The sequence below is a fragment of the Conger conger genome, chromosome 5 (assembly GCF_963514075.1).
Source record: "Conger conger chromosome 5, fConCon1.1, whole genome shotgun sequence".
In the NCBI taxonomy this organism is placed as follows: domain Eukaryota; kingdom Metazoa; phylum Chordata; class Actinopteri; order Anguilliformes; family Congridae; genus Conger; species Conger conger.
In genome coordinates, this window is record NC_083764.1 from 45,850,607 (window position 1) to 45,922,695 (window position 72,089).

The 72,089-nt window shown below is 39.4% G+C and overlaps 1 protein-coding gene, 1 long non-coding RNA gene and 1 pseudogene across 2 annotated transcripts; all 3 read left to right on the forward strand.

Moving 5' to 3' along the window:
* Positions 1-19,009: 19,009 nt before the first annotated feature.
* LOC133128886 (T cell receptor alpha variable 20) lies at positions 19,010-35,422 on the forward strand. The gene is made up of 4 exons (XM_061242693.1): positions 19,010-19,108; positions 29,584-29,786; positions 33,797-33,958; positions 35,351-35,422. The coding sequence occupies exons 1-4, from the start codon at positions 19,069-19,071 to the stop codon at positions 35,420-35,422; spliced, it is 477 nt and encodes a 158-aa protein (XP_061098677.1). The 5' UTR covers positions 19,010-19,068.
* Positions 35,423-37,185: 1,763 nt separating this feature from the next.
* Positions 37,186-40,405, forward strand: LOC133128887 (complement component C8 beta chain-like; annotated as a pseudogene).
* Positions 40,406-46,171: 5,766 nt separating this feature from the next.
* Positions 46,172-51,584, forward strand: LOC133127997 (uncharacterized). Its single transcript, XR_009708695.1, has 3 exons — positions 46,172-46,254; positions 50,943-51,005; positions 51,237-51,584. It is a non-coding gene; the product is annotated as an uncharacterized LOC133127997 (long non-coding RNA).
* The last annotated feature ends 20,505 nt before the right edge of the window (positions 51,585-72,089 follow it).

Here is a 72,089-nt window from a genome sequence, read left to right on the forward strand (position 1 = left end):
TGCTATTACATCCTGGACGAGGAAACAGTTGGAAGCCTTCAAGAGTACATCGACGAGTGTTTTCAGCGTCTCGTCATGGGGAAACGTAACAATTCGGAGACCCCCGCCTTGAAGAGATCCCGTTCCGCATGCTCGTCCAACACCGACTCGTCGCCAGCAAAAGAGCATGAAGAAATTCTAAGCTCAATCGACAAAAAGCTGTCCAGCTTGGATGCCCGACTAGCTCTGGTGGAAATCCTCCACCAAGAATTTAAAGCACTGCGAGAGTCCCTCGAGTTCAGCCAACACCAGGTAGAAGTGCTATCGGCGGAAAATAAGTCTCTCCGGGATACCGTCAAGACCCTATCTGAGGGAATGACGAGTATCGCTGGAGAAAATAAACACATCAAGGAATCCATACTAGACTGTCAAACGCGCAGTATGAGGGAGAATCTGGTCTTCTTCGGAATTCCAGAGTACACCGAAGAGGACGCGGAAAACAACAGTCAAAGAGTTCATGCAAAAACAACTCAAACTCCCTATCGACATTGTCAGCAATATCAGCTTTCACCGGGTTCATCGCCTCGGAGGGAAGAAGCAAGAAGGTCAACGGCCAAGGCCAATAGTGGCGAAATTTGAGCATTATAAGCAAAAGGAGCTGGCGAAATCCAGAGGCAGGGAGCTAAAAGGAACCAACTTTAGCGTGAACGACCAATTCCCGAAAGAAATTCTGGAACGTAGGAGAGTATTTTTTTTTTTTAAAGATATTTTTTAGGCCTTTTTCTGCTTTATTGGACAGTATAAAGTATAGAGAGACAGGAAAAATGGGAGCGAGAGAGAGGGAAGACATGCGACAAACGTCGGACGGTCGGATTCGAACCGCTGACGCCGCGGCTCGCAATGAGCATGCGGTCAGTGCTCTACAGGCTGCGCCACCGAGACACCCCGGAACGCAGGAGAGTATTATTTCCCATTAGAAAAAAGCTAATCTCCGAAGGATCCCGCGCGGTCATCAAGGTTGACAAGCTATATGTGAATGGGCAATTATATCGAGATGAGAGAGTCACTCCGTCATCATAATTATCAGTCACAGGATGTAGGCTAAGCCAGGTATGCTTCACGCTTGTTTAAATCATGCACGCTTAGTTCGCACAGCTCAATAGCTTGAGAATGATGGAATACGCACCCCCTCCGAATGATCCCCTATCATTAGGATCTGTGTTACCTCAATGTTATTTTTGTAATTGTTATTCTTACTGTCATTATCTCTGTTGCTGTCATTATTTTTGTTGCTGTAACGTACTTATAGGAAAATTCAATAATACTCTGCTTAGAAAGCACTCGATGCACACACTCACACATGTAGGCACGCGCGCGCACTCACGCACACACACGCGCACACCGCTTACAGATTTAATTAAAGAATTATGTCTAGTATGAACTCACTGCGCTTTGTCACTTGGAATGTGCGAGGAACCGGCTCACTTTAAAAAAAAAGTCAAATTTCACAATATTTAACAACATTACAAGCAGACATCGTCTTATTACAGGAAACTCACATCCCCAAAACAGAACAGCATACACTTAAATCATTACAATTCCCCCATGTTTACTTAGCTAACTTTAACTCCAAACAAAGAGGAGTAAAAATATTAATTAATAAAAAAAATAGTTTCACTTGTAAGGACACTCTCATAGACCCAGAGGGTAGATTCATAATAATCAAAATATCAATACATAGAACTAATACAGAAATATGTATTGCAAATATATATGGTCCAAACATTGATGACCCATCCTTCTTCCACCACTTATTCACGTTACTAGTTAGACACTCGGATACACCACTTATAATGGGTGGGGACTTCAACCTGACTCTTTATCCTGACCTTGACCGACAAAGTAGAGCAGCTAATAACCGTCACTGGCAATCCACCGAAACAATAAAGCAATACATGGAAGATTTCGGTCTGTGCGATATATGGCGTTCTTGTCACCCAACGCTCAAAGAATACACCTTCTTCTCGCCGGTCCACCATTCTTACTCCCGCCTAGACTTCTTTCTAACCAGTAATTCATTCACCAAGGCTATATCTGAAACACATATTCATCCCATTACGATTAGTGATCAGGCACCAGTTACTATGACAATCACGGAAAAAACAAAAACACCAACAGTTAGACATTGGAGATTTAATACATCATTACTTACAGACCAACAGTTCATAAAATTTTTCGAAAAAGAATGGACAACATTTCTACATACCAATGACATTCCCGGCACCTCACCCTGCGTTCTCTGGGAGACAGCAAAGGCTGTCATGCGAGGTAGAATAATCTCATACTCGTCATACAAGAAAAAAAGGGACCAAGCACTTGAATTAGTACTAGAACAGAAAATTAAAGCCCTGGAGATGGCACACGCCACCTCTCAAGAAGAACACCTACTAGACGAGTTAAGGAAACTTAAAATAAAATATCAAGAACTAATAGATATGAAAATACAATTTCACCTACAAAGACTACGCCTCAATAATTTTGAACATAGTAATAAATCAAGTAAATTCTTAGCCAATCAGTTGAAACAAAACAAAGAAAAAGTATTGATCACCTCAGTTACAGACCCAACTGGAAGACCAACCCATGACCCAGAAGAAATCAATAATATATTTAGGGAATTCTATAAGAAATTGTACTCATCCAATATCAATCCTTCCAATACAGACATAGAAGAATTTTTGAAGACTATCAATGTGCCAAAACTTAATGATGAGCAAAATATAATGCTGGAATTACCGTTATCAATAACAGATCTCCAGGAGGCCCTCGAACACATGCCCAATGGAAAAGCCCCAGGCCCAGACGGCTTCCCAGCAGAATTCTACAAATCATTCTGGCCTATGCTTGCACCAACCTTCCATAGAATGGTTACCAAAGTTAAAGAAACCTCCAGACTTTCCCCTAACATGAACTGTGCAAATATAAACCTCATCCTTAAGCCAGACAAAGACCCTACACTCCCATCTAGCTACCGCCCAATATCACTCATAAACGCCAACCTGAAAATTATTTGCAAGGCACTGGCAAGTAGAATCGAAAAAGTAACACCTCATTTAATACACCAAGACCAAACTGGATTTATCAAGGGCCGTCAATCTACTAACAACACACGGAGACTAATTGATCTGATAGACCACTGCAACATTAAAAATACAGAAGCCGTAATTGTCTCATTGGATGCAGAAAAGGCGTTTGATAGAGTAAACTGGAACTTCCTCTTCAATACCTTACAAAAATTCGGATTTGGTTACAACTTCATAAATTGGATTAAAATACTACACAATTCACCTAGGGCATGTATCAAAACAAATGACCAAACCTCTCCAAACTTCAACCTTGGGAGGGGCACCAGGCAAGGATGCCCACTCTCTCCCTCATTATTTGCCTTATTTATTGAGCCACTGGCAGCCGCAATTCGACAGGATGTCAACATTAAAGGGATTCAAACAGCAAACATGAGCCATAAAATTAGCTTATATGCAGATGACGTATTCATTTTTCTCCAAAACGCACACACTTCTCTACCTGCAACATTATCACTCATAGACAAATTCTCATCTATCTCAGACTACTCTATAAATTGGAACAAATCAATAGCCCTTCCTATTGCTCACGACTTCCATTTCAGCGCAGCCATCCCACTAAAATCCGGGAACATCAAATACCTGGGCATCAACATCTCAGACAAACTATCTGATTTAATACACTTAAATCACGCTCCCCTACTCAAAACAATAGAAGATCACCTCACTCGCTGGAGCTCTCTGCCCATATCACTCATGGGAAGGGTAGCTACAATCAAAATGACAATTCTACCAAAAATCAACTATATTTTCTCAAATGATCCCCAATAAACCTCCTAGGGCATGGTTCAAATCATTAGACTCCGCAATGACTAAATTCTTATGGAAATCTAAACCACCGCGGATAAGCATAAAAAACATTACAGAAGGCCAAAAATAGGGGTGGACTTGAGCTTCCCAATTTCTATAATTATTTTTTGGCCAATAGACTAAAATATATCGTACAATGGATGACGCAAAATCAACAAGATTGTGGCTGGTTGGATATTGAACAATCACTATGTAATGACATCCTAATACAGGATTTACCATTCATCAGTCCCATCATCAAACATCACTGCTGCTTCAAGAGTATCAGCATTAGCTCTTCGCTGACAGCATGGTGGGAACTTCTTAAATTAAACAGGTCCTCATTGGTCCCATGCAGACTCACACCCATCTGGAACAACCCTGACATCCTACAAAATAAAAAAACAATTAACTTTACAACTTGGTATGATAAGGGAATTAGACATCTGGAGCACATTTTTCAAGGTAACCACTTCATACCATTTACCCAAATAATAGATACCCATGGTATTGACAAAAACAAATATTTAGAATACCTCCAGCTGAAATCTATCATTCAAACCAGGTTCAAAACTAAACATTTGGATCTCGGAGTCCCGCCAAATATAATAAACCTTCTAAAACTCCCACCACAAAAAATACTCTCCAAAATCTACATAAGATTATTTGAGTATGATTCATCCCATTCACTCCCAACCCATAAATGGGAAAAAGATTTACTTATTAACCCTGACCCTCACTTTTGGTCGCAAATTTGCCTCAAACCTACAGCTAATCCAATACAAAATTCTTCACAGAACACACTATACAGGACAAAGACTGTTTCAGATGGGTATCAGTGATACTAACATATGCTCACACTGCAGAAACAAACTGCCAGATAACTATTTACATGGCACTTGGCACTGCACACCTGTTAACGCATTTTGGCGAAGGGTCTGTGAAGACCTATCTCTGCACCTAGAACACCCCATCCCGGCCTCCTCCTCCCTTTGCCTACTTGGTGACCTCACTAACCTTAACATGGACACAAAACAATCCCACCGGCTCCTCACAATCCTTACTATCGCAAAGAAAACTATCCTCCTGAACTGGAAGTCCAAAGAAAATCTGAATTTAACGCAATTCAAAAATCTACTGTCAGAACACGTTTCCATGGAGAGAATGTCTGCATGCAGGAAAAACCAATTGGCAGCATTTGAAGACACCTGGGCCCCGATAATTAATTACATCACATAGGGTGGAGGGCTCGGCGGGGTACCCCTCCTTGGCCTCCGGGAGTGGGCTCCTTGTGGGCTTGTCCCCGGGGGGCCGCGTGCCCGGCCCTCTGGGGGTGGCGTGGGGGGGGTCGGTGGCCTTGGGGGCACTGTCCTCTGGGGTGGGTGGGTTGGGGTGGCCGGGGGGCCTTGGGGCCCGTCTCGCCCTTGTGGCCGGCTGTGGTGCCCGTGTTGGCTCCTGGGGGCGTGGCTGCCCGCTTGCGGTGGGTCCTGCGGTGGTGGGGGTGCGGGGGGTGGTGAGGGGTTGGTGGGGGGATGCGCATGGCCGGTGTCCTCCTCCCACCCCGGGCCGCCCTGGCCGCTCCTCCCTTCCCGTTCACATGTCACTAGGGTTTTGGGGGGACGGTGAGGAGGGGGGATAGGTTCGGGGCGGCTTCGTCCTGTTTGCCGGACCCTGCCTTGTTGCGCCAACCCTCCCGGCACCCCCAAAAAAAAAAAAAAAAAAAAAAAAAAATTTAACAACACACACTAGTCACCATATGTCACTAGGGCTCCGGGGGGAGGGATGGGGCAGACTAGCTCTCTGTCGCCCAACCGCGGTGGGAGCCCCCTGCCCTGGTCACTCCCCCCAATTTTAATTGCACGTCAGTCAGAGACACACTCCACCCACACCACATATCACACTAGGGCCTTGGGAGGTGGACAGGGATAGTTGGCCAGCGTTTAGGCCCCGGCACCATGACTGTCCTCCCAATTAGTTTTTTTAATGCTCCATAGACATCCACACAGCCCACAACTCACACAATCACACATACACACTACACGCTCACACCTAGCGCCCACATTGGGGGAGGAGCGGTGGGGGCCGGTGGGGGGGGCTGGTGGGTGCCGGCGGTGGGCGTCCCCGCGCTCCCCATAAGTTATTGTCCTGTATATTGTATGAGCTTCAATCAATAAATTCTATAAATTAATTAATTAATTGCATTTACATATAGCTTTTTTCATACTTAAATTGCATTACAGTCATGACGGAGGAAACTTGCATCAACCACCACAAATTAGTAGCACCCACCTGGATGATGCACCGGCAGCCATTATGTGTCAGAATGCTGACCACACATCAGCTGAGAGGTAGAGAGGGAGAGCATTCGTTTTAGCCAATTCAATCAGGGGATGATTAGTTGAGAGAGCCAGGATTGAGAATTTAGCCAGGACACCAGGGAACCCCATACTCTGTAGGTGTACAACAAGGGCCGATTCGTTTCAGGATTTTGTGCCAACTTCTGGTCTTAATTATTTACTTGACTAAATCACATCTCATCTGTGTATGAGTACTGGCTACAGCTGCAGACTCCAAGTGTATCCTAATGATTTTACTGTGCTTATGTACACTAGGCTTGAACCAGGGATATTTATAGAGTTGTCAGCAAATGAAAAAACAAGACAATTGGTTTGAACAAAGACCAGTACGCACACTCGCCCTCTAGGACTAGAGTTGTGCACCCCTGGTTTAAAGTTTGAAGAAGGCATCTCCTACAGCAGGGGTACTGCCAACCTGGTCCTGGAGTACCCCTGTGTATGCAGGGGTCTTTTTTCCCAACCACAATTGCAATCCAAGAATTCCAGTTTTTCATTTCCCTTAATTAGGTGCTTGAAGGATTACTAAGCTTCTTAAACCATTTTTTAACAGATAGCTATACATACCAAAAAGAATACAATTTTCATATTATGGTATATTGCAAATAGCATAGAAAGTGGTACAGTATTTTGAATTGAATCAGTAGTGTCCTCATTTCTGAAAGTGTTGACACCTGGCCTGCAAAAATAACCATTTGGAACCAATTTAAAGGCAAAGAAAATGATAATAAGGCAAACCTGCACTGTTCAATGACATAATTATGAGCGTATTAGTTAACCTCAGTCTTTTATTTGTTTCCTCTTCTTATGCAATTGCTTGCAAGATATAAACATTGAATTGAATTGAATTGAATTGAATTCTTCATACCATTGCAAACCTATTTCTGGCATAATGTGTGTTAAGGTAAAGAATCCATTTTAAAATGAAAAGCACCCAACATTCTGTATAGTCCCCTTGTCCAAAAGATAAATGACAAAAATTAATTGTATTTTAAACCCCAAATCTATTTTGCATGAAGAAACAACCCGTCATTCATCATAAACTTTGTCATCAAATTTCAAGTTGAAAAAATATAATTTAAGGGGTTTTCAACAGCTTGTTGAAATTGTCTGATGGCGATTGGGGTTGGACCAAAAACCATCATACACTGAGGCACTCCAGGACCGAGTTCGGAAAGCACAGTGTCCTCACCCCCTACTGGTCAACCAACAATACTTCCAGCAGCAACTCCTTTTTCCCAGGAGGTCTCTCATCGCAGTATAAACCAAGCCCACGCTTGCATAGCCAGCCATTCAGCAGGGCCAGGGTGCACGGTGGTATGGTATGGTACACATTTATGGACTTCCCAATCAGAGGAAATTTAAATATACATTTTTGACATAACAGTAAAAAGAACATTACATGACATTGAACAAATGTTTTATTCTAGCCTTCTGCTGGATCCAGGCAGTAAAGATTCCTGTCAGCAATATAATGGTAAATGGCAGGCATTTATATAGCACCTTTATCCAAAGCACTGTACAATTGATGCTTCTCCATTCACCCATCCATACACACACTCACAGCGATTGGCTGCCATGCAAGGCACCAACCAGCATTTGGGGGTTAGGTGTCTTGCTCAGGGACACTTCAACACCGCCCGGGCGGGGGATCAAACCGGCAACCCCCCGACTGTCAGACGACTGCTCTTACTGCCTGAGCCAGGCTGGATCCTGCAGCTGGGACGTGACATTGGCCAACTGTCATGAATCTGGTGTTTTACAAATTGTTGACTTGCTGCTCCAATTTGCCACTGTGACTGGTATGCAACAACAGGAAAAACACCAATGAACTTGGTCCCAGTGTGGTGCAGTGTCTCCATTTTCACACCAGATGTCCCCATTTTACTGGATCATATTTTCCCTCAGATTCTGTTTTCCCTCTGTTTCTCTTGATGCCACTGAACTGAACAACTCATGCTGAAAATAGCATACATAGGATGGGTTAAATATTACAATATGTATAGAGTGGTCTTAAATGAAATTCTTGGTTTTAGAAAACTACCTGGAAATATTAAGCAATTTATATTCAGTCGACAATAGATGCTTTTTCCATGATTGTAGCTACCATTTATGGCAGGCTTGTGAATATAAATAATATTTAATACACTAAATTAGTTATTTATGGTTTGCTGAATATTATAATTTATGTCATATATTTAATGCAGCCCACAGTTTTGTCAGGTTTAACTTAAAACAAAAGAAAATATTGAGAATATGATTCCCTGTAATGTTTTGTGTTCATGGGAGGAGCTATATTGTCAGTGAGTGGGGGAGTTTCCTGTTAAAACTACACAGAGGGAGTCCAGTGGATGACTTACACTGTTGTGTTTAAAGTCAGTGTTTTTTTTTGAACAGCTGTCATGATGGTGCTCTGTTTATTACTTCTGTTAACAGGGGTGGGTAAGTGACCTCTTGCATTTAATCAGCAAAATGTAAATGTTTGGCTGATTCCTATGTCTTGTGTAAATACGAATGATTGTGTTCTTTATTTGAATAATGTCTATTAACATAACATATAAATGAACATACATTTTTTTCTTCCACAGATGACAGTTTTCAGGATGAAATAACAGCAGCAGCTAAAGAAGTGAATGTTCTGGAGGGAAGCAGTGTTACACTCTCATGCACTTACACCACTGATGCACAGACTCTGTTCTGGTATCACCAGTACCCCCGATCCAAACCTGAATCACTCATCTCTGTTGTAAGCACTGACAGCACCAAGGGACAATTTACTGCTAAACATGACAGAAAGAAGAAAGAAACAGTTCTGGAGATCTCCTCTGCTGAAGTGACAGACTCAGCACTGTACTACTGTGCCCTGAGGCCCACAGTGACAGGAAACCCATAAACTCTGTACAAAAACCTGAGAACACAATATATATATTTTTTTTTTTTGACAGTATATCAGCCCAATGTTAATAATGATAATAATAATAATAATAATAATAATAATAATAATAATAATAATAATAATAATAATAATAATACAAATTGCACAAATGTAGTTATTGAAAATAAATGCTGCCTTTAAGCATTTCTAAGACTCTGACCCTGTTTTATTGAGAAATGTGGTTTCTGCTATGAAGATCAGTACATGCATGTCTTCTATAGATCTTAGGCATATTGCAACATGCACAGTTTATTTATTACATTTTTTTCCAATAATGTCCCAGGAAGCCACAGGCAACCTGTCCTGATCAATGTTACTGTAGGTGGCACATTGGCTCTCCTGCAGTTCTATGTGGCTTGGGCACTGGAAAAAAAGCACTTACATTTGTACCTCCAGAGTACAATATATGGAGGAGTGACTGTTTCATCTTACACGATTGAAAATTGAAAGCCACACCTGTCAATCCCATATTTGAGATATTACATTACTTTACATTACATAGACAAAGTAGCATGTAATAATGGAAGCATAAGAGCACCCCCATCTGTCTCACTTTTTAAAAATGTTTTATTTATGCTAAAAAATTAATTAATATAAATGAATGAAAGCAAATCTGTCACAATATAAAAACAACTACTTGGAAAATCTAAATGTTTAATGCTAAAGAAAATGTTAGATGTTCAAAATTAGTATTTAAATGATAAATGTTTTGCACTGTCATAGTATTTTTTGGTAGTTTTCTATTTTAAATTTCATTAATACATCATCCGTCATGCTGAACACTCAGGTCCTAATCAGCTAGTCAATGAAGTGTTCCTGCTGAAAAAGCACTTCTTTACTGGGCCTCAGTGCAGTTTAGTGACTTCAGTTGGCCACAAGATGTTGCTACTCATCCACTGTGCAGACTTTCCAATAACTTTTGTTCTGTTGCTGTATGACAGACAATTCAAGCTTTCTATTAAGTAATGAAAATACCAAGAGTGATTGGCAATGTTACAAAAATAATGTGAGGCGAGTGTTCTCACTGTAAATACCAAGTTTAGAGGATATTGTTAAAAATGTTAGTAGCTAAAGTAAGAATGCTATTAGCGTATGATCAATATGAGCAGCCACATACCACTACCTCATGAGGCTTCAGGTGTGAAATTCCAGGAAGTGGGCAAAACAGGAGATACAATAGCAAAACCTCTTCAGCATAGTTCTGTTATACCTCACTGAGAGAGAGGACACATAAACAGACTTCAGCACACCCAGACTACAAACACAAATGCTCACTTTATTCTGTGGAATACTTTATCTCATTGGTAAGTATTTTTTCATTCTACCCATTTTGGCATTTTTCTAAATTATATCTTTAGACTGTAATACCAGTATATAATATGAATACTTTAAAATATTGAATTTCAACTGTGTTTCCCTGTTCTGATGTTTTCCAGGTAATACAGAAGGTGATTCTGTCCTTCAAAATAACTCAGTGTACCTGACAGAAAATGAAATGGCATCACTGTACTGTCAGTATGAAACTACTGCCACTGCTCCTGGTCTCTTCTGGTACATCCAGCGAGATATTAAATCACCAGAGCTCATACTCAGTAATTATAAACTCCATGGAAATGGTTATAAGGAAGGCCTCTCAGCTCATCTTGAGAAGTCTGGCAAGACCTTTAATCTGAAGATAGCTGCTGCCATGCTGTCTGACTCTGCCACATACTACTGTGCTCTGAGCCCCACATTGTGCTAGTCTGTTTCTCACCTCATACCAAAACCTCCTTCCTCTGTGCCAAACTTGGATCCTGTTATCATATGCAGCATGGCACCAGACTAACTTTTTCAACTGGTAGTGTTGGTGTCACTAACCTTTTTCAAATGTCACATGATGATGTGGCATCGCACATTTACGTTATTTATTGTGGTCTATATTAGTGGTTCTAAACTTTTGCATCAAATTCACTTCACCCAAAAAAGTCAAAGCCCCCTCTGAAACATCAGACATTCACACTCATGGACTTGTTTCTCTTCCTTAGCGGACAGTAGGTTGGGGCAGAAATTGGAATCTTTTGAAATTGAAAGACAAAACCTCCATAAAAAATACAACAAAATGGGTTGTACTTCATGTTTCCTTCAAATAGCTATCACAAAGTTGCAGCATTCATTTCCACTGTTCTCAACTGAGCTGTTTGAAATTGTATTCCCAGTAAAAAAAATGTGTCAAGGTCCAGAACAGTGAAGCCATGAGCGAGACCACATCAGTTAACATTAAAGTCTTTAACTTTAGAACAGATCAGACAGGCAGGGGTCGATTTCCAGCAAACAGTTGTGTCAGAGACAAAGCAGTTAAAAAACGAAAGTCCAGGCAATGGTTGGGAACACGGGCAAACGGGTACAGTAAGGCTAATCCAGAGAGTAGTAGATTTCACACGCAAAGTGTTGAATACACACAGGCAGTCCAAACAGAAACAGAATCTGAATATCAAAAGAGGGTCCAAAAAACAGCAGGTCAAACCAGAACAAAAGGGTAAACCTAAAGGCGGTGGTCAAAAACAAAACGGGTCACAACAGAAATCAGACATCCTATAACACTGGAGAGTATGGTCATGACACATAACAATCTGGTGACAAAAGACGGAAACAGAGGGGTTTAAATACACAACTAAACAAGCACAAAACAAGAAACAGGAGGAATCAATGATAGGAGATAGGAAGGAAGTACATATAAGGAGTGGGGAAGCAGAGACACAAAATGGGACACAGATGAAAGGAATAGGGTAAAAAAAAATAAGGGTAAAAATAAACAAGAACGTTAAGGACATTCACTGGTTTTACATTCTCATCAGGTCACTGTTGCCCCTCCCACACATCCTCACAGAAAAACTAAGGCTCATATTCTGCCCCAGGTTCTCTCTCCTCTAATGAACTGAAGGTTCACCTCACGACAAGATGCAGCTTTTTACCGGGCTGGTGTTAACTGTTACCTTCTGTAAGTTATCTTTACTGGCCTCATTGGAAAAGTTTAGTTCCAGTTTTCCAGTTTATAATCTTTCTTGTGACAAATTAATTATTTTTTTATTTTTATATGAATTAATTTCATGCATTTCCCCTGGAGAAGTCAAATCACTGAATATGCCAGAAGGACAACAAGTCTCCATGGAATGTATCACAAGCAGAAGCGGCTCAGCCTATCCCTACCTCTTCTACTGGTACCGTCAGTACCCTGGGGCAGCCCTTCAGTTTATACTGTACAGGGGAGAAGGAGACGCTGGCACAGAAAATTTTGCCGAAGAACGATTTGAAGCAACTGCTGACAGATCCCGTGGCATAACAACCTTGACAATTTCAAACTTAATTCCAGAAGACACTGTGCAGCGCACAGTGAAATATTAATATATTAATGCCAGCTCTCATACAAAAACCTGCTAGGTTTTAATAACTTTCAAGGTGTTTTTAATCAGAAGATGTTGAAGCCTCAGCAGGAAATGCCTCTCAATGTGGCATCTGCATATTAGGTCCCAATCCAATGCACCTGTTATCTGTTTGTATTGCATGTAATACATTTTGTGGTGCAAAAATAATGATTTTTTTTCTTCTTGTATAATTTCTGATGCATTGATTGGCAGTGATCCAACCCTAGACTGTAGCAGAAGAGAGGTGATAATGCTAAGAAAGAAGATTAATTAAATCTCACAAGCATTAAATCTGAATACTACACTCTAAATGAATGTATAACAGGTTGGGACACTGTAACAGTAAAACTTGAAAGAATGAATTGGTCTTGAATCATTTATCAGAATGAGGCTATATGTCCATGATTCCACATTTGGGGCCCTTTCTATGAAAAGCCGATGAAACTGAATCCCAGTTCAAATCCTCAATCAGAATCCTCCAGTAACCTGATGGAAGCAGGGTAGTGCGGTGTGTGTAAGGTCAGTACGTTAAATTGGCCTTTTCCTATTCTAGGTATTTGTGAAGTCTATATTGTAACAAAGCTAACCTGTATTTACAGGCTCATCCAGTGGTTCTCATATTATATTAAAAAGGGTTATATGAAGAATGATAGGATGGATCACTGCTTGCAGAAGACCAGACTGGTCAAATCTGCTGTAGTTTCACTGTCCCCCTGTGCAGACTACATATTGCTGTTTTTTCCATACATAGCACCACTGGACAAAAACAGATGACATACTTATTTCATAATTTATGTGAAATCCTCATCAAATAATGCATCTGATTTCAAAGGTTGTCTGTGCTTTATATGATCATTTCAAAATCCTCTTACTTTTCGAACTGTAGAGGTCTGACATGTTGTGTTCTGCATCCAGAGGAGGGGTGAAATTGTGAGTGGGAGGAGTTTCCTGTTAAAACTTTACAGAGAGAGTCAGAGTAAAGGACTTGTTCTGTTCTAGCTGTGTTTCTTTGTAATAGCTGTCATGATGCTGTACTGTTTACTTGTTCTATTTTTAACAATCATGGGTAAGTGACCGATTGCATTTTTCTCATACGTGGTGCTGATTTCATTCAGACAAAAGGCTTTTATATTTGAAAGCCCCATTATTAAAAGTTGACATAGAGATTGCATTATATCGTGTAGGAAAAGAATTACTGGGACTGATGTTTGCTACCTTTCATGTACATGTATTGTAGTTATGAAACCATTTCATATCCATATAATTTTGTCTCCAGATGACAGCCTTGGTCAGGATGCAATTACATCCACATCTAGAGAAGAGCATGTTCTGCATGGCAGCAGTGTTAAACTCTCATGCACTTACACGGCTGCTACAAGCACTTTGTACTGGTATCGCCAGTATCCCCGATCAAAACCCGATTTCCTCATCTCTGTTGTAAGCACTGACAGCACCGAGGGACACTTTACTGCTACACATGACAGAAAGAAGAAAGAAACAGTTCTGGAGATCTCCTCGGCTGAAGTGACAGACTCTGCACTGTACTACTGTGCCCTGCAGCCCACAATGACAGGAAACCAGTAAGCTCTGTACAAAAAGCTGACATTGCCTGAGACAAGCAAGCAACCCATATGTTATTGTCCTGTATATTGCATTACTGTGATGAGGGAGGAAACTTGCATCAACACCACAAATTAGTTTCCACAAAAAGTATCCACCCGCCTTGTTCTCAAGGCCTTGATTGGCCTTAATTGGCAGCTGATTGAACGGAAACCACAAAAACATGCAGACATTGCAGCCCCCTGGGAATTCAGTTTGACATCCCTGGACTAGAGTTCTGCAACCCTGGTTTAACGTTTCATCCGAAGAAGGCATCACCTACAGCAGGGGTACTCCCAAACTCGGTCCTGGAGTACCCCTGTGTATGTTGGGGGTTTTTACTGAGCACAATTGCAATCCAAGAATTTTGTTGTTCATTTCCCTTAATTAGGTTCTTCAAGTTTAGAGGGATTACTTACCCTCTTAAACCACATTTTGACAGATAGCTATGCATACCATGAAGAATACAATGTTCATATTATGGTATATAGCAAATTGCATAAAAAGTGGTGAATTATTTTTAGCTGATCAACAGTGAATTGAATCAGTAGTGTCCTAATTTCTGAAAGTGTTGACACCTGGCCAGCAAAACAAACCATTTGGAACCAATTTAAAGGCAAAGGAAATGATAACAAGGCAAACCTGCACTGTTCAATGACCTTATTATGAGCTTATTAGTTAACCTACAAGACCTTACAAGATATAAAGATGGGAATTTAATTTTTCATGCCATTGCAAACCTATTTCTGGTTTAATGTGTGTTAAGGTAAAGAATCCATTTTAAAATTAAGAGCACCCAATTAACCCTTGTGTAGTCTTAACATTCTGTATAGTCCCCTTGTCCTTAGGGTAAAAAATGACCCGCCTTCACTAAACCCCTAAAATGAATTGAATTTTAAACTCCAAATCTATTTTGCATGTCAACCTGTCACTCATCAAATTTCAAGTTGAAAAAGATAATTTAGGGGGTTTTCTCTGCTCTTAAACATAGTGGCGTTGACATAAACATTTTGACCCTTTATACAACACAATGGTTAAGAAAGATTAAAAGCTTGTTGAAATTGTCTGATGGCGATTGGGGTTGGACCAAAAACCAACATACACAGGGGTACCCCAGGACCGAGTATTAACCAAGCCCACGCTTGCTTAGCCAGCCGTTCAGCAGGGGCAGGGTGCATGATGATATGGTATGGCAATAATTTATGGACATAAAACTAAAAAGAACATCACATGAAATTGTAAAAAAAATATTGCTCTAACTTTCTGGATCCTGGCAGTAAAGATTCCTGTCACCAATATAGGCTGGATCCTGTAGCTGGGACATGACATTGGCCAACTGTTATGAATCTGGTGTTTTACTAATTGTTGACTTGCTGCTCCAATTTGCCACTGTGACTGGTATGCATCAACAGGAAAAACACCAATGAACTTGGTCCCAGTGTGGTGTAGTGCCTCCATTTTCACCCCATTTTCCCTCAAATTCTTTGTTTCTTTTAATGCCACTGCTGAACTGCACAACCCTTGCTGAAAACAGCATAAATAGGATGGGTTAAAATATTACAATATGTATAGAGTGGTCTTAAATTAAATTCTTGGTTTTAGAAAACTACCCGAAAATGTTACTAAGCAAGTTATTTTCAGTCGAATATAGCTCTTTGTTCCATGATTGTAACTACTGTATATGATAGGCTTGTGAATACAAATAATATTCACACACCTGTAACGTAATGAATAAGGTAAATGACTGGTACCTGCAAGGTCGGTGGTTCGATCCCCGGTCTTGCCGCAATGCGATCCGCTCAGCCCTTGGGCCCTTGAGCAAGGCCCTTAACCCTGCATTGCTCCAGGGGAGGATTGTCTCCTGCTTAGTCTAGAATCAACTGTACGTCGGATCTGCCAAATGCCATGAATGTAATGTAATGAAATTTCATATATTTAATGCAGCAGGTTTGTCAGGTTTAACTTAAAACAAAATAAAATTTAGAGAATATGATTCCTTGTCATGTTTTGTGTTCAGGGGAGGAGCTATATTGTCAGTGAGTGGGGGAGTTTCCTGTTAAAACTACACAGAGGGAGTCCAGTGGATGACTTACACTGTTACTTCTGTTAACAGGGGTGGGTAAGTGACCTCTTGCATTTAATCAGCAAAATTAAAATATTTGGCTGATCCCTAAATCTTGTGTAAATACAAATTATTGTGTTCTTTATTTGAATAATGTGAATTTTTTTGAATAATCAACATAACATGTAAATTAATATAATTTTTCTTCCACAAATGACAGTTTTCAGGATGAAATAACAGCAGCAGCTAAAGAAGTGAATGTTCTGGAGGGAAGCAGTGTTACACTCTCATGCACTTACACCACTGATGCACAGGCTCTATTCTGGTATCACCAGTACCCCCGATCCAAACCTGAATCACTCATCTCTGTTGTAAGCACTGACAGCACCAAGGGACAATTTACTGCTAAACATGACAGAAAGAAGAAAGAAACAGTTCTGGAGATCTCCTCTGCTGAAGTGACAGACTCTGCACTGTACTACTGTGCCCTGGAGCCCACAATGACAGGAAAGCCATGTACTTGTGAAAATTTGGTTCCTACAATAGAAAACTTCAGAAAACTTTCATTTGAGAGTTGAGTTTCTGCCATGAATAGATCTCACAATGAAGAAAAGTGAATGTAATTTATTCTAAAATGAATTCATTCTAAATAGCTGCATTTTAACAATGACACTCCTACAGTCAGTTCTTAAAAATACAAACCATTGCTGTGCAGTAGTATATGCAAATGACAGTTAACATTAGCAGGACCATTTTCAGAGAAGAAATTGTGAAATTATTGTATTAAGCATGTTGAGTTGAAAATAATTTGTTCATGACAGGTAGTTTTGATTTCCCAGTGACAGTCAGCACTCATGAATGCTGCTGATTGGCCACAATTCATGATCACTTGACTGCAGCTGTTTGAAGAGCAGTGCCTCACTGGAGGGCCTTACATTTGCCACAAGATGTCGCCATGTTGCTTGTGATGTTACAAAAGCAAACAAGGACTCTGTTTTTATATGTATATGTTCATGTTTGTGGACATAAACTGGTATTTAGACACCACATTAGTTGATCTTTTCATTGATGGGCATCATGTACTGCATACTGCAAACAGACCGTTTGGTGCTTTAATATAACTTTCTGAACTGGTTTATAGCTTTCTCTGATAATGTGCATCGAACAAACCCCTCGAGAATTGTGTTCCTTGATGTGACTTAAACTGAACTCAACTAAACTCAACTCTACAGTCTGAGCACCTCCCCTTAAAGTCTGACGCTGCAGCAGTTACAGACACAGAGAGTGGAAACAGCTGTTAGAGAGAGTTCACTGCTGCAGCTCCCATACTGTACAGGTCTGCTATTACAGTGCAGTTATGGATACAATTCAGATTGTATTAACTATTTACATCTATTGCTTTGGTATGAATTAACTTTTCAAAATATTTTTTATTAATTCATTCATTTTGTTTACTCATTTTACTTTGCTTCGTGACAGATAACTTTGTTCTTTTTTTCAGAATGCAGATCTGAAGACACAGTGACTCAGTCCACAGGAGATGTGATTGCTTTTGAAGGAGAATCAGTGACCTGCAGTAATTTTAGGACTAGCAGTGCAACACCATATCTCTTCTGGTACATACAATATCCAAATGGATTTCCTAAGCACATGCTGAGCCGGGATTTATATACACCTGGAGAAACTGCACCAGGGTTTGAGAGATTTGATGCTCATCTCAAAAAACCTCCAGCAGTGTACCTTTAACAATACAGAAGGTGCAGCTGTCTGACTCTTCTGTGTATTACTGAGGCCCACAGTGGTCATGAAGTATTCATCACCTTACAGGAACACTGAGTACAAGTGGAACATACAGGACTCTGTGCTTTGAGTTTCTCCTCATGCACTGCAATGTATTTCTTATTAATATGAATTGCTCATATATTCAGAAGACTAATAATGACATAATATGTTTGAGGAAGTTCAGCAAAAACATCACACATCACACATCACTACATGTACCGTACATGTCATAATGAACTCATCTTGTTAAGAATGAGCGATACCTGTCAAAAGCTGTTCAATCTCTATAACTTCAAATTATTATTTCAAATAAGAATGTTTAAGTTTAATGTTACCTTGTACTCTTGCTTGCTTTTTGTGTATCTGTATTCACATATAAAAAACAGAGTTTTTCTTTAATGTATGTGTTTGGTTTACATACGTATTTAAGTGATAAATATAGTACTAACTGATATATCCTTTCTGACACCCAAAGCAAAATTGCATGGAAAGTACGGGGCGGGGGGTGAAGGGTGCTGGGGGATCTCTGACTATCATGGACATCGACATGTTGAGGATCAGACAAGTTCAAGAGTAAAATGTGTTTCCATTTACATTTCTTAAGTGATAAAAGAGCAGGAAATTGTTCTGAAAACCATGTTCTGCAATAATCTGGAATGTAAAATTAAATAATTGTTCAGTCGATTAACTGAACTACAGGTTACCACGCATAATGTGGGCTTCATTTACAAATGATACTCAATCATTTTACTTGATTTATTTGTAATCAGCCAAATGATTACTGTAGGACTGCTGTATGCCTCAGAACAAAAGCCAAACTTTTTGATAGAATCCAAGCCACTTTTGTGACATGAGTCTGTTTCATAGTTTGGTAAAGATGATAATACTCATTCATTTCCTATGTAAAGGAGGGGCTAAATGTGCAATGAGTAGTTGAGTTTCCTGTCAAAATGATGCAGAGGTAGTAGAAGAGACTTATTCTCTTCTTGCAGTGCTTAAGTTTTTCTTTCTAACAGCTACCACAATGCTGCACTGTTTGTTTCTTCTGTTTTCAACAATGATTGGTAAGCGCCATTCTACATGTATTTTCATGAATATTGTAATTTTCATGAATATTTAGTAATATAGATATATCCTGTACAGTGTATATTCTACAGTTTATAATTGCATTACCCTTTCTTATCACAAATCATTTCACTAGTGTCGAGGACCCGGCCCTAGGCCCTCCTGATGAGAGATTGACAGAAGATGGGTTAAGCAGGAATGCATTGTTAACCCCTCGCACACGCCATCGAGGTGGTAGTAAGAACGCCCGTAAGAAGAAAAATATGTGGTTCAGAGAATGAGCAGCCATACTTGTCAGTAGAGGAGTCTGAAGTCGGGGGACTTAGATTTAGGGTTTTAAGGAGCAAGGTTAAAGTTCTGACTGAGAATACCCCAACCCTACAAGGGAGGGGCACAATGCCCGGCTAAAGAAAAACAAAAATAAGGAAAACGGAAGGGATGTCAATACCGAAAGAAAATTAATGATTAATGGCGGATGATTTACACTCAGCTATTGGCTGGATGTCCTTTGTAGATCCCTTAAGGCGCCACAAAAAGGGGCACCTAAAGAGGGTGTTGGGATGGTGGCAGGCTTTAACGTCTGGCTTACATGAAATCAAAGTTTGGAGGAAGTCAAGGGGAGATTATGAAACTGACACAGACACCAGTGATGAATAGGTTCATTAAAAACAACATAAGGGCTAGTGTTTTTCCACTCATATATTAAGATGGGGGAAATTCCCAAACCAGAGGGGCCCATGAAATAAAATATTGGGGACGGTTCTTTGGAGGTATGAGAAAATGACAATTGGAAAAACAGAAATAATTAATATGGTCATTGAAAAACAGGTTATATAAAAGATAAATGTCTTCCCGCTTGACATAATGGGGGCATTTCTTATCAAAAAAGGTACACTTTTGTATGCAAAAAAGATATATACGGGATAAGTTTTTAGACCTTAGAGCAGGATCCCAGAATTTGGCTTCAGAAGATATCTACGAGCTGTTGAAGAGAGAGCAACGCAAGACAGTCAAGCTGGAGTGGCGCGCTCCCTCTGCGCGCCACTCCAGGATATGGATATGGAGAGAGGAGTGACGTACGCGGTGCGGACTCAGGTGAAGAAAGAGCCACGCAGAACAATTATAACCAAGCTGGAGTGGTAATTATAATCTATATTACTTGTAGAAGTAGGAAAAGTAACATATTATAAGTTTACTTTTATATATCTTTTATTTCTCATTAGGGTACTATATAAAGTAGAAAAATGTAGAGAAGTTATCATATTTAGATAAATATAATATTATAGGAATAGTTTATTTTTAAACGTCAAGAAGGGGGAGCTATAGGATAAGGCTAAGGCCAAAGAGGATGGATATAGGAAGGGTGTACCTTGATTTTTAAACATCGTGGTGGAAAGGTAATTTAGAAAGAGCTAAGAGGGGTATATGTAACTTGCATGTGATTAGCAAACTGCAAAAGATGATATGTACACTGTAATCTGTATAACTCTATTCTTTTGATTGATTATAATAAAGTATATCTTACTATAATCATATGTGATAAAGATTCTTTAGAGGAATACATTGAATACAGGACATCGATTACCAGATTTGCATCACACCCTTCACTTCGAGACTGGGCTGGAAGTTCAGTAGAACTTACCAGGGCTCCAGGACGTTCGGAGTACTTGAGTTCGTCCCCGAGACACCTCATTGTGAGGTACTGCTCGTGGGAACGTGAGGTCTGAGCTCGGCAAGGGGTCCGTGGCTCACGACAATTTTGGCGCCCAACGTGGGGCACGAGCAGCAGAGAATTGCTCACGGCCTATTGAGGCACTGTCTGAGTGGATTCCTACTCGAGGGTCTCGAGTTGATTACTGGCACTGAAGAGAAAGGTGCTGGACACCTAAGTAGTGAAACCGTAAATACTCGAACTCAAAAGGAATCGAAGTAATTTAGAATAAGTTACAATATTAGAAAACTGTATAGGACAGTAAATTCTAATAAAGTAATAGTATACATATCAATTTATAAATAGGTGGGAAAATGGCTGTCAGTGAGATGCCAGACCCACATATAGAAGTATATTTCCTAATAAAGAATAGCCCATAGTAGGGACTACTAGGGACTACAAGTCGCGCCTCCGACAGAGGGAGAGGTATTGGTTCGGAAAATACATGAAGAGAATGGATATTTCTCTTTTAATGTAATTAAGAACTTGAATAGGTTACATATACCCAAGCTGAAAGAGGTAGTGAAGGGAGTAGTTAAGAACTGCTCACAATGCCAGATGATTAATACACCACACAGCCTGTGGAGTGCTGGATTAACTATAAGGTCGAGTGTACCCTGGGGAAGTATTTGCATGGACGTGGCCGGTCCTGTAGTACGATCCACAGGGGGGCACCGATACTTGCTGATAATAGTTGATTCGTGCACTGGGTACACCCTGGTCCATCCTCTGCGGCAAGGTACGGGGAGACAGGTTCTAGCCAAGCTAGAAAGCACAGTAATGGCAATAGGAAAACCTAAAGAAATTAGATCAGACAATGGAGCACATTTCAAGGATACCATTATCAATAAATGGTGTATCAAAAACAATATAGAAAGAATATTTTCCCCACCCTATCATCCTCAAGGAAATGAGATAGTAGAGAAAGTGTTAGATAAAAATATGGTAGAATTGAAAAAGGGAGGAATAACCTCAGTGGCACAATGCTGGAAGAAATCAAAGGACCAGGCTGTTGCATCATGTGTTCATGTAATGAATTAAGGCCAGGATATCAGGGACCTGGTGGGGCAAGAGTACCCCCAAAAATAGAGGGGTTACCAGGGGACGCCCTATGGGGAATGACAACCCAGACAGGGCATTCTCCAGTAGTAATGATGCACAGATTAGTGGTCTGTGGACAGTGCAGGATTAGCATTGCGACAAATACCACTTTTCTCATGGCCAGAGAAATAGAGGGGCCTGAGAAGGGGGGGCAGCCTAGGAAAAAATGTAGCTGCCTTGAAACAGCAGAAGGGGAACTTGTGACATGTAATGAGTGCAGGGAACTCACTTTCGAGGGATCAGCTGTAGCAGCGGGCCTCACTCATGCATTAATCCCCTATGATAAAAATGAGACCTCCAAAGGTCAGGAAAAGTCAACATATGCCCAGCCCATTATGGGTAGACAAAGAGACGACCAACTAAGAAATGTTATTGAACAGACATACAACTATGGGCCCACCTGGCTGCTGATGGTTAACCGAAGGGGAGAGACAGATACCAGACCTATGAGGTTTAGGCGAAAAGCCATAAATAGAGAAGGAAGAGTAGTATGGAGATTAACAGATTATAAAGAGGAAGTTAAAAATTGTCTGTACCCACCAGAAGATGCTGAAATACTAGACATACCTTTTGGGGATCATAAAACCAGAGCATGGTACAGCAGTGATACAGATTTATTAATGAGAAAGTTCAAAGCTAGAGCACAAAAAGTAGGGCAAGTGGCATACTTCAGGTTACATGCTTTCCCTGTAGAAGGGATATTAAAAGGGGTGAGAAGACAATTAATTGTGTGCGCAGAAGGCCTAATTGATGATAAAGGGCAAGTGAGAGAAACAATTGTGGTTGAGGAATCTCGGAGGGGAGCCACAGGGCGGATAAACCCTCGCCGCAACCATTCTGATGATAAAGACGAGGCCACAGGGCCTCTTTACACACTAACCATAACAGTCACCACCAGAGTTGGGGTTGGCGAAGGTGTATACTCTGTTTCAGCTAGGCACTCAGTGGAACCCCTGTCTACAGACGCTGACGGAAAAGCAGCTGAACCTGTAGTTCCAGACCCCGAGCCAGAGTACAAGGACGTCCACGATTTTGCTACTACAATATCACTGAGAAATAACCCGAACAATGGAGGACCTAGAGATGCTTCTCAGCAACGACGCACAAGGAGGCCGAGAATGTCGTGCTTCAGCGGGTGTTTCCGATCAGGAAATGCTGACAGAGTACATGAAAATCCGAAATCAAAAGAAAAATCAACAAATCCTGCGCAGTGAGTCTTTGAAGAAGGGACAAAATCGGGAAAAGAAAGGGTTAGCAATACTAGGGTTAATAATTTTTGTAGTAGGAATAGGATTAGGAAATTATGTAATGAAATATAGAGTCCCTTACCAATACACATGCGTTACTAAGGAAATAAATGTGATCTGGTGTGAATACAACATGACATCACCAGGAAGTGAAAATAGTACTGAAAATTGCGGTCAGGAAATGAAAAACGAAACATGCTGTCACTATTTGACTCAAGGAGGTCAGAAATCCAGTATGATAGAATGCGATGTCAGCTGTATCAACACAGACGGGAAACAGAAATGTTCAAGAGGCAGGCAAACTCGATATTATCCAAGATCATTGGGGCATAAAGTAAAGCGGGAGGTCCCGACAAAAAATACTCAAAAGGCAAGGAGATGTGAGCTTAGATACCCCTTGCTTATAAGGAAAGGGTTACCGAGTTACACTGGACTTCGATGGTCACAATTAGAACAACGAGGAATAATATGGGGACCCACAACACCACTACTCACTAGTCTATATATAGGGGACCCGCAACAATATCCCAAAATAGATAAATCAATAAAGATGCAAAAGGAACTAGGGTGGACAAATACATATGTATATCAGAATAGAACTTTACTGTGTACATTAGCCTATTGGAGTCAAGATAAATTTCGAAAGGGCATTTGGGCAGCTGATACAATCCAAGCAATGCCATCGTTATTGATTAAGACAGTAATACCTTCTCGAGAAATAGTAGAGAAGATACTTCAGAAAGAAAGGGAGATGATAGAAGAAATGAGACAGTATGCAATATCAGTATATATAGAAGACGAAAAAGATATAAGGGAAAAATCAATCTCTAAAAACGACATTAAAAAGGGTGTAATGACAATGGCATGCACCTGGGAAGATGATGAATACGTAACCTTCAGATATAGGCCCGTAGAAGAACAACTTAGGAATTGGATAAGTTGGTACTGGAACAAAGTTATGAAAGGAAAAGATCCTAAAACAGATTACAAGGAAGAGTGGATTCATTATACGTTAATGAGTGGTTGGTGGGAGGCCTATGCTGGAGATATAGGGAATAATGCACAAAACCAGGACTATTTTAAAAATTATGTCCCTGACCACTTCGTGCCACCGCTCAGAACTAATTACACAGGGAAGCAAGAACATGGAGCTAAGCCTCAACTAATATATTTTAATGACAAATTTGGGAAAAGGTTGTATATAGTAAATCAGACTTCTGGGGCCCTACTTAAAAATATGGGGGTCATAACCCCAGATAACACCTGTAAGAGAGGAAAAGAGTTAATATGGCAACAGCCAGCTTGTGACCTTCGAGACGACTTGCGTCTGGTATGGAAAGCTTGGAAGGAGATGATTAATGCAGGACATGTATACGAAGGATATAAGTGGATGAGAAACTTAACTCTTTATAGCAATACAAGTAAACGTATTTTTATAGGGAGAGGAGGGGTCTCTAATGTGATCAGAGCAATCTGGACAGGAGTTAAACAAGGAGTGAATAATTGAGTAAATATGTTTAAAGAAACCACTTCTAATATCATGTCCTGGGGATGGGACACTATTAAATCCCTGTTTGGGCCCTGGGTATGGGTTATAGGAGTTGGAATATTAATCATAGGAATAATATATGTCATTTTTGTATGCTTAAGGTGCAGGCGTCATAGACAACAGTATTCATATCACAAGCTCGAGTCTCAAAAACAAGAGCATGAGCATCAGCGTACTTTTGCTGAAATCTTGACCCGACGACCCCGGCAAGAAATCACTAACTGTTAAGGGAGGCCTAAGATAGACATAAGGAAAAGATAGAGGGGTGAAGGATACTGACCTCAAAAACCAAAATGGCTACCCAAAACACAAACAGATAAGGTATAAAGCCTGGAACAGTCAGAGACACAGGTCACAGCAGAAAAACAACTGAGGCAAGCATATTGGAATAATGGCAACTTGGAACAGTTCCTATGAAACCATGAGCCTAATCGGGAATGTATCAGGGGAAGGAAATCTGGGAGTGCGGGATAACGGTGAAGCAATACCGTTAGCTCTATCCATGGTGAGTTCCCTCCTCCGAGCTCTTGATTTGAATCTTGGTAACATAGTAACAGTAATTAAACTCATTAGGAGTAAGAATTGTTAATTGAATTCTAAAATCAAAATATGGTTTTATTTGGAATGCGGATTTCAGGACAAGATTTCAGACAAAGATAACAAAATGTAATTTGAATGCTGAATGAGATTTGATTTTTGTCAATAACAGGCACCTTATGAATACAAATATGGAATTACAAATTTACTAAATGGCTAGTATTAACACAACATGCATTGGCTATGGGATATCTAAATTCTAATTTTTTTAATAGGCAGGTATTAAGAAATAATATAAATGCTATACCTGATCATGCTTGTGTTCGATGGGTCACAAATAATAACAGTCCTCAGTTGTATGTCCATGGAAATGCAATTACTTGTGAATCCAAAATGTAGGGGTAGGAGCCCAAAGAATGATTTATATATCTTGTGTACTTAGAAATCAAAACTGACACCTGAGGCCTAGGGCCTCCAAACAAAGAAGGGGATTCACAGGAATCCGCACACTGAAGTTACAAATTCAAAAATGAACTCCAAAGAGAGATGTCCCGTGTAAGAATAGTTGCATGGCCTCCTGCACCAAACCAGCAAACCGTATACATAAATCTACGCATCCAACAGAGATGTAACTTGATCCGTTGGACGTTTAAGATTGATTGGGAAAAATCCTGCTGGTTAATAAATAACCATTCTCACAAGGAAAAGAGAAATCTTGTAGTGTATATCCATAAAAAAAGTAATAATAATAATAATAAACCCCTAAATTATTCACCGGGCCTAATCGAAACCGTGTAAATAAAAAAAAAAAAGAATTAAGTTCCTAGGGAATATACATAATCAAAAGCGCATGGAAAAACGTATATATTTTAGTAGAGGTAGGATGGAAAAATAATATAAAATAAAGAAAAATTGTATTTGATCTCTTACAGAATAAAACCGGGAAATGGATTGTGGAAAAAGAACAAGTGGAAGCCAGTGAATCACAATTCCCAGTGACAGCCCTAAAAGAGGGGTTCGCAAATGAAACAGATACACCCAGAAATCCCATAGAATTAGGAGGGTATCGTAATCATATAGTGAATACTTTGTTTGCTTTTGGAGATAAGAAAAGGTTATTTAACACCTGCAACCTCAAATACCCCCCACTAGATTCCTGTCTGAACTGTGAGAAAACCGTGAGGTTTAGGAGGGGGGCCAGGGGCCTATACGGTAGTCTCTGCACCCCATGCTTTATCTTGAACAAGAATGAATGCATCAATATAATCAACCTAGACAATCACAGAGAAAAATTTGAAATTTTAGAGAATACAATGACTGTATATACAGACATTCCAAATTACCCATTGTCAGAGGGATTATTCGCACCCATAACATGTATCAGCATGATTAAATTCTATCCTTATAATGAGGAAAAACAAGATATTGTGACAATACACAGAAATATATTTCCGTATATCTACGAAGACCTTGAAGGGAAACAACAAACTAAATATATAATCAAGAGAAAAAAAGTACCCTCTCGACAGCTGTAAAAACACTCGAACGGGGAGAACTATGTGGGGAAGGGGTTTGTATTATCTGTATATTATTTTATTTTTAAAGACAGTTTGGGGTATACCCCTGAAGGAGAAGTACCAAACAAGGACAGGAGGTGATGTGTACAGAAAGGCTTTCCTGGAACAACAAGCCTTCCTCGATGGAAGGAACAGTTTCCAGATTACACGCTGTATCCCTGAACCTGAAGGAGGAAAGATCCCAAGGAGTCGGTGCATCATCTGCTTTGAGGATGTGAGAGACGTTGCCCATTTCACGCTGCGAGGAGGCATGCGGGGATGCCTGGAATGCGTCTGCTTCAACATGAAGACAACGCTCAGGAATGGACAGGACTTTGGATACGAGGCTCCTGTAAAGGAGTGGCTTTTGGGACTATTGGTTGCATCATTGTTTTATTCTTTTATTTTTTGTTTTTATATTAGCACACTGCGGATGTGCAACTGTCTAAAATGAGGTGGCTAACGATGGAGTGAGGCACGAAACAGGCACATTACTGTTGGATAAGCTTGCTATGTGTGTGGCTTAGAAGCTGCAAAAGGGGGAAAATTATATAGAATATTTTCCATAGTTATTCCTAGTTATTCTATGATAATCTTATGAATCAGTATGATTATCTTATGTTATTCTATGTATCAGGATGAGCAAAGTAGACAAATTATTTTTCTCTTTGAACATGTTATCATTTATATGATAAAAGGAGGGATTATGGAAGAAAAGTATAATACAACCTAGGATTTATATATACAGATATGTATTCTCATGCATATAATCAGAGGACTGCTTAAAAGAATAAATTGTTCTTGTGACAGATAACCAGAAAAAATGTAAGGGAGGGGTGAGTGCTCTCCTCAGCTTACGTCATATAGGCATATGTGCAGGAGATAGGGCAGAATACTTTCCCATTGGTAGGTGTGCTTATGGGCTTGATTGATGATAAAAAACAATGAGGAGGATGATAGATGGGAGCCCAGTTAGTACTTGGTACTCCCTACCGTTTGATACTTGGATATTAACGCTATGTGAGTTAATTGAGAGGCACTTACAGGCTAAGATTGGCTTAGTGCGAGGGGTTGAAGGGGGTGTCGAGGACCCGGCCCTAGGCCCCCCTGATGAGAGATTGACGGGGGATGGGTTAGAAAGGAATGCATTGTTAACCCCTCGCACACGCCATCGAGGTGGTAGTAAGAACGCCCGTAAGAAGAAAAATATGTGGTTCAGAGAATGAGCAGCCATACTTGTCAGTAGAGGAGTCTGAAGTCGGGGGACTTAGATTTAGGGTTTTAAGGAGCAAGGTTAAAGTTCTGACTGAGAATACCCCAACCCTACAAGGGAGGGGCACAATGCCCGGCTAAAGAAAAACAAAAATAAGGAAAACGGAAGGGATGTCAATACCGAAAGAAAATTAATGATTAATGGCGGATGATTTACACTCAGCTATTGGCTGGATGTCCTTTGTAGATCCCTTAAGGCGCCACAAAAAGGGGCACCTAAAGAGGGTGTTGGGATGGTGGCAGGCTTTAACGTCTGGCTTACATGAAATCAAAGTTTGGAGGAAGTCAAGGGGAGATTATGAAACTGACACAGACACCAGTGATGAATAGGTTCATTAAAAACAACATAAGGGCTAGTGTTTTTCCACTCATATATTAAGATGGGGGAAATTCCCAAACCAGAGGGGCCCATGAAATAAAATATTGGGGACGGTTCTTTGGAGGTATGAGAAAATGACAATTGGAAAAACAGAAATAATTAATATGGTCATTGAAAAACAGGTTATATAAAAGATAAATGTCTTCCCGCTTGACATAATGGGGGCATTTCTTATCAAAAAAGGTACACTTTTGTATGCAAAAAAGATATATAAGGGATAAGTTTTTAGACCTTAGAGCAGGATCCCAGAATTTGGCTTCAGAAGATATCTACGAGCTGTTGAAGAGAGAGCAACGCAAGACAGTCAAGCTGGAGTGGCGCGCTCCCTCTGCGCGCCACTCCAGGATATGGATATGGAGAGAGGAGTGACGTACGCGGTGCGGACTCAGGTGAAGAAAGAGCCACGCAGAACAATTATAACCAAGCTGGAGTGGTAATTATAATCTATATTACTTGTAGAAGTAGGAAAAGTAACATATTATAAGTTTACTTTTATATATCTTTTATTTCTCATTAGGGTACTATATAAAGTAGAAAAATGTAGAGAAGTTATCATATTTAGATAAATATAATATTATAGGAATAGTTTATTTTTAAACGTCAAGAAGGGGGAGCTATAGGATAAGGCTAAGGCCAAAGAGGATGGATATAGGAAGGGTGTACCTTGATTTTTAAACATCGTGGTGGAAAGGTAATTTAGAAAGAGCTAAGAGGGGTATATGTAACTTGCATGTGATTAGCAAACTGCAAAAGATGATATGTACACTGTAATCTGTATAACTCTATTCTTTTGATTGATTATAATAAAGTATATCTTACTATAATCATATGTGATAAAGATTCTTTAGAGGAATACATTGAATACAGGACATCGATTACCAGATTTGCATCACACCCTTCACTTCGAGACTGGGCTGGAAGTTCAGTAGAACTTACCAGGGCTCCAGGACGTTCGGAGTACTTGAGTTCGTCCCCGAGACACCTCATTGTGAGGTACTGCTCGTGGGAATGTGAGGTCTGAGCTCGGCAAGGGGTCCGTGGCTCACGACACTAGTCTACTGTATAAAAAGCTTTCATGGCAAGTTTTCATGAAGTATATGTGATGAAAAATATCTTCCACAGGTGACAGTTTTCAGAATGGAATCACATCCGTAACTAATGCAGTGCAAGCTTTGGAGAGCAACAGTGTCACACTGTCGTGCAACTACACTTCTTCTAGGACTGGAGACAGTCTACACTGGTATCGCCAATACCCCAGATCCAAACCTGAATTCCTCATACTCATCTCCAGAATTAAAGACAGAGAAGACAAAGCGGGCTTTACTGTTAAACATGAAAATGCAAAGAGCCTTGTGCATCTGGAGATCTCCTCTGCTAAAGTGACAGACTCTGCACTGTACTACTGTGCCCTGCAGCCCACAGTGACAGGAAACCCATAAACTCAATACAAAAACACAAGAAACATTTTTTTTTGTATATGACACATAACAGAATATAGCCCAAATAATAATAATACTAATAATAATAATAATAATAATAATAATAATAATTACACATATGTAGTTATTGAGAATAAATGCTGCCTTTATGCATCTTGATGACTATGATTCTGTTTAACTGAGGGATACAGTTACTGACACAAAGATCTGATCTGGGTGAATTTACTTTACTTTTGATCAGTTATAACATCCATGCAAGTCTTCCATAGTTCTCCATGGCATACTGCTCCATTATTATTAGTATTTTTTATTTTTTTAATGTATTTATTGTTAACCCATAATGTGCCCGGAAGCCACAGGCAATGGATTTTGATCAGTGTTTGGTAAAGAAATATCTCTCTTTCAGTTCTACATTATGTGGCTTGAGAAGTGAAAAAGAAGGTACTGGGTTTTTATTTAATTGAAGTGGCTGCTGCATCTTTAGTGACAGAAAATTGAAAGCCACACCTGCCAATCCCACACTTCAGCTAAAGTGGCATTTAAGAAACAAATTACAGGCTAAGAAAATTTTGTATTTAGATTGAGAGTGCTGAAAAAGCACTCTCACTGGGCCTCAGTGCAGTGACATCAGTTGGCCATAAGATGGTGCCATTAATCCACTGTGCAGAATTTCCCTCAAACTGATTTTTGTTCTGATACTTTATAACAGACAACTCAAACTTTATAATAAGCAATGAAAGTACCAAAAATGTGATTGGCAATATTACCAAATTTCTGTGTGGGGAGTGGTCTCACAATATAAATGCGAATAGTTAAAGTAAGAATGATATTAGTGTATGATCAATATTAGCAGCCACATACTGTACCACTACCACATGAGGCTTCATGTTTGAAACTCAAGTGGGCAGGTAATTCAGAAGTTAAAAGAATAAAACCTCTTCAGCACTGTACTGGTCTCCCTCAATGAGAGAGAGGACCCATACAGGGACATCAGCACTGTGCTGTTATACCTCACTGAGAGAGAGGACACACACAGGGACTTCAGCACTGTGCTGTTATACCTCACTGAGAGAGAGGACACATACAGGGACTTCAGCACTGTGCTGTTATACCTCAATGAGAGAGAGAGAGGACACATACTCAATGAGAGAGAGAGAGGACACATACAGGGACTTTAACACACCTAGACTACAAACACAAATGCTTCCTTTATTCTGTGGAATTCTACTTTGTTTCATTGGTAAATATTTTTTTCATTCTGAAGTGTAAAGTATGATTATTATTATTTCTTTTTTATTTTTAGAAATAAAACACTTTTTTTTAAAATGTATTACCAGTATATAATATCAATATTTAAATTAAATGAAATTTCAACCGTTTTTCCATCCTCCTTGTTTTCCAGGTAATACATTATATTACATTACATTAATACGGGCAATTTATACTCTCCAAACAGCCTAACCTGCATGTCTTTGGACTGTGGGAGGAAACCGGAGTACCCGGAGGAAACCAATGCAGACACAGGGAGAACATGAAAACTCCACACAGAGAGGATTGGGGGGGATTCGAACCCAGGACCTCCTTTCTGTGAGGCGGCAGTGCTAACCACTGCACCAACCGTGCCGCCCTGTTAGAAATTCCATTTCCAGTAAGTCCATTACCCCTCATTCGAGTAATTCTAATATCTTAATCCAATTAAGTTAGAATATTTGAAGTAGTTTTGCATTGAATCTTGTTCATAACAGTTCAGCAGTTTATTGATAAGCCAATATAATATTTTTAGCCCATTCATCTCAACTAGCATTTGTTTAAGCATAGTGTAGGCATGCATGGGTGGCCCACAGCCCCACAGGGTAATATAGCATCCGGAGGTGTGAGGATGCATTCAATTCAATTACAAATTAATTCTCTGTTTCTTTACAAATAACACATTCAGTAGTTTTACATTCTCATCAGGTCACTGTTGCCCCTCCCACACATCCTCACAGAAAAACTAAGGCACATATTCTGCCCCAGGTTCTCTCTCCTCTAATAACCTGAAGGTTCACCTCACAACAAGATGCAACTTTTTACAGGGCTGGTGTTAACGGTTACCTTCTGTAAGTTATATTTGCTGACCTCAGAAGACATTGGTTTGTTCCTATAACTAAATTTAATTGTGACTACAGAAAAATATAGATAATTAAGTTGTCACAATTAAATTTAGTTATAGGAACAAACCAATGTCTTCTGACTCTTAGGCATTTCCTCTGGAGAAGTCAAATTACTAAATATGACAGAAGGACAACAAGTATCCATGGAATGTATCACAAGCACGAGCGGCTCAGGAGATTATTACCGCTTCTTCTGGTACCGTCAGTCCCCTGGGTCAGCCCTTCAGTATATCCTGCACAGGGGAGACGGCAGTGGTACAGCAAATTTTGCCAAACAACGATTTGAAGCAACTACAGAGAAATCCAGTGGAAAAACAACCCTGACAATTGCAAACTTAATTCCAGAAGACTCTGCATTGTATTACTGTGCACTGTGCCAGCTCTCATACAAAAACCTGCTAGGATTCCATCCCTTTGATGGTGGTTTTAATCAGAAGGAGCAGGAAATGCCTCATAATGTGGTATCTTCATTCTTGGGCTCAGTCCAATGCACCTGTAATCTATTTGTACAGAATGTAATACATTTTGTGGTGCAAAAATAATGATGTTTCCTTTTTTCTTCTCATGTCATTTCTGATGCATTGATTGGCAGTGATCCAACCCTAGACTGTAGCAGAAGAGATGTGATAATACTCAGAAAGAAGATGCATTCCATTAAATCTCATTCATTGATTCATTCATTATCCTAACCCGCTTATCCTGAACAGGGTCGCAGGGGGCTGGAGCCTATCCCAGCATACATTGGCGGAAAGGCAGGACGGGGGGCATTGACGGGGATTCGAACCCAGGACCTCCTTGCTGTGAGGTAGCAACAGTAAAACTTCAAAATGAAAAAAGGAAAGAAAAAGAAAAACACATTGGTCTTAAATAATTCATCAGAATGAGGCTATAAGTCATTGACTTCATATTAGGGGCCTTTCTGTGAAAAGCTGATGAAGTTGACTCCCATTGCTACTCATGTATCAGAATCCCTCAGTAACCTGATGGAAGCAGAGTAGTGGGGTATGTGTAGGGTCAGTATATTAACTTGGATTTTCTCTATTCCAAGTGCTTGTGAGGTCTATACTGTAACAAAGCTTTCATGCATGGCACCACTGTATAATAAACAGATGACATACTAATTTCATTCTGAATGTGAAATATTTCCAGTCAAATAAACAAATCAAGGCTGTCTATGGCCTAGGTGATCACTTCAAAATGATCCTGCTTTTTAAACTGCAGAGGTCTGACATGTACAGCATGTGTTTTGCATCCAGAGCTAAATCGTGAATGAGAAGGAGGAGTTTCCTCTTAGAACTACAGTATGCAGAGCGATTCAACATAGAGGATGTGTTGTTCAAGCTGTGCTTAAAGTCAGTGTTTCTTTGGAAAAACCTTCATGACGCTCTGCTGTTTACTTCTTCTATTTTCTTCTACTATCATGGGTAAGTGACCGATTGCATTTTTCTGATCTGTGGTGCTGTTGTTTCATTCAGACATAAGGCTTGATTTGAAAGCCCCATTATTAAAACTGGAACTGGAGATTGCATTATATAAAGTAAGAAAACAAATTACTTGGAATAATATTTGCTACCATTAATGTATATTATTGTACTCATAAAACCATTTCATATCATTTGGACTCCAGGTGAAAGCCTCGGACAGGATGCAATTACATCCACATCTAGAGGAGAGCATGTTCTGTGTGGCAGCAGTGTTACTCTGTCATGCAACTACTCAGCCCTTAATCTGAACAATCTACAGTGGTATCACCAGCACCCTGGATCCAAACCAGAATTCCTCATCCTCATCTATGCTGAGGAAAAGACAGACAAGAGGTTCACTGTGAAACATGACAAAACGAATAGACATGTGCAACTGGAGATCTCCTCTGCTGAAGTGTCAGACTCTGCACTGTACTACTGTGCCCTGCAGCCCACAGTGACCGGAAACCCATAAACTCTGTACAAAAACCTGACAACTCCTGAGACAAGATAGAAACCCATAAGTTATTGTCCTGTATATTGCATTACAGTGATGAGGGAGGAAACTTGCATCAACACCACAAATTAGTAGCACCCACCTGGATGATGCACCGGCAGCCATTATGTGTCAGAATGCTGACCACACATCAGCTGAGAGGTAAAGAGGGAGAGCATTAGTTTTAGCCAATTAAATCAGGGGATGATTAGTTGAGAGAGCCAGGGTTGATTATTTAGGCAGGACACCGGGGAACCCCATACTCTTTGTGAAGAGTGCCATTGGATCTTTAAAGCACAGTATGCCAGAAATAGGTTTGAAATGGCATGAAGAATACAATTCCCATGTTCATATCTTGCAAGCAATTGCATAAGAACAGGTAACAAATAAGACTGAGGTTAAGAAACATTCTGGCCACGTGTCAACACTTTCAGAAATTAGGACACTACTGATTCAATTCACTGTTGATCAGTTAAAAATAATTTACCACTTTTTATGTAATTTTCATTTGCAATATACTATAATATGAACATGGGAATTTTATTCTCTATGGTATGCATAGCAATTTCTCAAAATGTAGTTTAAGAGGATGAGTAAAATAATTAGGATACGCTTGAAGTCTACAGCTGTAGCCGGAACTCATACACGTCACATGAGATATGATTTGGTCAATTAAATAATCAAGTTTGCACAAAATCCTGAAACGGATCGGCCCTTGTACACCTCTGCGTTAAACCAAGGCCCTGACTCACTGTGGTCACTAAGGTAAAGAATCCATTTTAAAATGAAAAGCATGCAATTAACCTTGTGTAGACTTAACATTCTGTATAGTCCCCTTGTCCTAAGGGTCAAAAATGACCCTCCTTCACTAAACCCCTGAAATAAAACAGCTTACTTTCATTTTAAACCCCAAATCAATTTTGCATGACGAAACAACCTGTCACTCATCTCAAACTTTGTCATCAAATTTCAAGTTGAAAAAAAGATAATTTTGTGGGTTTTCTCTGCTCTTAAACATAGGTCATTTTTGACCCTTAATACAACCCAATGGTTAAGAAACATTAACAGCTTGTTGAAATTGTTTGATGGCGATTGGGGTTGCAACAAAAACCATCATACACTGGTGTACCCCAGGACCGAGTTTGGAAAGCACACTGTCCTCGCCCCCTACTGGTCAACCAACAACACTTCCAGTAGCAACTCCTTTTTCCCCAGGAGGTCTCTCATCCAAGTATTAACCAAGCCCACACTTGCTTAGCCAGCCAATCAGCAGGGGCAAGGTGCATGGTGGTATGGTATGGCAATAATTTATGGACATAAAACTTCTGCTGGCTCCAGGCAGTAAAGATTCCTGTCGGCAATATAGGCTGGATCCTGCAGCTGGGACATGACATTGGCCAACTGTTATGAATCTGGTGTTTTACTAATTGTTGACTTGCTGCTCCAATTTGCCACTGTGACTGGTATGCATCAACAGGAAAAACACCAATGAACTTGGTCTCAGTGTGGTGTAGTGCCTCCATTTTCACACCAGCTGTCCCCATTTTACTGGATCCTATTTTCCCTCAAATTCTCTGTTTCTTTTGATGCCACTGAACTGCACAACTCTTGCTGAAAATAGCATACATAGGATGGGTTACTTTAAAAAATATTACAATATGTAATATTTGTAGTGGTCTTAAGTGAAATTCTTGGTTTTAGAAAACTACCTAGAAATACTGCCTATTAAGTTAAGCAAGTTATATTCAGTCGACAATATATGTTTTTTTCATGATTGTAGCTACTGTATATGGTAGGCTTGTGAATATAAATAATATTTAATACATTATATTTGTTATTTATGCTTTGCAGAATATTGTATTTTATTTTATATATTTAATTCAGCCCACAGGTTTGTCAGGTTTAACTTAAAACAAAAGACAATATAGAGAATATGATTCCCTGTAATGTTTTGTGTTCAGGGGAGGAGCTATATAGGCAGTGAGTGGGAGAGTTTCCTGTTAAAACTATACAGAGGGAGTCACAGTGGATGACTTACAATGTTGTGTTTAAAGTCAGTGTTTCTTTTGAACAGCTGTCATGATGCTGCTCTGTTTATTACTTCTGTTAACAGGGGTGGGTAAATGCATTTAATCAGCAACATGCAAATGTTTGGCTGATTCCTATGTCTTGTGTAAATACAAATGATTGTGTTATTTATTTGAATAATGTACATAACATACATTTTTTTCTTCCACAGATGACAGTTTTCAGGATGAAATAACAGCAGCAGCTAAAGAAGTGAATGTAGCCCCAATCCAAACGTGAATTCCTCATCTCTGTTGTAAGCACTGACAGCACCAGGGGCAATTTACTGCTAAACATGACAGAAAGAAGAAAGAAACAGTTCTGGAGATCTCATCTGCTGATGTGACAGACTCTGCACTGTATGTAGTACTGTGCCCTGAGGCCCACAGTGACAGGAAATCCATGAACTCAGTACAAAAACTTCTTATTTCTGTTTCTTTGAAGTTAAACATTTTGATGAAATATCACGCATCAATTTCCTCCATTTGGTTCCTACGATAGAAACCTTCAGAGGAATGTATTTCATTTGAGAATTTAGTTTTTGATCAACAATGACACTCCTACAGTAACCATTGCTGTGCAGTAGTATATGCAAATGACAGTTAACATTAGCAGGACCATTTTCAGAGAAGAAATTGTGAAATGATTGTATTAAGCATGTTGAGTTGAAAATAATTTGTTCGTGACAGGTAGTTTTGATTTCCCAGTGACAGTCAGCACTAATTGGCCACAATTCATGATCACTGGACTGCAGCTGTTTGAAGAGCAGTGCCTCACTGTGGGGCCTTACATTTGCCACAAGATGTCGCCATGTTGCTTGTGATGTGACAAAAGCAATCAAGGACAATGTTTTCATATGTATATGTTCATGTTTGTGGATATAAACTGCTATTTAGACACCACATTAGTTGATCTTTTCATTGATGGGCATCATGTACTGCATACTGCAAACAGACTGTTTGGTGTTTTAATAAAACTTTCTAAACTGGTTCATAGCATAGTTCATATAAGGAAGGCCTCTCAGCTTATCTTGAGAAGTCTGACAGGACCTTTAAAGTAGTCATTTTGCCAGGGTAATAGAGGGAGCAATGGAATGATCTAGAAAGATGCTTGTTGCAGATAGTAAGGTGAAAAGGACACATGTGGAGGACTTTGTTGCCATGGTAAGGGGGGGCAGCAGTGAGTCCATCTCCAGTTTGGTCTCGAAACAGCTGCCCACAGCCTTGATCATGCAGGACTGGGGCGAATCCATCTTCTACAACCCAGACTTCCTCCACACCAAGGTACCCCTTTGCACACCCTCACAGAAGCACTGCCAGGGCTCACAAGCCTGTTCAACAGATTCAGAATCAATTCTATTTTTGTTCTGTCCACTCAGGATATGGACCTGGATTGACTGGAAATATCCTTAAAGTACTTAATGGCCATTTTTCCCATTTAATTAACTGAACTCCAGTTAATTTGCAGAACTAAAAGGGAATTGACCCCAACTGTGATGCTGAATGAGGGAATTTGTTATTTCTCACACTTTACCTCTCACATTGATCCTGAACTCGGGTCAGCACTGTTCTTGTGTGATAAGTGTGTGAGTACTGAGCTGGAGAAGGACTGATCTGAGATCTGTTCTGTGCTTACTGCATATACTGGCTTGATAAGAGGCTGACCTTGAATTGCAGGTGGAGCCTATTTTTGAGCTGGTGACCACAAAAGATTTTGTGAACGCCGGACCATTAAAGAGGAACCTACAGCTAGCCCTTTCTGAGTACCTGGAGGAAGCCAGCCCCTGTCGCTGTGCCCCCTGTCGCAACAACGGTGTGGCAGTCCTCCGAGGTACAGTTTATACTACTGCCGTGATACTTGCTCTCAAGTACCCCACATACCACTGCCATTTCACCCGTTCAAAAGTACCTACAGTGCCCTCCACTATGTTTGGGACAAAGATTGTCACAATTTGGAATCAGACACTTAAAATGCACATTCTCAGATTTTATTAAAGGGTATTTCTTTTGATAGATTTTGGTTTCACCATGTAGAAATTACAGAGGTGTTTATATATTGTCCCTCCATTTCAGGGCACCATAGCTTCACAGGTGTTTGTAATTGCTCAGGTATGTTTAACTGCCTCCTTAATGCAGGTATGAGAGAGCTCTCAGCACCTAGTCTTTCCTGGTCTTTCAACACAGTTGGAATCTATTATTGCTGTTTATCAAAGTTTCCAGTGAAAGTCAAGGAAGCCATTATGACTGAGAAATAAGAATAAAATGGTTAGAGACATTGGCCAAGGCTTTGCAAAATCAACTGTTTGGAACAACTAATCGCAAAGGGACTGGCAGGCCAAGGAAGACCTCCACAGCTGATGACAGAATCATTCTCTCCATAATAAAGAAAAACACCTGTCCGACAGATCAGATCAGATCAGATCAGAGTCAGGTGTGGATCTGTCACTGACTACTGTTCGCAGAAGACTTCATGAACCGAAAGGCTACACTGCAAGATGCAAACCAGGTTACAGTTTGCTAAGAAGTACTTAAAAGAGCAACCACAATTCTGGGAAAAGGTCTTGTGGGCAGATGAGATGAAGATTAACCAGATTGAAGGCAAGAGCAAAGTATGGAGTTGAGAAGGAACTGCCCAAGATCCAAAGCATACCACCTCATCCGTGAAACATGGTCGTGGGAGTTCATCTGCTCAAGTTCAACTGAATGCCTCCAAACTCATTGGCCGGCGGTTCATTCTACAGCAAGACAATGATCAATGATTCATTGTCTTACTGTAAAAAGCTCAAAAATGGTCAGTTCTTGAGTTGCCAAGTCAATCACCCATTCTTAATCCACTGGAGCAGGCTGTTCATCCACTGAAGAGAAAACTTCAGAGGACTAGCCCACGACACAAGCTTGAGCTAAAGATGGCTACAATATAGGCCTGGCAGAGGATCACCAGGGAAGACACCCAGCAACTGATGATGTCCATGAATCGCAGACTTCAAGCAGTCATTGCACGCAAAGGGTATGCAACAAAATATTAAACGTGACTACTTTCATTAACATAACATTGCTATGTCCCAAACATTTGGTGAAACCAAAATTTTCCCCTTAACAAAAATTCCCCTTATTAAAATCTTACAATTGTACATGCCAATGTTTAATTATCAGGCCTTAACTTCACCCATCTTCTTTATTTTATTGTGCATTTTGGCAAATGCATCAGAGGCACCTAAATGTCTTCAATTTCCAAGCTTTTCTGAATCAGCTAGCCAATTATAATACCCATATTGAACAGGTAATTGGTGTTTGTGATGTCATGAATTGTAACATTGCATTACATATTAGGTGTAACAGGCAGAAGTAATGGCAGCCAATTACACACCTGGTAGCAAATCCATTAACAATGGATTCAATTCTGGGGCTCTTGAAGGAGCAGGATTTAGGCACAGTCAGGTAATGGCTTGTGTTTTACTGTGGTTTTTATTTCTGAGATTATCAGAAAAATCTTCAAAATCGCTGGGACGTGCAAAGAAATGGCCAGCTTTCTCACAAATGCTGACACTTTGATTTAAGTGTGATGTCTCAATGTTGGGTTGTGAGTTGTCTCAGTGTGATATGTTAATGTTGTATTGGATTTACATTTTACATTTTTGTCATTTGGCAGACGCTTTTAATCCAAAGCGATTTACAAGTGCATAGGTTCTACCACAAGTCAATGCATCACATCCAGAACTAGGAAACTACACATGGAATGCTGTTCTAAACATATAGTCGTCATCATAAGTGCATCATCTTAAGTGCATCATCTTATAAAAATATGCTATCTCCTATTACGTAAAAGGAACAAGATGTGATTGTATATGTCCTGCGGGAACCAGTGGGAGAGGATGTGAGGTCACCCAAAGAACAGGTAAGAATGCTCTCAAAATCTCATCATTCTGGCACTTTCTACATCTGTTAGAACAAAACATTACCATGTTTGTACTTGTGGGCAGAATGATCACTAAGAGAGGCATTTGCAACACATGATTTGAGGGTGCCTCACATCTTACATGTTTGACTTTGTGAACAGTGCTCATTTCCATAAGACACCTCCCTCTAAATTGGGAATAACATTTCAAAGGTATTTCATTCATGCTAATGGAACATAGCGAGTGAGTGATTCTGACCTTCGCGACACCCTTGCAGATGTTGCAGTCGATGGAGGATGGAGCTGCTGGTCATCCTGGTCAGCTTGCAGCCAACGCACCAAGCACAGAACCCGGCAGTGCACCCACCCCTCACCCAGAACGGGGGTGTGCCTTGCACTGGAATAAATACAGAATCTGCAGACTGCATTTAACTCCCCCTGCCCAAACACAAATGCAACAATAAAACACATCACTGGGAACTGCTGATTGATCCATTTTCTTACATTTACTCGGGAAATATGAAAGGCACATTATAAGCAGTACTTGCCTTGCTACAGAAACATAACTGCAACTTGCCAAATTCAGATGAATCAGTCAGGTAGTGAAGTAGAGAAGCAGTAGGGTAAAAAGGCTGACCATACAAGGAAAGGAAGTGAGGTAGATAGGCTGACTGTACAGAAGTAAACAGACAGGAAGTGAGGTAGAGAGGCTGGTCATACAGAGCCAGACCAAGGGGCCAGCTTCCGAGCTATTTGTTTCGGCAATTGAAATGAAGTCACCCCCCAGTGATACCTATATTTTCACAAAAACCTATTTTTCCATTGGACTCCATTCACATTTGACCGCAAATAATGTTTGGCACCATAGCTTCACAAGTGTTTGTAATTGCTCAGGTGTGTTTAATTGCCTCCTTATTGCCGGTATAAGAGAGCTCTCAGCACCTAGTCTTTTCTAGTCTTTCAACAGGATGAGTGGAAAAAATATTACCACTCATATACTGATGTTCAATATTTGCTACATATTTGTAGCAAACACAGAGGTCAGACCTTTTCTTCCGAGCACACAGACAAAGATAGAGATTTTCCCCAAAAAATTATGTAAAACTATCCAAGCATTTATCATTGGTTCATCATGTGACCACCAAGGACAAATGAGTAGGAGCAGTGAGCGAACCTGCTGCCCAGTGTGGTGGAATTTCTCCCCATTGGTTTTTATTGCCATCGCTAACTATATATATATTATATACTCTATATATTATATAGGCAGACATGTAGTGAAACAGTGATGTTGAGCATATGGAGACATATCATCCAGTATTCTAGAAAGGTACAATTCTATAAAGCTATAAAAAGGGGGAAACTGTTGAAAATAATTTATCTTGAGAAAAGAAAATGTATGTTTTTACTCAACTGATATTGACATGTATACTAAGAATGTGTGTGAGTGTATGGTGAATGAATAATGAGCAGTCACTACCACCAGAGGCTGCAGATGTGAGACTCTAGGGGGCGGGTAATACAGGAGCTACAAGAACAAAACCTCTTCAGCACTGTGCTGTTATACCTCACTGAGAGAGAGAGAGGATACATACAGGGACTTCAGCACTGTGCTGTTATACCTCACTGAGAGAGAGGACACACACAGGGACTTCAGCACACTCTGCAAACTGCAAACACAGATGTTGCCTTTATTCTTGATTCTCTTTCGCAGTATAGGTAAGAAAATATGTATATTTTCATCAGTTTACCAGACTGTCCTATAAAAGTGAAAATGCATACCAATTTGAATGCATGTAGTCCTTCTTCTTCTTCTTCTTCTTATTATTAATTATTTTTTGGTGAAATTGTTACATATTTCTTACCTTACCAATATTTCTGTTCTTGTGTAATGTTTCCCAGGTAACACACAAGGTGATTCTGTCCTCCAAAATCACTCAGTGTTCCTGACAGAAAATGAGATGGCATCACTGTACTGTCAGTATGAAACAACTGACGGTGCTCCTGTTCTCTTCTGGTACATCCAACAAGATAATAAATCACCAGAGCTCATACTCAGTAATTATAAACTCCATGGAAATGGTTATAAGGAAGGACTCACAGCTCATCTTGAGAAGTCTAACAAAACCTTTAATCTGAAGATAGCTGCAGCTGTGCTGTCTGACTCTGCCACATACTACTGTGCTCTGAGGCCCACATTGTGCTAGTCTGTTTCTCACCTCATACCAAAACCCCCTTTCTCTGTCAGAGCATACTGTATTCCGCACTTACTATGCTTTCAACATCTGCTGAAATAGTTTCACACTCAAAAGTAATGTGCCAGAATTCTGCTTAATATAACTATTTTTCATTCCAGTCTAACTCGACTGCAGTTAATGAGGAAATAAAGGAGTAAACGAAATGGTTAAATAGATATTTTGCACGCAAATGACAGTTCTTACTCTTCCTGTTTATGGAATAGTTATGAATAATATTATTATATATCTCTTTTAACACACAAAGAAATGAATTACACTTAGTTTCCCAGGCTAATATTGTATCTTAAACAGAATCTCCTATCAGAAATGTTAAATAATCAGATTTCTTAGTAGCTTTTAATTTAAATGGAGACTCCTGACATCTAGCGTTAGTTTGTCGAAGTACAATACTATTTGACTATTTTAATTAGGGGCCAAAGGTCCACTGGCCTCATTTATTTGAGGTTAGAATCTAGAGGTATTGCAATCGCAGATTCTATAGGGCTTCTATATGTTACATTGCCGGTCCTTCTAGCATTACCGGGTTTAATTTTATTTTTTTCCTTACAAGTAATATATAGGCACATATTGTACATAATGAAATCCTATCTGAGGGCATCTTGTGAAAATATTAAGCAATATAAATCACAAGTGGACTGTACATTGGGAAAGGCATACCAGGAACCAAAAATTGCATTTCTATTACATTTAGCAGATGCTCAAATAGTGACTGACAATGTAGGACAACAGAAGCTCATTCACCTGATTCATGTGAGTAATTGTACCTGGCCTAAAAAGGAATCCATTCTCAGCTTCACCTGGAAATTACACTGAAATTGGAATTGAAACTGTAATGTTTCTGTATCTGTCCTGTGTGTATTTATGATTATTCTTGTTATTTATTCATTTTTCATACATCCTTGGTTATTGTTTTCCATTACAGTTCTCATTTGTCATCCCCTCAGTCTCTGTTTCAACCAGTGTCAGAACGTTGATCAGTTATAGTGCCAAATTACTTGTACGCCTTGATTTTCGAGCCTGCCTTACCCTCCTGGTTTGTTTGCCCTTCTGTTTTCTTGGTTTTCGACATTCGGTTTTGACCTCGGTTTTTGCCTTCGCCCTTTTGTACTTTCGCCTATTGACTTTTGCCCGTTTTCTCGACCATTCTTTTGCTTGCTGTTTTTGTCTTTGTCTTTGTCTTGGATCTCCTGGCTTAAAAATTCGGAATAAAATACTACGTTTTTGGATTATCCCCTGGTCTGCGTCTGGGTCCTCGTACCGTACATAATAGAAACGACATTCTCATCAGGTCACTGTTGCCCCTTTCACACATCCTCACAGAAAAGCTAAGCCACATATTCTGCCCCAGGTTCTCTCTCCTGTAATAACCTGAAGGTTCACCTCACAACAAGATGCAGCTTTTTACAGGTCTGGTGTTAACCGTTATCTTCTGTACGTTTAATTTAGTTACCTCAACATAATTCAGGCTCAAAATCCCTTTTTTAAGCATTTCAACATTCATTCTAGAAGACACTGCCATCACATGACTTGTTATTTGATGATAATATATTGGGATTTTTGACAGTTTTCAGGATGAAATAACAGCAGCAGCTAAAGAAGTGAATGTTCTGGAGGGAAGCAGTGTTACACTCTCATGCACTTACACCACTGATGCAAGCTATCTATTCTGGTACCGGCAGTACCCCCGACCCAAACCTGAATTCCTCATCTCTGCTGTAAGCACAGACAGAACCAAGGGACAGTTTGCTGCTAAACACGATAAAAAGAACAAAAAGACAATTCTGGAAATCAAATCTGCTTAACAGAGAGACTCAGCACTGTACTACTGTGCCCTGCAGCCCACAGTGACAGGAAACCCATAACCTCTGTATAAAACGTCAAACAAAATATCAGAACTATGCTAAATATTATTTTGAACCATTCTCTCTGTTGCTTTAAACGTAACGTAAATTTAGATTTTCCAGATCACTGTGATGGATACCTTCAAAGGAATGCATTTCATTTGAGAAGTTTAGTTTCTGCCATGAATAGATCTAGCAGTGAAGAGAAGTCATTCAACAGTCTGTGATACCTTGCCAAATGAGACTGGAGTCATTCATTCTAAAATTAATTAATATACAGTGGTGTGAAAAAGTGTTTGCCTCCTTCCTGATTTCTTACTTGTTTGCATGTTTGTCACACTTAAATGTTTCAGATCAAACAAATTTAAATATTAGTCAAAGACAACACAAGTAATCACAAAATGCAGTTTTTAAATGAAGGTTTTTATTATTAAGGGAGAAAAAAAATCCAAACCTACATGGCCCTGTGTGAAAAAGTGATTGCCCCCTAAACCTAATAACTGGTTGGGCCACCCTTAGCAGCAACAACTGCAATCAAGCATTTGCTTGCATGCCACAGCATCTCAATAGGATTCAGGTCAGGACTTTGACAAGGCCACTCTAAAGTCTTCATTTTGTTTTTCTTCAGCCATTCAGAGGTGGACTTGCTGGTGTGTTTTGGATCATTGTCCTGCTGCAGAACCCAAGTTCGTTTCAGCTTGAGGTCACGAACAGATGGCCGGACATTCACCTTCAGGATTTTTTGGTAGACAGCAGAATTCATGGTTCCATTTATCACAGCAAGTCTTCCAGGTCCTGAAGCAGCAAAACAGCCCCAGACCATCACACTACCACCACCATATTTTACTGTTGGTATGATGTTCTTTTTCTGAAATGAGGTGTTACTTTCACGCCAGATGTAATGGGACACACACCTTCCAAAAAGTTCAACTTTTGTCTCGTCAGACCACAGAATATTTTCCCAAAAGTCTTGGGGATCATCAAGATGTTTTCTGGCAAAATTGACACGAGCCTTCATGTTCTTTTTGCTCAGCAGTGGTTTTCATCTTGGAACTCTGCCATGCAGGCCATTTTTGCCCAGTCTCTTTCTTATGGTGGAGTCATGAACACTGACCTTAACTGAGGCAAGTGAGGCCTGCAGTTCTTTGGATGTTGTTGTGGGGTCTTTTGTGACCTCTTGGATGAGTCCTCGCTGCGCTCTTGGGGTAATTTTGGTCAGCTGGCCACTCCTGGGAAGGTTCACCACTGTTGCATGTTTTCGCCATTTGGGGATAATGGCTCTCACTGTGGTTCGCTGGAGTCCCAAAGCTTTAGAAATGGCTTTATAACCTTTTCCAGACTGATAGATCTCAATTACTTTCTTTCTCAATTGTTCCTGAATTTCTTTAGATCTCGGCATGATGTCTAGCTTTTGAGGATCATTTGGTCTACTTCACTTTGTCAGGCAGGTCCTATTTAAGTGATTTCTTGATTGAGAACAGGTATGGCAGTAATCAGGCCTGGGTGTGGCTAGAGAAATTGAACTCAGGTTTGATAAACCACAGTTAAGTTATGTTTTAACAGGGGGGGCAATCACTTTTTCACACAGGGCCATGTAGGTTTGGATTTTTTTTCTCCCTTAATAATAAAAACCTTCATTGAAAAACTGCATTTTGTGTTTACTTGTGTTGTCTTTGACTAAGATTTAAATTTGTTTGATGATCTGAAACATTTAAGTGTGACAAACATGCAAAAAAAAAAATAAAATAAAAATCAGGAAGGGGGCAAACACTTTTTCACACCACTGTAGTAGCTGCATTTCAACAATTCACTTTGATTTATGGCTGTTACAAGATGCTATATGTGTTGTTGCTGTCTGGGAGATATAGATATGTGCCTTTACAATGTTTACCCTTCAAAGGACTGTGCATTTTGGGTAGATTATGTATAGATGAGTGATTGTGGAGAAATATACACTCAGTGAGCACTTTATTAGGTATTTATTAGACTTCTTTTTTAGACCTCTTGTTCTGACTCCTGTCCGTTTCTAAGTACCATTGTCGCCAGTAGGTACTGCGCCTTTAAGAAAATAATTAGACACGGCCCCTCGTGTGTGCCATCGTGTGATTCTCTTCAGAAGCAGGCAAACGTGTTCGTGCTCCAAGCCTACTTCAGTTGTCGTCCAACCCATAGAGTAGATCTATCAGTGAGTATGGTTGCTCCTTTCTTATTTAACTTGGACATTTGAGTTCAGGAAACTGTGAAAATAATTAGTTTTTGGTTGTTAGAACCGGACGTTTATATGCCATTGCTAAGCTAACTGTGAGCTAACTGCTGTTTAGCTAGGCTGTGTGAGCACATTGTTAGCTACAATTTATGTTTGTTGGATGTTGTATTGCTATGCAGCTATGTATACTCACCTACTGTACTTACCTGGGAAGAAATCATCCTGTAATATTAAGTTGTTGGTTATAGCTAAATTGCACTCATTACAGCTGATGAACATTTCTGTTGGAATCTGGAAACCTGTGAAGGGAGAGAAAAATGTTATTAATAAGAACTATGTTGAAGTTGCATGATGTTGCATATATATGGAACCCTCGGTTACACTGAAAATGGCAAAAGACCAGATTACGCCACCTAAGGCCTTGCACCTTAAGACTTACAGTTCACACTTCAGGTTTCCCCCCCCCACCCAGAATCAAGCTGTACAAATAAGACAGAGACAGGTATTCCAGTTGACTGGGCAATATTTATTAAATAGATTGACTCATTAAAGAGGAATTAATCAATAGCATATCTTTATTACAAAAATAGGTCTTATAGTTAAAAGCACATGAGCCATCAGCATATAGAGAGAAAGGCAGGAAAGTAGCAAGCACAGGGTACTGGCAGTCCTAAAGTGAGCATAAATAAGCGATTAGTTAATTTGGCCAATGAGAGTAGTTACCTGGCATACTGGGAGAAAGAGAGAGCAGTTCAACACAGCAACCACTCCGAGTGCTCCAATATCTAAGAGTGTATCAAAACACACCAAAGCATACACGGCAAACCACAAGAATAATGTGAAAGTGATTATTAACTTTAAGCTTAGTTCACCTCATACAGTGCAGGAAAGGAACCACCCAATGCCCCCAATACACTGGAACCACGTTCACTGGCTTCTGTTGATAGAAAGGAGAACACAGAAAGGTCAATCCACTAAGCTAAATGCTTAAACTAGTGGACCAGCCAGTACCCGGAAGCTGAGCGTAGTGGGAAGGAAATCTTACACAAATACAAGCAGCCAAGGGCCATCAAACATTGCCCAACCAAACACCTTGTTTGTAACAAGTCAAATAAACAAAAATACATAAACTCAGGCAAAACAGCAATGGCAGACTCCTGCAAATACATACATAAAATCAGTACCCATATTCAACCATAATATAGTGCGTCATATTATAATTCAAACAATTAGTGGTACCAGCAATGTTGGCGCATGTATCATACCTGTAGCATAGCACATATATACGCACACAAACCCGTTGCCTTCAGACACAGCAGCAACCTAAGAAAAAACACATTAACATTACACTAAAAGCATTTAACCAACAGATCAATAAAATAGTAAAATAACTCAACTACCGTAGTCACCGTTTGACACACGGCCGCACTGCAGCCGAACCACAGAAAAGGAGGATACCTGGCGACTGTTAACACATACAATGTTTAGTTAAACTACCCAAGTTAACATGCCTTACACAAACGCCAGCTCACCTACCTCGCCAGAATTCCCATCTATTCCCCGCAAATGGATTCCAGAATGAACAAAGAGCAAACCTTCCACAAGCTGCCTCTTCCTGGTTTTATCCTCATTGCTATTAGCATGATTACGAGATCAAAGCCAGATGTGCAATGAACGAGCTTGCGCTCCCGGTCGCTACTGTGGCAAAATGTAAACAACTAATAGGGGAATAACCCGGAAGTACTATTCACAATGATCCACTGGTTACATTCATATTATTATATTGTATACCTGTAACATGTACATACCATTGTCTCTGTTGCAGTTTTACAAAAAACAACAAAGATTTTCAGTAAATACACTCAACGTGGAGTCAAGCCTGGAGTCTTTTATGTGTTCGCTATCTGTCTAAACAATACAAGGGACGTATTTGCAGAGGGCAGAATACCTCTACTGTTGTAGCCTATCCAGTTATGATATAGTTATGATGCGTTGTGTGTTCAGAGATGTTCTTTTGCATACCATTGTTGTAATGTGTGGTTTTGGTGTTACTGTCACCTTCCTGTCAGCTTTGACCATTCTGGCCATTCTCCTCTGACGTCTCTGACAGGGTCGGTTCTAGGATTTGTTTTACTGGGGTGGCCAAGTGGTGGCCAAGGGCGGTTCGGGGGTGGCCATCTTATCTCCTGTCTTCATGCGCAAGAAACATTTTTGGGGGTTATTTATGTTTTTTATTGTTTCACGTGTGAAACAAACGACAAAACAATATGCATTACTAGTCTACTAAGATATTAATTATATAGGCTATAGGCTACTGATAAGCTAATGTACAGGACATTAACAATGACAAATAAATAGGCTTTTGTCATCAAGATCCTTTTATGAGCTCACTAACAAAAGTTAAGGAGTTCAGTAGACAAAAGCTCTATCAAACAAACAAAAATGCATAATGCAAGCCCTGGGTATCTTTCTCTGCATTAACACAAAGGGCACAATTTTGAGGCACTTTCTTTGGTGCGCTGTGTGCAAAGAACAGGCAGTGTGACAAAAATGTGGCATGGAATCAGGAATAGAATGCCCTGGGCCTTGGAGCATTCTATTCCTTATTCCATGCCACACTGCCTGAGGACAGTGCACTGAAGAGCCACACGACAATAAGGCTTTGTGGTTTGCAACCCAGCTAACTTTCCTAATGGCTGTTTTGTTTGTAGGTATGTCACAGTTTTCTTTTGTGGAAAGGAAGTTTGTAAATACCTTAATGTTTTGCTGTTCATCGCGCGTAGCAGGTCGATAATACGCGCTGGCATTCTAGCTAACGTAAGCTAGCGACAGTTATCTGACTATCTATCTAGCTAGGTAATTTAACACTAACGTTACGCCACCTAACTAACTACATCAATGAACGATTTGGCTATATAGATTTAGTTGACTAGTTAGTTAGCTAGTTATTCCCCAGGGGGCCATATTATATTAAACACAGCATTCAAGTAATGTATTTCTTGTTGAGACTAACGGTCGTTAACTAGCTAGTCACTAGTCTTCAATTTAATCAGCTAACGTTAGCTAGCTTGATGTTATTTAATGATGATATTTCAATATTTCAACCATAACCTTAACATTCAAACGTTAACATTCATATTTCAACCATAACAATGAAAATGTTTAACCTGTCACCCTGACAAGAGCAAAATAAATATTAAAGGTTTACAAATTTCACTTAGAACTAAATTCACCAAACAAACTGTCCTGTCACGATTTTTGCCGCACATTTTTCAGTCTTCAAATAGGAAAAACGGTTAAAAACGGTTAAAAACAGATTGACTGCCAAAACAGCCAATCACTATGGCAATGGGGTGGCTAATCAGATTGGCGCTTCAGACAGACGGGCTTTTGACGCACATTTTGAAGCTTTTATGCAGTGGCAGCAGAACGAAAAGACTGTCTTTGTAAAGGCAGACTGACAACCTGTGGGGTGGCAGTGGGGTGGCCAATCAGATTTTAGGGGTGGCCTGTGCCACCCTGGCCACCCCATTAGAACCGCCCATGGTCTCTCATTAATTATTATTACTGTCTGCAGAACTGTCTGCAGCAGCATGCTCATTGGATTTTTAAAAATTAATTAATTAATTATTATTTTTTTGCACCATTCCTTGCAAACTCTTGCGTGAAAATCCCAGGCGATCAGCCGTTTCTGAGATACTCAAACTACCCTTTCTGCCACCAACAATCATTTCACGGTCAAAGTAACTTTGAAGTTAGTTATTCATTTGTAACTAACATTGTGTGCAGTGCAGCTATGAGTTTGGGCTGAAGATTTTGATGATTTGCATCTATTGCATTGGTATGAATTAACTTTCATTCTTTCATTCAGTTTTCATGTTTTACTTGCTTTATGACAGATAACTGTTCATTTTTTCAGAATTCAGAGCTGAAGACACAGTGACTCAGTCCACAGGAGATGTGATTGCTTTTGAATGAGAATCTGTGACACTGGGCTGTAATTATAGGACAAGTGATACATCACAATATCTCTTCTGGTACATACAATATCCAAATTGATTTCTTAAGTCCATACTTAGACGGGATCTATATACACCTGGAGAAACTGCACCAGGGTTTGGGAGATTTGATGCTCATCTCAACAAAACATCCAGCAGTGTACCTTTCACAATACAGAAGGTGCAGCTGTCTGACTCTGCTGTGTATTACTGTGCACTGAGGCCCACAGTGGTGATGAAGTATTCACCTCCCTTACAAAAACACTGAGTACAAAGGGGAACATACAGTACTCTGTACAGTTTCGCCTAATACACTGCAATAACAGTTGTTGCAATTCTATAGAAATAATGTATATTTTTTCAAACGTAATTTGCTCATATATTCAGAAGACTAATAATGAAATATTATTTATGATGAAGTTTAGCAAAAAACATCACAAAATACTACATGGACTGTACATGTCATAATGAATTGAATTCAAAACAAAAGCCTGACTTTTTGATAGAATCCAATGCACTATTTTGGCATTAGTCTATATTTCATATTTTTGTAAAGGTGATGATACTCATTCATTTCCTATGTAAAGGAGGGGCTAACTGTGCAATGAGTGGTTGTGTTTCCTGTCAAAGTGATGCAGAGGGAGTAGATGACTTATTCTCTTCTTGCAGTGTTCTTTCTAACAGCTACCACGATGCTGCACTGTTTGTTTCTCCTGTTTTCAACAATGATTGGTAAGCGCCATTCTACATATAAATTCAATACAATTTAATTAATATTTAGAAATGAAATATACAGTGTATATTGGACAATTAAGTTTATAGTTACATTATTATCATTTTTTTTTCTCATTAATCACTTCACCAGTCTAACGTATGAATTTAAATTATGTATTGATTTGAGTAACTCATGGCTTTTGTGGCAAGGATTACTTGAATATATGTAATAAAAAATATCTTCCACAGGTAAAAGTTTTCAGGACGGAATCACATCAGCAACTAATGCAGTGCAAGCTTTGGAAGGCAGCAGTGTCACACTGTCATGCAACTACACTTCTTCTACTGCTGGGGATGATTTACACTGGTATCGCCAATACCCCAGATCAAAACCTGAATTCATCATCCGCATCAACAAATACAATGAGAGAGCAGAGAAAGAGGGGTTTACTGTTAAACATGAAAAAGAAAACAACTATGTGTATCTGGAGATCTCCTCTGCTAAAATGACAGACTCTGCACTGTACTTCTGTGCCTTGCAGCCCACAGTGACAGGAAACCCATAAACTCTGTACAAAAACCTGACACAAACTGAACCAATGGAGCAACACAAGTACTACTTTGAGCCATCATCATCATTGTATGATTAAGATTATCTTTCTTTCAGGCACCATGCAATATTAAGTTCAATGTCTGAATTCATTCTGAAGGCTTGTTCACACATGTATTGTAATATATAATAATAGGCAGGTCAGTATATTTCAAAATATTTTTTGCTCACAATTTAAACTTTCTAGATGTTTGGCAAATGCAAAGAAACACTGACAAATTGAATGCATTACATGTGGACTTTAAGCTTTATATGCCTGCATCTTGGATGATATATGACAAACAAGTTGACACTTGTCTTTTTTTGTATGCATATGTGTCTGTGTTCTCAGGGGTTGTTGCACAACTGTAACTTGAAAAATGGAAAATGAATGAACTAAGGATGCAAGAGATGCACAGGGCTTCCTCAAGACATACTTTAAGCAGAGCCACAATAATCAAATAGGGAAGGGGGGTGAATATGTAGTATTTTATTCAGATCTGACAGCTTCCCATAGCACACTGGTATGCTTTTCATGAGACACTATCATGGGAGTGCACAAGCTGGAGAAACAGTTAGCTATGCTGCAGTGGCTTCAGTTATCCAGAAGATGGTGTAGTTTATCGTTTTCCCAAAACGATGGAATTTCTTATGGCACTGCACAAGTTGATATAATATGAGTATAGAAGTAAAGAAACATCGTAAGTAAAATGAGGTACTGGGCAACGGAACATCATTTTGGCAGCACTTTCATACCAACCTTGCCAGTAAAATATAACGTTACCAAATCTGGCAATAAGATGTTGTGAAATGAAATAAGTTACTTACTGAAGGTAGATATTAAGAGACAGCTTTTTCATCCAGAAATATGTTATATGCATAAATAAAACTGATGTGGGGTGCTACATTTTCAGGTGTCAATTGCCTTGTAAAACTGAGTGAAATATTGAATTGAGCAACTGGCCAAATTTTGATAAAGGCACTAAAGTATGGCAGCTTTATATGAAACTAAAAATAGATATTATTAGCAGTTCATTTTGTATGTCAGTAGTCAGGAAAAACGTATTTTGTTTAACAGTCTGGGGGAGGGGCTAACTAGTCTGTAGTCAGTGAGTGGAAGAAGTTTCCTGTTAAGAGTGGAGTCAGAGTGGAGGACTTCTAGCTGTGCGTAGAGTCAGTGTCTTTCTAACAGCTGTCATGATGTTTCACTGTTTACTTCTGTTATCAGCAGTGGTGGGTAAGTGGAATCCTGCAATTATTTCATCTGTGGAGCTGTTTCAGATAAGCTCCAATACAGCTGGACTGATGTTTATTTTAATAAATTGGTCGTTAGGTAGACACTCCAACATATAACAATGGCTGAATTGTCTTTTTGGACAAATTTCCTTAACTATTAAAAAGGACACATGACGGGTAATATAAAATGAAAAAAATATTCTCTTTTGCAGGTGAAAGTTTTCAGTATGGGATTACATCAATAGGTAATGTAGTGCAAACTTCGGAGGACAGCAGTGTCACACTGTCATGCAGCTACACTGGTTATACTACTGGAGACAGTCTACACTGGTATCGCCAATACCCCAGATCCAAACCTGAATTCCTCCTCCTCATCCTTGGAACCAAAGAGATAGTAGAAAACAATGGATTCACTGTGAAACATGAAAATACAAAGAGCCTTGTGCATCTGGAGATCTCCTCTGGTAAAGTGTCAGACTCTGCACTGTATTACTGTGCCTTGAGGCCCACAGTGACAGGAAACCCATAATCTCTGTACAAAAACCTGACAACACAAGAAAAATCTTCAGTGCAGGTAGCACATTTCAGTATATAATAATAATAATAATAATAATAATAATAATAAATAAAATAAAAATAATAATAATAATAAATAATAAAAATAATAATAATCACACATATGTATTCTGTAATTCTTACTAATTGCTGCCATTAAGCATCTCTAGGATTCTTTTTTATTGAGGAATGCAGTTACTGCTACAAAGATATGACCTGGGTAAATTGTATTTACTTCTGGAATTGTGGTCAGTAATAAAGTACATGCAAGTCAAACATAGTTTTTAGGCATATTGTATTGTAGTTTATTTAACTTTTTCATTTGTTTTCCAATAATGTCCCAGGAAGTCACAGGCAACATCAATGTTCTGATCAATGTTACTCTAGGTGGCGCAATAGCTCTCCTGCAGTTCTACGTGTGACTGTTTCATCTTGCAAAATTGAAAATTGAGAGCGTTACCTATCAATCGCAAATTTGAGTTAAAGTGTCATTAAAAATGGTAGCATAAGATAAAAAGTACCTCTAGGTCAGCATCCCTAGCCATGTCAAAACAACTTCTTGGAAAATCTAAATATTCAATTGTTAAATGATGAAATTGAAATTCAATTAAAATTTGTATTTAAATGATTAGTGTTTGACAGTGTTATAATACTTTAGGGTAGTTTTGTATTTTATTAAATTATCATCAGTCATGCTGAACACAGGTCCTAGTCAATGAGCCAATGAAGTGCACCTGCTGAAAAAAACACTATTTTACTGGGCCTCGAAAAGTGTAGTGACTTCAGCTGTAGTGCCATTTATCCTCTGTGCACACTTTCCCATAAATGTATTATTGTTCTGATGCTATATGACAGACAATTCAAACTTTATATTAAGAAATGAGAATAACAAAAGAGTGATTGGCAGTCTAACAGAAATACTGTGAGGGGAGTGGTCTCACAGTAAACACCAACTGGAGAATATTGTTAAAAATGCTAATAGTTAAGAGTAAGAATGCTATTTGTTTATGACCAATCTACATACCACTGCCACTAGAGGCTGGATGTGTGAGACCCCAGGGGGTGGGTAATACAGGAGCGACAAGAACAACACCTCTTCAGTACTGTGCTGTTATACCTCACTGAGAGAGAGGACACATACAGGGACTTCAGAACTGTGCTGTTATACCTCACTGAGAGAGAGGACACATACAGGGACTTCAGCACTGTGCTGTTATAACTCACTGAGAGAGAGGACACATAGAGGGACTTCAGCACACGCAGACTACAAGCACAAATGCTCACTTTATTCTGTGGAATTCTACTTTGTTTCATTGGTGAGATTTTTTTTTTTTTCATTCTAGGCATTTTGGCAATTTTCTGAATAGAATTTTTTAACAAATAAAACACAAATAATTTCAAATGTATTCCCAGTGTATGCTATCACTACTTAAATTAAAATATTACATTTGAACCGTGTTTCCATCTTCTTATGTTTTCCAGATAACACACAAGGTGACTCTGTCCTTCAAAATCACTCAGTGTTCCTGACAGCAAATGAGATGGCATCACTGTACTGTCAGTATGAAACAACTGATAACTTTCCTTATCTCTTCTGGTACATCCAGAGAGATACTAAATCACCAGAGCTCATCCTCAGTAATTCTAATTTCCGTGGAAATGGTTATAAGGAAGGCCTCTCAGCTCATCTTGAGAAGTCTGACAGGACCTTTAATCTGAAGATAGCTGCAGCTGTGCTGTCTGACTCTGCCACATACTACTGTGCTCTGAGGCCCACATTGTGCTAGTCTGTATATCACCTCAGACAAAAACCTCCTTCTGTGTCAAACCTGGATACTGTTATCATATACAGTAGGGCACCAGACTAACTTTTTCAACTGGTATCGTTGGTGTCACTAACTTTTTTCAACTGGTGGCACAATCACAAAATCACATTTAAGTTATATCTAGTGGTGTAGATCAGTGGTTTAAAATGTTTTTGCATCAAATTCACTTCATCCAAAAAAAGTCAAAGCCCCCTCTGAAATATATCGCACAACAGACATCCACACCCATGGGCTTGTTTCTCCTCCTTAAAGGAGAGTAGGGTGGAGCAGAAATTGGAATCTTTTGAATTCTAAATAAGAAATTGGGCAAAATGCTCTCTACTTACAGACTTTTTCTCAAGCAGTTGCAGCATTTATTTCCACTGTTCTCCATCAAGTTGTTTTGAATTTCCAGTAATTCCATTACCCCTCATTCAAGTAATTCTAATATCTTAATCCAATGAAGTTATTAGAATATTTGAAGTAGCTTTGCATTTTATTTTGTTTATAACAGTTCAGCAGTTTATTGATAAGCCAATATAATATTTTTAGCCCATCCATCTCAAGCATTTGTTTAAGCACAGTGTAGTCATGCAGGGGTGGCCCACAGCCCCACAGGGTAATATAGCATCCGGAGGTGTGAGGATGCATTCAATACAATTACAAATTAATTCTCTGTTTCATTTACAAATGACACATTCAGTAGTTTTACATTCTCTTCAGGTCACTGTTGCCCCTCCCACACATCCCCACAGAAAAACTAAGGCACATATTCTGCCCCAGGTTCTCTCTCCTCTAATAACCTGAAGCTTCACCTCACAACAAGATGCAGCTTTTTACCGGGCTGGTGTTAACTGTTACCTTCTGTAAGTTAGCTTTACTGACCTCATCAGAAGACATTGGTTTGTTCCGGTTACTAAATTGAATTGTGAAACTGAATTATTTATATTTCTCTATGTATTACTTTTAGGCATTTCTTCTGGAAAAGTCAAATTACTAAATATGACAGAAGGACAACAAGTATCCATGGAATGTATCACAAGCACGAGCGGCTCAGGCCGCTACATCTGGTACCGTCAGTCCCCTGGGTCAGCCCTTCAGTTTATACTGTACAGGGGGTCCAGCTCACGCACAGCAAATTTTGCCGAACAACGATTTGAAGCAACTGCGGAGGCGTCCAGTGGCAAAACAACCTTGACAATTTCAAACTTAATTCCAGAAGACTCTGCATTGTATTACTGTGCACTGTGGCGGCTCACAGTGATATATTAATGCCAGCTCTCATACAAAAACCTGCTAGGATTCCATCACTTTGATGGTGTTTTTAATCAGAAGGAGCAGGAAATGCCTCATAATGTGGTATCTTCATACTTGGACTCAGTCCAATGCACCTGTTATCTATTTGTACAGAATGTAATACATTTTGTGGTGCAAAAATAATGATGTTTCCTTTTTTCTTCTCATGTCATTTCTGATGCATTGTTTGGCAGTGATCCAACCCTAGACTGTAGCAGAAGAGATATGATAATACTAAGAAAGAAGTTCATTAAATCTCAATAGCATTAAATCTGAATGCTACACTCTAAATTAAGGTATAACAACCAGTTGGGACACTGTTACAGTAAAACTTGTAAAAGAAAAAAAAAAGAAATAGGAAAACACATTGGTCTTAAATAATTCATCAGAATGAGGCTGTAAGTCCTTGACTTCATATTAGGGGCCTTTCTGTGAAAAGCTGATGAAGTTGACTCCCATTGCTACTCATGTATCAGAATCCCTCAGTAACCTGATGGAAGCAGAGTAGTGGGGTATGTGTAGGGTCAGTATATTAACTTGGATTTTCTCTATTCCAAGTGCTTGTGAGGTCTATACTGTAACAAAGCTTTCATGCATGGCACCACTGTATAATAAACAGATGACATACTAATTTCATTCTGAATGTGAAATATTTCCAGTCAAATAAACAAATCAATGCTGTCTATGGTCTAGATGATCACTTCAAAATGATCCTGCTTTTTAAACTGCAGAGGTCTGACATGTACAGCATGTGTTTTGCATCCAGAGCTAAATCGTGAATGAGAAGGAGGAGTTTCCTCCTAGAACTACAGTATGCAGAGCGATTCAATGTAGAGGATGTGTTCTGTTCTAGCTGTGCTTAAAGTCAGTGTTTCTTTGGAAAAACTTTCATGATGCTCTGCTGTTTACTTCTTCTATTTTGTTCTACTATCATGGGTAAGTGACAGATTGCATTTTTCTGATCCGTGGTGCTGTTGTTTCATTCAGACATAAGGCTTGATTTGAAAGTCCCATTATTAAAACTGGAACTGGAGATTGCATTATATAATGTAAGAAAAATAATTACTAGGAATAATATTTGCTACCATTAATGTATATTATTGTACTCATAAAACCATTTCATATCATCTGGACTCCAGGTGAAAGCCTAGGACAGGATGCAATTACATCCACATCTAGAGAAGAGCATGTTCTGTGTGGCAGCAGTGTTACTCTGTCATGCAACTACTCAGCTCTTAATCTGAACAATCTACAGTGGTATCACCAGCACCCTGGATCCAAACCAGATGCTTCAATGAATAAATTCAATAAATGACTGAATTTATGAATAAATAATAACTCTTTGCATATATTTACATATATCTTTTTTTCATACTTAAATTGCATTACATGACGGAGGAAACTTGCATCAACACCACAAATTAGTAGCACCCACCTGGATGATGCACAGGCAGCCATTATGTGTCAGAATGCTGACCACACATCATGCCATTGGATCTTTAAAGCACATTATGGCAGAAATAGGTTTGAAATGCCATGAAGAATAAAATTCCCATGTTCATATCTTGCAAGCATTTGCATAAGAACAGGTAACAAATAAGACTGAGGTTAACTAAAAAGCTCATAATTAGGTCATTGAACAGTGCAGGTTTGCCTTGTTTTCATTTTCTTTGCCTTTAAATTGGTTCCAAATGATTAGTTCTTCTGGCCACATGTCAACACTTTAGGAAATTAGGACACTCCTGATTCAATTCACTGTTGATCAGTTAAAAATAATTTACCACTTTTTATGCTATTTTCATTTGCAATATACTATAATATGAACATGGGGATTTTATTCTTCATGGTATCCATAGCAATCTGTCAAAATGTGGTTCAAGAGGATAAGTAAAATCATTAGGATACACTTGAAGTCTGCAGCTGTAGCCGGAACTCATACACATGTCACATGAGATATGATTTAGTCAATTAAATAATAAAGTTTGCCAAAAATCCTGAAACGGATCGGCCCTTGTACACCTCTGCGTTAAACCAAGGCCTGACTCACTGTGGTCATTAAGGTAAAGAATCCATTTTAAAATGAAAAGCATGCAATTAACCCTGTATAGTCCCCTTGAAAAAATGACCCCCCTGCACTAAACCCCTGAAATAAAGCAGCTTACTTGAACCCTGAATCTATTTTGCATGACGAAACAACCTGTCACTCATCACAAACTTTGTCATCAAATTTCAAGTTGAAAAAAGATAATTTTGCTCTTAAACATAGTGACAGGTCATTTTTGACCCTTAATACAACCCAATGGTTAAGAAACATTAACAGCTTGCTGAAATTGTCTGATGTCGATTGGGGTTGGACCAAAAACAACATACCCAGGGGTACCCCAGGACCGAGTTTGGAAAGCACAGTGTCCTCGCCCCCTACTGGTCAACCAACAACACTTCCAGTAGCAACTCCTTTTTCCCAGGAGGTCTCTCATCCCAGTATTAACCAAGCCCACACTTGCTTAGCCAGACATTCAGCAGGGCCAGGGTGCATGGTGGTATGGTATGGCAATAATTTATGGACATAAGACTAAAAAGAACATCACATGAAATTCTAAAACATTTTTTGCTCTAACTTTCTGCTGGCTCCAGGCAGTAAAGATTCCTGTCAGCAATATAGGCTGGATCCTGCAGCTGGGACATGACATTGGCCATCTGTTATGAATCTGGTGTTTTACTAATTGTTGTGCTGCTCCAATTTGCCACTGTGACTGGTATGCATCAGCAGGTCCCACTTGGTCCCAGTGTGGTGTAGTGCCTCCATTTTCACACCAGATGTCCCCATTTTACTGGATCGTATTTTCCCTCAAATTCTCTGTTTCTTTTGATGCCACTGAACTAAACAACTAATTCTGAAAATAGCATAAATAGGATGGGTTACTTTAAAAATATTACAATATGTATAGATTGGTCTTAAGTGAAATTCTTGGTTTTAGAAAACTACCTAGATATATTGCTTATTAAGTTAAGCAAGTTATATTCATCCTGGTGACATGGCTCAGGCAGTATGAGCAGTCATCTGGCAGTCGGAGGGTTGTCGGTTCGATCCCCTGCCCGGGCTGTGTCGAAGTGTCCCTGAGCAAGACACCTAACTCCCAAATGCTCCTGACGAGCTAGTTGGTGCCTTGCATAGTAGCCAATTGCTGTTGGTGTGTGAGTGTGTGTATGAATGGGTGAATGAGAAGCATCAATTGTACAGCACTTTGGATAAAGGTGCGATATAAATGCCAACCATTTACCATATTCAGTCGACAATATATGTTTTTTCCAAGATTGTAGCTTCTGTATATGGTAGGCGTTTGAATATAAATAATATTTATTACATTATATTTGTTATTTATGCTTTGCTGAATATTGTATTTTATTTAATATATTTCATTCAGCCCACAGGTTTGTCAGGCTTAACTGAAAACAAAAGAAAAACTAGATAATATGATTCGCTGTAATGTCTTGTGTTCAGGGGGAGGAGCTATATCGTCAGTGAGTGGGGGAGTTTCCTGTTAAAACTACACAGAGGGAGTCCAGTGGGTGACTTACACTGTTGTGTTTAAAGTCAGTTTTTCTTTCGAACAGCTGTCATGATGCTGCTCTCTTTATTACTTCTGTTAACAGGGGTGGGTAAGTGACCTCTTGCATTTAATCAGCAAAATGAAAATATTGGGCTGATTTCTCTGTCTTGTGTAAATACAAATGATTGTGTTCTTTATTTGAATAATGTGCATCAACATAACATATAAATTACTATTATTTTTTCTTCCACAGATGACAGTTTTCAGGATGAAATAACAGCAGCAGCTAAAGAAGTGAATGTTCTGGAGGGAAGCAGTGTTACACTCTCATGCACTTACACCACTGATGCACAGACTCTGTACTGGTATCGCCAGTCTCCCCAATCCAAACCTGAATTCCTCATCTCTGTTGTAAGCACTGACAGCACCAAGGGACAATTTACTGCTAAACATGACAGAAAGAAGAAAGAAACAGTTCTGGAGATCTCCTCTGCTGAAGTGACAGACTCTGCAATGTACTATTGTGCCCTGGAGCCCACAATGACAGGAACGCAATGAACTCAGTACAAAAAATTCTCTCCGGTTCTTTGAAGTTAAACATTTTTATGAAATATAACGCATCAATTTCCCCCATTTGCTTCCAACGATAGAATCCTTCAGAGGAATTTATTTCATTTGAGAATTGAGTTTCTGCCATGAACAGATCTCGCAATGAAGAAAAGTGAATGTAATTTATTCTAAAATGAATTCATTCTAAATGCCAGCATTTAAACAATTCACTTCATATTTTTGGCTGTATCTGCACCTACACTATAGGTTGGCAAGGTGATTATATCCAATATTGAAATGCACCCAACCATTATAAAAGACCTCAAGAAGAACAGGACTGGAGCCTGCAGGAATCTTGTTACAAATAACAATGCACATTTGTGTATCACACCTCACCAATGTGTACTTTCCCACTACACTGTTTTGCATGCTGTCCTGAGATCTATTAAGTGCCCACCAGCCCATATCAACAATGACACTCCTACAGTCAGTTCTTAAAAATACTAACCATTGCTGTGCAGTAGGATATACAAATGACAGTAAACATGAACATGACCATTTTCAGAGAAGAAATTGTGAAATTATGTATTAAGCATGTTGTGTTTCAGATAGTTTTTTCATGACAGGTACTTTTGATTTCCCATCAACAGTCAGCACTCATGAATGCTGCTGATTGGCCACAATTCATGATCACTGGACTGCAGCTGTTTGAAGAGCAGTGCCTCACTGGAGGGCCTTACATTTGCCACAAGATGTCGCCATGTTGCTTGTGATGTTACAAAATCAAACAAGGACTATGTTTTTATATGCATATGTTCATGTTTGTGGACATAAACTGGTATTTAGACACCACATGAGTTGATATTTTCATTGATGGGCATCATGTACTGCATGCTGCAAACAGACTGTTTGGTGTTTTAATAAAGCCTTCTGAAGTGGTTTATAGCTTTCTCTGATAATGTGCATTGAACAAACCCCTTGAGAACTATGTTCCTCGATGTGACTTAAACTGAAATTTTAATGGGACAGGGAAAAAATCTGCTACATGCTTCTAAGAGGAGGTACAATTGCAATCAGCTCCTCTCAGCTCCACAGTCTGAGCACTTCCCCTTCAAGTCTGACGCTGCAGCAGTTACAGACACAGAGAGTGGAAACAGCTGTTAGAGAGAGTTCACTGCTGCAGCTCCCATACTGTACAGACTGGTCTGCTATTACAGTGCAGTTATGGATACAATGCTGATTATATTAACTATTTACATCTATTGCTTTGGTATGAATGAACATTTCCCCCAAAAATCAATTCATTTATTAATTCATTCATTCGTTCATTCATTTTGTTTACACATTTTACTTTGCTTTGTGAAAGATAACTTTGTTCTTTTTTCAGAATGCAGAGCTGAAGACACAGTGACTCAGTCCACAGAAGATGTGACTGCTTTTGAAGGAGAATCAGTGACTGGCAGTAATTTTAAGACTAGCAGTGTAACACCATATCTCTTCTGGTACATATAATATCCAAATGGATTTCCTAAGTACATGCTGAGACAGGATGTATATACACCTGGAGAAGCTGCACCAGGGTTTGAGAGATTTGATGCTCATCTCTACAAAACCTCCATCAGTGTACCTTTAACAATACAGAAGGTGCAGCTGTCTGACTGTGCTGTGTATTTCAGTGCACTGAGGCCCACAGTGGTATGAAGAATTTATCACCCTTACAGGAACACTGAGTACAAGAGGAACATACAGGACTCTGTGCTTTGAGTTTCTCCTCATGCAGTGCAATAAAATTATGTATTTCTTATTAATATAAATTGCTCATATATTCAGAAGACTAATAATGACATAATATGTGTGATGTAGTTCAGCAAAACCATCACACATCACACATCACTACATGTACCGTACATGTCGTAATGAACTCATCTTGTTAAGAATGAGCGATACCTGTCAAAAGCTGTTCAATCTCTATAACTTCAAATTATTATTTCAAATAAAAATGTTTCAGTTTAATGTCACCTTGTATTTTTGCTTGCTTTTTGTGTATCTGTAATGTATGTGTTTGGTTTACATACTTATTTCAGTGATAAATACAGTACTAACTGATGTATCCTTTATGACACCCAAAGCAAAATTGCATGAAAAGTACGGGGCGGGGGGTGAAGGGTATTGGGTGGTCTCTGACTATCATGGACATCGACATGTTGAGGATCAGACAAGTTCAAGAGTAAAATGTGTTTCCATTTACGTTTCTTAAGTGACAAGAGAGCAGGAAATTGTTCTGAAAACCATGTTCTGCAATAATCTGGAATGTAAAATTCAATAATAGGTCAGTTGATTAACTGAACTACAGGTTACCACCCATAATGTGGGCTTCATTTACAAATGATGCTCAATAATATTACTTTATTCATTTGTATCCAGAAACAGTTTCAGCGACAACTATTGCTGTAGGGCTGCTGTATGCCTCAAAACAAAAGCCTGACTTTTTAATGGAATCCAAGCTACTTTTGTGGCATTAGTCTATATTTCATAGTTTGGTAAAAGATGATATTGCTCATTCATTTCCTATGTAAAGGAGGGGCTAAATGTGCAATGAGAGGTTGAGTTTCCTGTCAAAATGATGCAGAGGGAGTAGACTTATTCTCTTCTTACAGTGTTTAAGTGTTTATTTCTAACAGCTACCACGATGCTGCACTGTTTGTTTCTTCTGTTTTCAACAATGATTGGTAAGCGCCATTCTACATGTATTTTTATTCTTTGGTAATTTTGTTATGAATATTCAGTAATATAGAGATATACTCTACAGTGTATAATTGCATTTTTATCCTTTTTTATCACAATTCATTTCACTAGTCTACTATATAAATGGCTTTTGTGGCAAGTTTTCATGAAGTATATGTCCTGAAAAATATATTCCACAGGTGACAGTTTTCAGGATGGAATCACATCAGTCACTAATGCAGTGCAAGCTTTGCAGGGCAGCAGTGTCACACTGTCATGCAACTACACTTCTTCTCGTACTTCAGACACCCTACAATGGTATCGCCAATACCCGAGATCCAAACCTGAGTTCCTCATCCTCATCTTGAGAAGTAAAGACAGAGAAGAAAATAATGAGTTCACTGTTAAGCATGAAGATGCAAAGAGCCTTGTGCATCTGGAGATTTCCTCCGCTGAGGTGACAGACTCTGCACTGTACTACTGTGCTCTGAGGCCCACAGTGACAGGAAACCTATAAACTCTGTACAAAAACCTGAGAACACAATATATATATTTTTTTTCATGTGCCACATAACAGTATATCAGCCCAATGTTAATAATGATAATGATAATGATATATTAGTACCTCCAGAGTACAATATATGGAGGAGTGACTGTTTCATCTTACACAATTAAAAATTGAAAGCCACACCTGTGAATCCCAGATTTTAGATATTACAGTACTTTACATTACATAAATAAAGTAGCATTTAATAATGGAAGCATAAGATGAAAAGCAACCCCAGCTGTCTCACTTTTTTTTTCATTTTTATTTATGCTCAAAAATAAATTAATATAAATGAATGAAAGCAAATCTGTCACAATATAAAAATATCAAAATGTTTAATGTTAAAGCAAATGTTAGATGTTCAAAATTAGTCTTGAAATTATAAATGTTTTACACCGTCATAGTATTTTGTGGTAGTTTTCTATTTTATTAAATTGCATTCATACATTATCCATCATGCTGAACACTCAGGTCCTAATCAGCTAGTCAATGAAGTGTTCCTGCTGAAAAAGCACATCTTTACTGGGCCTCAGTGCAGTGTAGTGACTTCAGTTGGCCACAAGATGTTGCTATTCATCCACTGTGCAGACTTTCAAATAATTTTTGTTCTGTTGCTGTATGACAGACAATTCAAGCTTTCTATTAAGTAATGAAAATACCAAAAGAGTGATTGGCAATGTTACAAAAATAATGTGAGGCGAGTGGTCTCACTGTAAATACCAAGTTTAAAGGATATTGTTAAAAACGTTCGTAGCTAAAGTAAGAATGCTATTAGCGTATGATCAATATGAGCAGCCACATACCACTACCTCATGAGGCTTCAGGTGTGAAATTCCAGGAAGAGGGTAAAACAGGAGATACAATAGCAAACCCTCTTCAGCATAGTGCTGTTATACCTCACTGAGAGAGAGGAAACATAAACAGACTTCAGCACACCCAGACTACAAACACAAATGCTCACTTCATTCTGTGGAAATCTACTTCATTGGTAAGTATTTTTTCATTCTACCCATTTTGGCATTTTTCTGAATTATATTTTTAGACTGTATTACCAGTATATGATATGAATACCTTAAAATATTGAATTTCAACTGTGTTTCCATTCTCCTTTTTACAGTGAGTATTGGGAGACTTGCCTCAATCACCACCAATGTGTCACACCTACCTGGATGGCCATTTAGTAATTTCCTGCCAGAACGCTCATCACACATCAGCTGAGGTAAAGAGAGAGAGAACTATTTTTAGACAAATAAATCAGGGGATGATTAGGTGACAGGTTGACAGAGACTTCTTAAGACTATGTCGTTCGTAAGTTATACCTTAAGCTGTATCTTAATGTTTCAGGGCGTTACCCGAAACGTTCGTAGCTAAGTATACCTTCTGTAAGTCATACTTTCGTAAGGTTGGTATGGACTACTCTTAGCTATACCTTATCGATGTTGTCAGCTCACTCCGCTAGTGGCCACCACTGTTCCGACCGCAAGCCACTGTAATCAGCTGTTGCTCGTAGCTACAGCTCAATCTGTTTAGAAATATGTACACTAATAATTGAACAGTTGTAGTTTGCTTCAAAATGGCTTCCTTCCTCTCCCAAAGACAGTTCTCTGGTCTTCATGTTGGTTTAACTTTTCTCACACAAATGTCTTTACAGGCAAAACCCAAGGCTAAAACCAAGAGTAGACCTTCAGAAGTATTTTCTGTTTAAGGAATCAATCAATCTAACAGGCACATGTTCCAATGCAGTACTTTTTCTCACCTAAAGATTAGGTGGTCTGATACAAAAGGTGATATGTTCTGAGTTGTTTAACAAATCTTGATAAAAATAACAGCTGAAATTCGGATCGGTCATCTCATGTACATCTTTTGACCCCAAACTCAATTGTCTTTGCCATTGTCTTTCTCTCTCAAAAACAAAGGAATCCAATACTTTTGGAGGGGAATGTATGTGCCTCGATGTGAGTTGTTGCTGTCTGTCTGGGAGAAGCTATTCCTTTATATAGCTTTCAAAGGTCTGTGCATTTTGTGATGGCACTATGTGCAGACTAGTGATTTTGGAGTGCATCTACATAAACGTTTGTCTTTGCGCTTGACTAACAACTAACAGTGACCTTAAAACCACAATATGGAACTTGTATTTATGGTCAAGGATAGACACCTTTTATTTGAATAAATGTATTCACCAAAATGGTCAACATATTTACACAGTGAACAATACAAAAGATAACGCTGTTCTACAAAGAATAGCAAATAGAATCACTGTATCTGCACATACACTGTAGACTAACAAGATGATCTCCAAATGTAGCATGTATTAACACTTTGTATCAATTTCTCCTGCAATACACCCATCCATCAAAGAAAGCCTCAAGAGGACTGGAGCCTGCAGGAACCATTTAAAATTACAAGGCACATTTGTGAGAGAAAAGCTACCATATTTTATTGCTGTGCTACTCAACTCCACGTCCTGCGGGCCGCAGTGTCGGCAGGTATTTGCTCCGACCATATGCTTTTCCACTTGATTTCACTAATTTGCTTATTACCTGAACCAGGCAAGTAAAATAAATCAGGTGGTGTAGTGCACAGTTGGAGCAAATGCCTGCAAACACTCCAGCCCACAGGACAAGGAGTTGAGCAGCGCTGTTTTATAGAAAGCATTGTAAGTGCCACACACATGTTGATTAATAAATGATGACTAGCCGATATGTATTTTCTGGAAAAAAGCAGGTGTTTAGACAATAGAAATTAGTTGATAGGTTCAGTGATATAACTAATGGAGATCATGTACTGCAATCTGTAAACGGACCATTTGGTATTTTAATATTACATTACATTACATTACATTACATTACATTATTGGCATTTGGCAGACGCTCTTATCCAGAGCGACGTACAACAAAGTGCATACCCATAACCAGGGATAAGTTCGCTGAAAGACCCTAGAGGTAAGTACAATTTCAACTGCTACCTGTACAAGAAAGGACAAGGGGCTATTTTTTTTTTATTTTTTTTTTTGAACAAACAAACAAACAAACAGAGCAAAAGTCACCAAAGTTAACTATCCAAACACTGCTTCCCTAGCCAACTAAAAATACCGATACACAAAGCAAGTCAGAGACAACAATTAAGGTTCACAGGGAGGTAGGGAGGGATGGGGAGAGGTGCTGCTTGAAGAGGTGCGTCTTCAGCTTGCGCTTGAAGGTGGGAAGAGATTCTATAGTTCTGACCTCAACGGGGAGTTCGTTCCACCACCGTGGAGCCAGAACAGACAGTAGTCGTGAGCGTGAGGTGGAGGTTCTGAGAGGGGGAGGAGCCAAGCGGCCTGTGGAGGCTGAACGAAATAAATAAAACTTTCAAGCAAGGCTGTGATAATAGGACAAGTGATACAGCACCATATCTCTTCTGGTACATATAATATCCATAGGGATTTCCTAAGTACATACTGAGACGGGATGTATATACACCTGGAGAAACTGCACCAGGGTTTGAGAGATTTGATGCTCAACTCAACAAAACCTCCAGCAGTGTACCTTTAATAATACAAAAGGTGCAGCTGTCTGACTTGCCGTGTATTACTGTGCACCGAGGCCCAAGTATTCACCTCCCTTACAAAAACACTGAGTATAAAGGGGAACATACAGTACTCTGTGCTTTGAGTTCAAATAAAAATATTTATCAGTTTAATGTTACAGTGTGTTCTTGCTTTTTGTGTACTTAGATTTATGTAATATTCACATATTAAGAAATGTTGCTTGTTCTTTAATGTATGTAACTCTCTGGTTTACATACTTATTTAAGTGATGAATAATTTTACTTAATCTATTTGCATCCAGAAACAGTTTCAGGTACATATACTACTGTAGGGATGCTGCATGCTTCAAAAAGCCTGACTAAAGGGCTTGTATTTATTCAAATAAAGGCCATTAAAAATTCAAAAAATGTCCCATCTTCATCGTCAGGAGTAAAGACAGAGAAGATAAGAATGGATTCACTGTTAAACATGAAAATGCAAAGAGCCTTGTGCATCTGGAGATCTCCTCTGCTAAATTGTCAGACTCTGCACTGTACTACTGTGCCCTGAGGCCCACAGTGGCAGGAAACACATGAACTCTGTACAAAAACTGTACAATTCTCCCCTGGAGCAATGTAGGGTTAATGGCCTTGCTCAAGGGTGTCGTGATCGGTTTTGTGAGTTTATTTCATTGTTTATTATCCTTTATTTTTGTAATTCATTATTTTTCATATTTATGTTTCATGGTAAACGTATGTCTTAGTATTGCCTGTGATTGTTATGTACGGTGTGGAGAACCCAGACGCAGACCACAGGATAATCCAAAAATCGTAGTTTAATGTTCAGTGGTCAAAAGCCAAGAGATCCAGTACAAAGCCAAGAACGAAAAGCAAAAGAATTGTCGAAAAAACAAGCGAGAGGTCAAAATCCAGGAAATCACAGGGCAAAAACAAACTCGTAGTCAGAAATACCAAACACGTCGAAAAAAACCAGAAGATCAGATGAGAACAAAACAAGACGGCAAGGCAGGTACAGAAGTCAAGGCAAAGGGGTGTCTATCATGAATCTCAATAATAAGGCATACACAAAATCGGCACTTACTACAATCAACGTTCTGACAAAGAAGCATACTGAGAATGGGGTTTAAATACAAGAGGGAAGGTGACAATCTAGGCGGGGCAGAGAAAAAGGTGGGCTAAACAAATTGACAACAGGTGGGAAAACATAATGGGTTAATAACATAATAACAGTGGGGAGACGAAAACGCGGACTGGATGCACAAAACCAACATGTAGAAAACATGTGGCTCCGGATTAGGGAGTAGACAGTGCACAGGTTGAAGACGTAGTGATAGTTAAGAGACAGGTGCGAACACTTCGCTGAAACAAATGAGTAACAAGGGATAGCATAGGAAGGCAGTTATAGAACAGCGCAGAAATGCTAAGAGATTACGTTAGTGAGTTAGTAACGTGAATATTTCTAAACTACCCAATAAAAGAGATTGTTAGTTAGACAGACAGTAAGTGTATTAATCGTATTAGTACTGTACAAAACCTAGATTAGTAGTAGTTAGTAAGAATAGTGCTTTACAACATTTAACTACCAAGACAAAGCAGGAAGTAAGAAAATGTGAGTGACGAAAATAAATGGAAACCTGAAAATACCGTAAACACCTGAATAGTGGGGCACGCAGACAGAGGGGTGACTAGACTGGCAAACATTCAGACGCAGATATAACAGGGGAGGACAATAGAGAACTGTAATGGAAAACATAAACCAAGTAACTATGAAAAATGAATAATAAACAAGAATAAACATGAAAACATACAGAACAAATACAGAAACATTACAGTGATTTTCTGCCTCACCATGTGCTCTTGTTTTCCTTGTCCTGACCCCGCCCTCACCTGCCTCTGTCTGCCAGTCCCCTCAGTTAATTTACATACTCATTGTCCTGATTGGTTCCACCTGGTCCTCGTTTTCTTCTGCCTTTTAGTTGCCTCCTCTGGGTATTTAAGCTCCTTTGTTTGGTTGTCTTTGTCAGATCGTGCCAGTATCTGCCTGTAAGGCTGGTGAGAAACGCTGTCAAATTTTTGCTCTGCTTACCTTTGCGCCGTTCTGTTTGTATAACGTTTGTTCCTCGTTAATGGTATTTTTTGCTGGTTTTTTTGAGTTATGATTTTTGTTCCACGTTCCCTGTTACTTCTGAGCTTTGGATTTTTGGGTTTTACTTTTTATTCCGGTGGTTGGCCTGTGTGCCTTGTCTATTTTTGAGGACCTAATAAACCCTGTTTTTGTGCTCCATTTCTGGTCTGCACTTGGGTCCTTTACCGACATCCACATAACAAAGGGCCCAACGGCTGTGCGGATCTTATTGTGGAAACACCGGGATTAGAACCACCGACCTTGCGTGTCCCAGTCATTTACCTTCACCAGCAGGCTACAGGCTGCACCACCACAACAACAACAACAACTGTTTTATTGAGGAATGTAGTTACTGCTACAAAGATATGACCTGGGTAAATTGTATTTACTTCTTGAATTTTGGTCAGTAATAAAGTGCATGGAAGTCTTCCATAGCTTTTAGGCACATTGTTTTGTAGTTTATTTTACTTCTTTTTCCAATAATGTCCCAGGAAGCCACAGGCAACATGTTCTGATGAATGTTACTCTGGGTGGCACAATAGCTCTCCTGCAGTTCTATGTGGCTTGAGGAGTGGATAAATAAGCACAGATACTTATGACTCAGTACAATAATTTGAGGAATGCCCGTTTCATCTTGCATGATTGAAAATTGAGAGCGTTGCCTTTCAATGGCAAATTTGAGTTGGTGTCATTAAAAATGGCAGCATAATATAAAAAGTACCTCTAGGTCAACATCCCCAGCCAGATCATTTCATTTAAATTAGAATATTAATTCAAATGAAAACAATGGTCACAATATAAAAACAACTTATTGGGAAATTGAAATATGCTATTGTTAAATGTTAAAATTTAAATGTATATTTCAATTATGAGTGTTTGACACCTTCATAGTACTTCATAGGTAGTTTTGTATTTTATTAAATTATCATTAGTTATGCTGACCACTCAGGTCCTAATCAACTAGTCAATGAAGTGCATTCTTCAAGCAGCACCTCTCCCCATCCCTCCCTACCTCCCTGTGAACCTTAATTGTTGTCTCTGTGACTTGCTTTGTGTATCGGTATTTTTAGTTGGTTAGGTAAGCAGTGTTTGGATAGTTAACTTTGGTGACTTTTGCTCTGTTGTTTGTTTGTTTGTTCAAAAAAAAAAAAAAAAAAAAGGCCCATGTCCTTATCTTTGTTGTACAGGTAGCAGTTGAAATTGTACTTACCTCTAGGGTCTTTCAGCGAACTTATCCCTGGTTATGGGTATGCACTTTGTTGTACGTCGCTCTGGATAAGAGCGTCTGCCAAATGCCAATAATGTAATGTAATGTAATGTAAATCTGCTAAAAATGCACTTCTTTACTGGGCCTCAGTGCAGTGTAGTGACTTCAGTTGGCCACAAGATGGTGCCATTCATCCCCTGTGCACACTTTCCCATAAATGCATCTTTGTTCTGATGCTGTATGACAGACAACTCAAACTTTATATTATATGTGAAGTAATAAGAATACCAAAAGAGTGATTGACAGTCTTACAAAAATATTGCGTGGGGAGTGGTCTCACAGTAAACACCAACCAGAGGATATTGTTAAAAATGCTAATAGTTAAAAATAAGAATGCTACATAAAAAAATAAGAACCTACATACCACTACCACTAGAGGCTAGATGTGTGAAACCCCAGGGGGTGGGTAATACAGCAGCGACAAGAACAAAACCTCTTCAGCACTGTGCTGTTATACCTCACTGAGAGAGAGGACTGTGAGGATGGGGTTGGGCGGAGAGCCAGTAGCGACTAAAGGGGAAACCCTTTTAAAGCGAGCACGCAAACGTGTTCGCCACTAAAACTCAATATGGAGGCGATAACCCCTACTCCCAGAACAGAGGGAGGAACAGAAACTAACCCGAAGGCGAATTAGAAGGATAACAGAAATTAAGCCAAAAGCGGCTGGGAAAATAAAACAACCCTCCAAAACAGGGCGAAACTCAAAACCCAAAATGTGCTTGACACACAGCACTGACGGTATCAGACCGGGACCGCCGAAAAGAAAATACAACCTAGCGTAAAAACTAGGCACGAGAAAATAAAACCCTCGAGGCGCAGCTCGGAAAGAAAACGCAAACCAAAAATACATACCAGGGGACAACGTCCCCCAACCACTGACTCACACGAGTCAAAAGAAAGAAAAACCAAAACCAAAAACCTTAGAGGAAGGCGCCAGCGAACACAATACCAGCGAAACGCCTTCCTTACCTTTTTTAAGCTTTTCTTTTTTGTTAGCAACCACCAGCACAGTACCTGACTCCCAAAACTACTGATAGAGTCTACCTTGTGCTTACCGGCTTGGCGCAAGAGCGAACAGTTGACACACAAGCACTGAAGGAGAGTCAGTACTGAGCTTAAATATGCTTTCCGGGAGGTAATTCCCCTAACGCCAATGAGGGACAGGTGCGACCAATGATCATCGGCCCTCTGCTGGTAACAGCGGGTATTACCTCCCACATGACAAGGACACACAGGGACTTCAGCACTGAGCTGTTATGCCTCACTGAGAGAGAGAGGACACACACAGGGACTTCAGCTCTGTGCTGTTATACCTCACTGAGAGAGAGGA

Coding starts and splice junctions, on each gene's coding strand:
- LOC133128886 (XM_061242693.1), top strand. CDS start 19,069: ATGCTGCACTGTTTGTTTCTTCTGTTTTCAACAATGATTG. Junction 19,109..29,583: donor TCTGTTTTCAACAATGATTG/GTAAGCGCCATT, acceptor TATCTTCCACAG/GTGACAGTTTTCAGAATGGA. Junction 33,959..35,350: donor ACTCTGCACTGTACTACTGT/GCCCTGCAGCCC, acceptor TGCTGGCTCCAG/GCAGTAAAGATTCCTGTCGG.